The sequence below is a fragment of the Thermobia domestica genome, chromosome 9 (genome assembly GCF_964235325.1).
Source record: "Thermobia domestica chromosome 9, izTheDome1.hap1.1, whole genome shotgun sequence".
NCBI classification, from domain to species: Eukaryota; Metazoa; Arthropoda; class Insecta; order Zygentoma; family Lepismatidae; genus Thermobia; species Thermobia domestica.
The window spans coordinates 19,198,003-19,270,091 of NC_137462.1; the positions used below are offsets into that span (position 1 = coordinate 19,198,003).

Here is a 72,089-nt window from a genome sequence, read left to right on the forward strand (position 1 = left end):
TTTAGGTATTTCAGTTGTGATTATTTATTTATTTATTTATTTATTTATTTATTTATTTATTTATTTATTTATTCACTCTTTATATAGTTCATCTGCTTGAATAGTAGCAATCAGGGGTGGCATGGGTCAATGAAAATTTGACCTACCGTGACCCACCACCGACCAAACTCCATTGTCACCGTCAAAATTTAGTGTTATGTCTGGGTGTAACAAACAGTTCTGGGAACTCGAAATATTTTAACCGTTTCTAGTGCACCGGCTAGATAGCACCAGCACTAGTTATTGCTCGAAAACACTCCATTGTGAAGACAATAATGGACGAACAATGAATGTAAGACAGATGGCGAACGAACAGCAGCTTCCAAAGTAGACGTCTATAATTTTCAAAACTGTAGCTTTAAAAGAATTAAAGTGTTATTTAGAATTGTTCTGGAAAACTAAATTGTTGTGTTTCAGTGAACCTTAGATGTATTTCACGATACATCAAGATACTAAAAGTCAAATATTTAACAGCTAATATGTGCAGTTAGTAGGCCTACCATATTATCCCGTGTCCGCTACTATTAGCAACTTGCGAAAAAAAAAATCTTGATTCTTCCAGGTGTATCATACAACAATAATACACCTTTACAAGAGTTATGTTATCCTAATATCGAAGATCGCGCAGCTTGCCAATACGCCAGTCAAAATAACGTGAATGAAAGCATGACAGAACATGTGACTTGAGTTGATTGCCACATACATGTGGCAGCAGGCAGGTGAGACAGGTAATTCGGATGTAATCATACGCTGCGAAATATTACCCGTTCTTCTTCAGGAAATTCCACACATGTGATTAAATTCGTATTATATATTATTTCATTGTACAGGCAAAATACTAAATGTATTTAATTTATACAGAACACGTAGTTTTTTTTCTTAGTTAATTCGTTAACATTTAAATTACCATACATTGGTTACTCTAGTAATGATTTTTTGTGCTACAGATGCGGGTGACATCTATGTGAGTTTACTATCAAGGCCCCTAAACAGGACATGAACAAAACTTGAAGAAAGATGTTGTGCTCTTCAAGAACCCTGACTAATGATAGATAGAGATAACCTGTTAATCGACATGTTTTCTATCAAAATGTTGAATCATGTCATAGTTTAAACAGAAATTAAAAACGAAAGAATAATAATGTGGTTCAACATATACAAATTAAATATGATCGTTTATTACAGATATTAATTTATAATTTTTATACATACTAATTATGTATATATGAATTTTTTTTGTTACAATTTGATAGTGATCCAACAACCTACCACCGGAAGTGAATGAAGAAAGTAGCGCTCATGTCATAGGGACGATGCCACGTCACTCAAATATGTCTGACTATCGATCAGGAAATAAGAGGCGTGACACAGGTATTCATTTTACAGACCATATAATTTTTTTTTTTGTCTCTAAATAGTAATCTATGCATCACAATGACAGCTAGTGGGAAGACAAAAATAGATACAAAGGTTTCGAGGCTACAGCAATACAAAGTTCTTATTGTTAATCAAATGCTATGTACTTTTTAACCAATTTGGCACAATTGAACATTAGAAACAAAAAACGAAATAATTTGGTGGATTAGTAACAAAAAAGAATTAAGTATCCTCTTTGGATTGTATGTTAGCCTACTTTTGGGACGTTCTTCGAACACTGCTAAGAAGGAAGAAGATGAAATAAAAACACTATTTTGATGTGCGTATTGTGTGTTTCTAATCCACACTAGTTGCGTAAACGCGCCCTATCCCTTTGCCTTTTATTCTACCGCTCACACCGACTTCCGCCCTTTGCTTTTGTTCCCACTTTCACGTTACGAGCCTGACGTCATATGATTATGTCCCTATATGACCAGTTCTCGTATGATTAACCAAGCCGCCATTTTGGAGCCTAACAGTAAGAAGTATAAATAGGGTTGCCAATTGGCCGGTGTTTCATCAGCATGGCCAGAAATATTGCTGTTATTGTTATTAAGGCCACTGGCCGGTACAAACTTCTTACCAGCCCCTTTATAACCGCTATTTTGAAATATGTAATCCAGAATAAATCATCGAACATTGAAATTCTTCAACAGTGCCTTTACAAATACAAATTTCCGTTGTTTCAACACATTACGTGATATATATATTAATCTGGAATTTTTTCATTTATTTAGCATAAGAAATTTGATAACAATTAGATTTTATTGTGAAACATTGTTTTCAACAATAGGGACAGAAGTCAAAATTATGCGGCATAAATGTAACGATAAATTTAAATTGTCCATCGATTAGGCATTTCGTTAGTGTTGCATTGTTTAGTTTCACATCCCTAGCTGCTACATATGACAACTTTCCTTAAAATTCAAACTTCCTTCCTTAGGTCTTCTTAATGCAATTTCCTGTAGTTGAGGTACAAGTTTAAAGAGTAAATTTCATTTCATAAATCCAAAATGTCACGTAAGGATTATTATACTTTTGTTAATCTGTTTCGACACATATATAATTTTTTAAAAGAAAAGTAGCAGTTATTGGTAAATACAATAAAATGATCAATACCGACCTGTTTCTCATTTTCTACACAGTGTATCTATTAACCTTATTAGTAAATGCACTAAGAATATGCAGAATATAGGTGCTAACGCACTTTTGTCCACCATAGTGAATTTCGTTCCCATGGATGGATCCGAACAGAGATCCTTCTCAATTAGTCCTGTAGCCCTATCATAGGGCTGCCAGTAATTTTATTTTCCAGAGTTGGCAATCCTAAGTTCAAGCTTGTCATTTTTTTTTTTCGAGCAAGGAAAAAGAACATTCAAAAACATTGTTTATAAAAAGCTATTTACTGTGATATATTTCTATATGAACAAAGGTACAAAAATTGCAGAGAACCATTATATTTATTATTATTATTATTATCATTTTAAATCTTGTTTTCTGTTTTCCTTGCTGTGTACTGAAGCTCTTGTTTCTCTGGTAAATTCAGTTTACTCTCCAGTTGGAAAGATTATGATTTATTTCCCCTGTAAAGAAAAAAACCGAGAGAAATATATAAGAAAACAGTAACATGATTAAAGATATAATAAACATATTTCAATACTTGCAATACAGAGTTAGCATCAGTGGCGGATCTAGGCTGAGGCCGGGGGAGGGGGGACAGGCTCTCCAGTTTCAAGAGTGACGAAAATAATTTAAGCTAGTATTTATATATTTTTGAAACTTTGTAGTAAACTCATGATATACTTATCATAGTCTTGGTCTGGTAGCCTCCCCCCAGTTTTCACCGTCTAGATCCGCCACTGGTTAGCATAAATGATTCATTCATTTTGAAAAGGCTATATTTTCGAAAGTATTACAACGTACACACACAAAAGATATATGAAAAGAACCATAAACTCACCAAGTTTATACACCCTCTACAAATGTTCAATATGTGTTTCTTGGGTGACACGACGCATTTCCAGATGATACTCGAGCTCATTCCGTACATTCTGTAGCATAGTCCTGCGAATTGTCTGCACTGCAGCACTAATGCGTTCTTCGAGCTCGACTAAGGATTCCAGCAGTGGGGGTACGTAAACAAGGTCGTTAACATACCTTCACAGGAAAAAGTCGCACGGTTTTAAATCAGGAGATCTGGGAGGACAGGAAAACAAAGCTAGGTAGCCTTCTAGAAACGAATGAATCATTTATGCTAGCTAACCTTGTATATTAATTTTACTGAACAAATTTTATGTGCTACTTCTTGCTCGCCAGTGCAACTCGAAACGCAAAATTTGCATTTCTGACAAGAAACTAAACATGTTACTGAAACGAGCTGCGTCTGCATACCGCAAGAATTGAATGGCTCGGGCGAACATAATGGTACCTATTGTCATATCTTCTAATTTGCAAGTAAACTGGAATAGACGGTTGATCATTCCTATGCAATCCAATGCAATAATACATATCAAACAAGACTCCTCTGTCATCTGTAGGTACATTTTCGGAATTAAACTTCCTACATACTCTTCTGTGGTTCGATCAGAATCCATTCCACCTAGCTCAATTTCACCGAAAGTGGCGCTTGCCATTATGTTCGCCTGACCACTTTAATACATTTCTATCGATGAGATAATTAAGGAGATAATACTGTAGAATAAAGTGAAGTGTCAAGTCTCAAGTATAGGATATCCTTATTAACTAAAACAGCGATCGGGAACCGACGTTCGCGAGCTACTAGTAGCTCGCGGGGAGATTTTCGGTTTATTGCGTTAACGCTCCGGTTGGACAACCTTGAGTCCTCCACTGACAACCCTGATGCTAACGACAGGGAGCGCTGACGACAACAACTGCTTGTTTCTCCCGTTAAATGGAGGATCTGCCCATACATATCTTCATCATATGAACTCAATGAAGCCGAAAAACAATCGAGCATCGTCTGAGCCGGCACGTCTCATTGGCTACTCTCGTTTCCGCCATGACTGTTGGCTCGAAACATTGTGTTCTTAGTGGCGCGGAGTGGGCAGAGTAGGTGTGGCGAAGCTGTGACGTATAGATTCACGATTTTGTTGTATGGGCAGATTCTCTATTTTATAACATCCTTGCTCCCGTGCAACTGCCCTTGTCAGCCTCATCTCACAGTTGATTGTATTCGCATGGGGTTGAGAACGTTGTTTTTCGTGCGTATATTAGACATTTGCTAAACGTTGTTTTTCGTGTGTATATTAGACATTTGCTAAACGTTGTGTTTTTCGTGCGTGTATTAGAAATTTGTTAAACTTTTTTTTCGTGTGTATATTAGACATTTGCTAAACGTTATGTTTTTTGTGCGTATATTAAACATTTGCTAAACGTTCTTTTCGTGTGTATATTAGACATTTGCTAAACGTTATGTTTTTCGTGCTTATATTAAACATTTGCTAAACGTTGTTTTTCGTGTGTATATTAGACATTTGCTAAACGTTGTGTTTTTCGTGCGTATATTAGAAATTTGTTAAACTTTTTTTCGTGTGTATATTAGACATTTGCTAAACGTTATGTTTTTCGTGTGTATATTAGACATTTGCTAAACGTTGTTTTTCATGTGTGTATTATGACATTTGCTAACTTTGATAATTTGATTTGATATTTACTAGAAATGTAAGTTTATAGGCAATAAACAAATGTAATATTTTTCTTTTTCAAGTTGGTAGTTCTTTAGGTTGGTTGCTCACAGTAGGATTTAAAAACGGCACGGTACGGTAGCTCATCAAGCTTCATTGGCGACTACAGCTTTAAAAAAATGGAAAGGAAACAGTATATACTAGATTCGCACAATTATTTTATTATTCAGTACTGGATCTAGAGATTTGAGAGAATTATGAGTCTGTTGCCTATACGAATTAGGCGACTCATACGAATTATGAGTCCTACCTATGTATCAAATTGGATTTGTATTAGTGCCCCTAAATCAGAAGAAAATTCTTCGATCAATGGAGATATTGTAGTATTATAGACTATGAGTAGAGTGTGTAATGAAGTCAAAGTACGTAGGTGGCGAAACGGTTACTCGTTATTAGTTTTTAAGCAATGCAAAATCACCTTGATAAGGTAGAGCAATTTACACACGGGATTTCGATTTTCTCCCACAACCAGGGCCGGATTAAGGGAGGGGCTTAGGGGGCTGTGGCCCCGGGCCTTTAGGTGGACGGGGGCCTCCACTTTGATCAAAATCTCAGCTGGCTGTCTAAAAAGAATCATACAAGATACAATCATCATCATAAGATAAAACATATCAAACATATGAAACGTAATCCCTTAACGTTCCTACTGTACTTTCACAGAAATGTATTAGGCGAAGTCAGCAGGAACCACATATTTTTTTTAGCCCCGGGTCTCCAGATGGTTTAATCCGGCCCTGCCCACAACCTTTTTTTTTTTATAATAGTTTCTGTTATAAAGCAATAGGGCCTATAACAGTCACTATAAGTTTGGTCCTAAGATCAATGCAAAGTCCACTAAATAAGGTATCCCAAGGCTTAGGTAGCTAAGGGATGGAATCACACACAGCTCCGGGCAAGCTGAGTGGAATTCGGTTAGGATTCCCAGTGCTCTAGGCAAGCAAAGGGAAGTTGGAGTTCTACACAGCTCCAGGCAAGTTGCAGAAAGACCATAAAGCAAGCAAGATAGTTGCGGTTAGGAATCTCTTAGAGCTCCACGCAATCTAAGAGAGGGGTTGCGTAACCCACAAAGTTCCAGGAGGCCCCAGAGCTTCAGTCAAGCTAGGAGACTTGAATTTCTCAGAGTGTCTCTTTCTCAGAGAATCTCTTAGAGCTCCACGCAATCTAAGAGAGGGGTTGAGTAACCCACAAAGCTCCAGGAAGCCTCAGAGCTTCAGTCAAGCTAGGAGGCTTGAATTTCTCAGTCTCTCTCTTTCTCAGAGAATGTCGCAGAACTACAGGCAAGCTATTAATCTTATAGCTGAAGAACAGCGACGTGAACTAAACATGATGTCAGATGTGTCAGATGTCAGACATGAACTAAATAGGAGGTCAGATGACTCAGGTGTCAGACGTGAACTCAATACTATGTCAGATGTCTTAGATGTCAGACGTGAAACCACTAGACGGATGAAATAGGTGTGCTGGTAGAGATGATAGTTGGCCTCAAAGTTCTCCTGACTTTATACTCTGTGACTTTTTTCTCTGGGGTTTTTGTTAGACAACACACGTATTGCTATTTTTCGCAAAGATCATCCAGGATATTTGTGTTCGTGTTACAGAGACCATTGCATTATTAGATCGGTCTGATGTTATAACGTGTATGCCAAGAAATGGACTACAGGCTAGATCTATGTCAGGTGGAAAGACAGCTCACATTGAGCACATGTAATATTGAGAACCAGAGGAACGTAGCTCCAAAAATGCGGTTTTCGTTATCGATACGTTTGGACATAATTTTGAATGTCCCACTTGGTGTAAATGGAACGTAACGCCATCTGTTCTCCTTGTCGATCATCTGTTGTAATGTAGGTCAATTACCATCTTATTAAAAGCACATCTTCCTAAGAAAATAATATTTTTGTCTTCTCACCTGTAAACCTACGAAAATTGAGTAACGTTCCTCTTGTTCTCATGCGACGACATAATGTTGTGAACCAAATGGAAAACAGGTCTTTCCTAGGTTTCTGTTTTTATTGATAACACGTGTCTGAGTGTTAATAAGCGAGACTTATTCAGGTTTCTAATCGGAAAGATTATTTCTAATGATGCTGTATTTCCATTCCATTATTTATGCTTAAACATTTAAAATAAAGCAAAATTTGTAAAAAGATAAATCATAATTATACAGAATATACAGGGTGAACGGTAACTACGTGGAGAAACTTGGACGGGTGATACTACATCTAAAAAAAAGAAGCGCAGCTATGCGTTTGCACGGGATTCCCCAAAGGAACGGAGGGATTCCCGGACATGCTGTAAAGGAAAGAAGTGTCACACGTTGTTAATGCCGTGCGCACACGTAGCTGCGTTTTCAAACATGCATTTTTCAATAGAGCAGGTATGACTTTCTAAGTTACGTTTTTAACCGCACTCTCTACGATGCATTGTTTTTAAGCTGTTGGCTTCTGAAGTTCATGTTCCCACACTTTCAACACTCCGTCACCCCTAAACGGGACGGAATTTCCCCCCATGTTTACTAGGACTTGTTTGCTTCTTTTTAGATGTACTATCACCCGTCCAAGTTTGACCACATAGTTACCGTGCACCCTATATATATATATATATATATATATATATATATATATATATATATATATATATATATATATATATATATATATATATATACAGATGGTGATCAGAAAAATGGAAACACCTGAACGAAATTGCAATTTACCAAATTAGTATGGTGTCGGGCCACCTTTCGCCTTCAGAACAGTCTTGATGTGACGTGGGATGGAGGCATAGAGGTCTTGAATGGTAACAAGTGGAATTTTACACCATTCCTCGTGCAGGGCATCGGCCAGTTCTGTGAGACAGAATGGAGGTGAAAATCATCGCCGGAGTCGTGTTTCCAAGACGGATGACAGATGTTCAATTATGTTGAGATCTGGGTATTTGGCGGGCGAGGGAAGGTGTTGAAACTTCATCCCGATGTTCCTCAAACCACGCTACAATAACGCCAGCTGTGTGAATGGGTGCATTATCATCCTGGAAGATGGCGTCATTGTCCGGGAACAACATCCGGACCATAGGATGCAAGTGGTCTCCTAAAATTGCGACATAATCTTTGGCAGTGATTCGTCTGCTAAGTGTGACTACAGGAACCAATGAAAACCACGATATGGCGGCCCACAGCATCACCGAGCCGCCGCCATGTTTCACAGTTGGGCGGAAACACTGCAGATCATAAGCTTCTTTGGGCGTTCTCCACACATAAACACGGCCCGTGGTTGGGAATAGGGTGAAGGATGACTCATCCGACCATATCACACGTTTCCAGTCCTCAACGGTCCAAGTTGCATGGTCGCGGCACCATTTGCGGCGTGCGAAAGCGTTATGGTCCCTGATGAGCGGTTTGTTCCGTGCAACACGACCCCGTAAGTTCATGTCATGTAATTCGCGGCAGACTGTGATTGTCGAAACAGGGTGGGGGAGGTGCTGATTAAGTTCCTCCGTCACTTGCTCCGCAGTGGCACGACGGTTCTGTGTGACAATGCGCTTTAATACCCGGCGTGACTTGTCACTCATGATTTTCTTCCGCCCCTGTTCCGCTTCCCCGATGTGTTTTTTCCCGTGTGTTGTGTAGGCCGTCATCACCTTCGACAATGTCCCACGCGACACACCTAACACAGTAGCCACTGCCGTCATACTCACTCCACATAACCGCGCATCAGCAATTTGCCCTCTTTGAAAATCTGAGAGGTCTACCATTTTACACTACCTCCGTCTGCTGCAGCCACTGGATACTGCTGTTCCAGTGCGCCTGACGTAGTATGAAGACCGACCTAACACACCACCACCAGCGGTCCGGCACTGTGGTCGCCACGACACCACTGCCAACCCATACATCTGACGTGTTGCCAACTACAGGTGTTTCCATTTTTCTGATCACCATCTGTTTATATATATATACATATATATATATATATATATATATATATATATATATATATATATATATATATATATATACAGTGGCGGATCCATAGGGGCTATAGCCCTCCCTTGACGTCAGGTATACACTGGATAAAATGGGCTTCAATCCTGCTTTATACTGGATAAAACGGCAAAATCTGGTTTAGCCCCTCCCTTGATCATATCCTGGATCCGCCACTATATATATAGAGAGATATAGATACTGTATATATTCACTGTAATTACTCTCACATTAGCACTACACTACGTGCACGCCAATTCTATCAATTAGCAGAAGTTCATGTACTGTATCACTTCCAACCAGAGGTTGAGTAACTGTCTCATCTATTATATAAAACCAGGAGTGATTTATGATAAAGGACCACAATGTGCATGCTTTCTCACGATACTCCCATTTTGTTTTCACTTTCACATGCAACGCGTTATTTCGTGATGGACATTCAGCTGCACCTGTCATGAGTCTCACTTAGCCTGAAGGGAATCATGAAGCGTCAAACTGAAAACCTTGTTTTTATATGAAATCCACTATATAACAAAATAAACTATTTAAGTTGAACGAGTACATCACGTTTTGTCCCATCGCCATAACTTCAGCTGCACTGACTAGGGCTATGCGAAATTACAATCACTTTTTTTTTTACTTTAATATCGATATCTAAAATCACTGATATTCGATATTTCTTGATGTTTCCCATATATATCGGTCAATTTTGAAAATAATTTTTTAAATCAATATCGATTTTTCGAGTAAGTATGACTCCACTTATTCCGTGAAACACATTTAAGCTAAGCGCATGTATTCAAATGGGAAATGCTTTGTTCGTGCTGTGGAAACCTGTGCATGATTACACTTACTATTATCATAAGATTGATTATTAAAACAGAAATCTGATTTATACTAGCACTGTATTAAATATAGCAGATTGGTTTATTGTCCTTTTAACTATGTACAGTCTTGTTAAAAAAACTGGCCACCCATCTCTCTTTGAAAAGTTCTGTATTCTTACATGAAGTTGGAATCAGTGGCGGATCTAGCCCAAGATCGAGGGCCCTATGTCTCCCCAGTTTTTTGAGTGACAATAATTATTGAAGCTATTATTTATACACTTTTGAAAGTTTATAGTAAACTCGTGACATTGGCGGATTAAACCAAACGTCTTGGGGGGAGAGGCTCTTTGTTGTGGAGTGGGATATGTTCCCCGAACTTCCCCCCAAAAAAGAAAGGTAAAACGGATTCAGGAAGAGGGTAAAAGATATAATTGCTACGGAATTTTCACCACAATGCCCCCTCCCCTAAAACGATATTCTGTCTACAAGCCTGGTCGTGGCTATGCTATAGTAAATATTTCGCTAGAAAAAATATCAGGTTAAACATTTTTTTTAGAACGCTCATAATGTTTCTGTATTTTAGTAAAATGAATTAAACAAAAGGACAAAAGAACTTAGAAGTTACACTCAAAACACCTTTTCGGCGAATACCACCCAAGGCGTATCTGTCGATATAATATTATCGCGATCTACGACAATGTCCCTATGACATTTAAAAGTGCTAGTTCCTTCAGCCGCTTTTCGCCAGAACGAGATCGCAACCACCTTTTCAGTCGGTGCAATGTGGATTAAGATCGTTCTGCACTGGCCACGCTCGAATGCAGGGTTACAAGTTGAGTTAATGTTGAGTTAAACGTTCCTTTCAGCAGCGAGGCTATATGAGACGGGACCTACTGATTAACGTGGAATCCGTACCACAGGGTTACATGTATGCGCAGCAATTTTCGAATAGTCACGTGAAGATCTTCGTCGCTGGTGGTCAAGGCCTCCAACACAGTCCGTGATAGAGTTCCACCTTCTTTTTTAATTCTCTTCCATTTAGAAGTGCAGATTGCAAATTCAGAACTAAAGAAGGAAAACATTTTTTCTTGAGTTCCGATAGTTTTGTAAAATCTTTCTGCTAGAATGCGGAAGTTGTTGCTCAGAGTTTAGTCAGTTGCGCGTGTTGGCAATAAAATGTTGATTCCGTATACATTGAAAACTTCCTGCGCAAGACGAGTTTTGAGGTTCTCTACAACCGACTCTATAAACGGAATGTAGACAGTTCTTCAGTAGTAAGATGTCGTGTCATCTGCCCTGAAGTTCGTACGATGTGTTTGTCTTTGAGTGAGATGAGGAGTTTGAATCTGCACGTCGACACTAGCAGCCATTCTGGATATTGCTTCGAAAGTTGCCTTGAATTCTTTGCTGTTTGAACGCTTCTTGTTTAATGCTGCGATAGTGTCCTGAATGGCATCTGACGTTGCATTCATGTCTAAATTTGTCTTCTGCAAAACTCGATTGAGGGGAGGCTTATCGTGAGAACATCCTGAAGACACGTAATAGTTACGATAAACTCGCTGTCGTGCATGGCAGAAGAAAGTGGCCATGCTTTAGCTGCTGTATCTAACTCGGACCACTTGGAACACACTGTAGAGCCTCACTTATTAATTGAGATTTCACGTGAAATTGTAATACCGCGTCGTTCGTTCAACTCATCTCGTTTCACACAATGTCTCCAACTGGCCACTAACCGTAAGCTTAAGGACAGTATTACGTTTTGAGATGCGGTAAAAAAAAAAAAAAAAAAAAAAAAAAAAAAAAAAAAAAAAAAAAAACCCGCAATGATCTCTTTCGCTGTTCCCAGACAGTTCCTCATGCACTGTACTGACGACGACGTGAAGATGGACAAGTTGAGGCTGTGGCTATAATATGAACAGTGCAGCGCGTTTGAAGCCTCCTTCTGGATTTCCTGCACTGCCCGGCGACTTTGAGAGGTCGTAAAGGCGCAACCATCTGTACCAATACCAACGCAGTTTATCAGGTCTAGTGAGAAATCTCGTAACAAAGATAGAACAATTTCTCCAATTTCTCCTCCAGTCAGTGAGAGTTCGGGCGGTTCTGCGTCTTCGGATTCCGAGCTCGAACCAATGTCCTCACCTTTCAACTCTGCTGGTGGAGGATCAATGAAACCGAATCAGTCTTCTCTTATTTCATTCATGTGTTCGTACCTTAAAATCAAAGACAGCTGAGATGTGTGCGAAACGACCGTAGTCTCATCAAACATAATAAAATAAAACTTATCCTCTCGCACTCGATTGACAATTTTACAGACGTGATTTCTCATCCACAACCCTCAATGACGGTATTTTATGTGGTTTTATTGGCAAAAATGGTCCTTTTCGATGCTTTCGTCCAGTGATTCTTTAAGAGATCGTCACTACAAGCCATTCTGAATTTGAGCAATTCTCGAAAATTGCCCTCGTTGAACTTAGTTTCTGCACCGTCACCATCTGAGGTCCAATTATCCGCACAAGCATCGTTCCTGTGGCCTTGAAAAGCAATGCCTTGCCTTCCAAGGAATATCACGTTCCACAACATTAATTTCAGTTTGTCGCGATTTTGGATGACTTGTCTTCTTGACGAGTTGATTTGATTCTCGACTGATTTCACTGGTTCCCAGTAGTTTTTCAGAAACGCTTTTCCGACCTCAAGAGCGTTAATCTGATATTGTGCCTTGTTGTGAGTTTCTAAAATACCGTAGAAAGTAGCGAATTTCTTCAAAGGTTTTGTCCCAAGAGTTTGGAGGGGCACGTTTCTTCGATAGCCCCCCAAAAAACCCGTTGCAAAAAGTGAGCAATATTTACAAAAAAGATCCATCTCCTTATGGGAAAGAACCAGCCATGGATAGTTTTCCAGATGTTCTAGCCTCAAGTAACACCGTCCTTCTTCCTGAGATTTATCTGATATTATGACTCGAGTTATCGTTAGCGTAAATGCGTCATGCCGGATAGAGACTATTTTTAAATAAAATTTAAAGAATTAACCCTCTTTTGAAATACCGCAAGAACGATCCCAAACTTTAGTTTTTTTGTGGCGGTAAGTTACAAGCGGCAATGTGTGTAATTTTAATATTTAAGAGGGCTCTTGGGAAGGGGGGGGAGATTGCCCCCCTCACCCCCTCCTTTAATCCGCCCCTGACTCGTGATATACCTATCGTAGTCTGGATTCAGACTGCTCCCCCCCCCCCCAGTTTGTACCTTCTAGATCTGTCACTGATTGTAATTAAATAAAACAAATTTGGATTTCCTTCCGAGAATATGGCCTTTAGAGGAAAGGTGGGTGGCTCAGATTTGTTTAACAAGACTGTACGTTATGGACAAGTACCCTGTAGTGAAGGTAAAAGGTTGAAGTGAGGAACGATAATGTGTTTTCAGGACTTGGTTGGTTCACATGGAGTTTAATGTCCCATTTGGTTAACTTACACTCAATGAGTTAATTTTCACTGATAATTTGGGTGTCTAAAAACAGGTTTTGCGGTTGTGTTTATACCCATTTTCTTCATCAGTGACCTCTCAGAGAGAAGCAATTACATTTATAGCGTAATTCCTGCAAAGCAATGCACGACTTACGTGACTAGTATATAAATATCTGCGAACAAGGTTAAATATTTGTGCATAGTTTCAATACTCTTCGGTAAAAGAGTATATGAACACCTGGCGATCTTCTTGTGCATTCGGAAGGTCCCAAATTCAAATACCGTAGCAGGTTATCCTAAATGAATATTTTGTTGTCGCATGAGGTTAATGCTGGAATGCTTTCGTTAAATTGACCTTAGTTGATTTCCTTCATAGAGTAATTCCTTTTCGCATTTCATCATAAATTCTTTCCAGAGTACAATATTTTGTTATATAGTAGTCGAGGCTATGTTAATTATTAGGGCTAGAATTTTTAGGTGCCTACATTTTTTCTTTAGGAATAAAAATGAGCTCTCTGAAAATGGAATGTGTCAAATATTGCCTCTAATTGGAAATAAAGATACTTTTTCAGCACTTATTCGCCCTTTTTTAGGCCCTTTTATTTCCTTAATCCACTCTCAATCCAATTTTCCTCTTCTATTACTATTACTTTTCAAAAGTTATTTCTAACTTCCCGGTCGCCGTGAATTGAGTATGATATCTTTCGTGCAGAAATTTTGACAAGATCTAGCAGTGTTGTTTTCTCTTAAGCTAAACCAATGGTTCTCAACGTGGGTATTAACGCTTCCCCCAGAGGCGTCCTCGTTTTCAAAGAGGGCGCTGAAGCAAAAAGAGGCGATTGGGGGGGGGGATGATAGACTATTTAGTGGGTGTTTGAGATTTCACGTACTATTAGACTTTTCGCTTATTTTTGATGGAAGCTATTATGCATTTTACAAATTATGAAAAGTTTAGATTTTATTATTATTATTATTATTATTATTATTATTATTATTATTATTATTATTATTATTATTATTATTATTATTATTACAGATAATAATGTAGGTTCTTCAAGACTGGTTTTAAGAATTGAAGCCTTTTTCTGGTTCTTAAACTGCTTCGTCCAACCCTTACGTTCAGCTTTGTGTATGGATGGATTGAGTTACGACGATGGGAGGTGCTGGGGACAATCACATTCACCTAAGAGGGAGCTAGGCTCAAAAAAGGTTGAGAACCACTCATCTAAACGATGGAGGTGCAACTTTCTAAGTCGCACCAACTTTACCCAGAGAAGATTCCTGAAATCTGGTGCAAAGAAACCTAAAACCTGTTAATAACTCAAAGGCTTTGACTTCACCACAATGATAAACATTCGTTTGAATAGAGATTGTTCATATATTTGTTCTGCTGCAGTTAAGACACCTGCACAGGGAAAAAAAAGGTATGTGGCGTACGTAAAAACGTACGTTACATGCGTAAATTGTGTAGTTTTTGGACTTAAGGTACAATTATATGTAACATCGTCCAGCAAACGCTTAACTGAAAAGGTATCTTTTATAATAATTTCCCTATAAGTGTTCCATCTATATGTAGTACACTCATGTCCAAAATGATTGTCGCATATCTATAACTGTCTTCTTGTAATGATAGTAATTTGATAATGAGTTTGCAGGGTACTTTTAACACTGATACAATGTGTATAAAAGGGAAATGTATATTTGTGGTAAATTTCATAGGAAAAGAATTATAAATACGAAAATTAGAATGAGTGAAACAAAATATTGCTAAATGGACAAGAAAGTTTTATTTTCGTTTTATTGTTCTTATTTACTGCACTTTTGACATGAAATTTTCCACGTACGGTACATGTCTTTGCCGGTTATATACATACTAACACTGTAAGAAATACCGGCCGAATTCATTATCAAATTATATTCCTACAATATATTTATAGACATACGACAATACTTTTGGACATGAGTGTACTTTCCATATGAAACAAAGAAATGTAAATAAGCGGTCAGGATCTCACATACAGATGGACGTATGCAACATATAGCTGACGTAAGTAACATACGTATACATATGTAATATACGGAAGACTATCGGATCAGACATCTTACAGCTCAATGATGTAACATCTAATGGATAACCTATGCTCCGTAAAGATTTCCATAGTAAACATAAGGATTCCATATATTTATACAATATACCGCTGTCTGAATAACGGATTTTTCTCAGTAGACAATTTGCATAACTTAGGTGATATCCCAGACACATACGAAAACATCTCGGCTCTGATTAGAGTCGTGTTAGCACGTCTAGTTAGATGATTTCTATAGTGCTTTACATCAATACTTTGAAAAGCTATCAGCGAGGGGATGAGATGCTATTGCCCTAGCAATAAAACAAATTCTCATTAGATTTTGAATTTAGCATCTTTTTCAGCTGCGAAGTTACAGCTTAACGTGGGATCCAAACCATACGAGCTACCTCCGGGAACCGAACCCAGGTCTCCCACGCCAAAAAGCGTGTACACTAACCGCTTAGCCACGAGGGAGCTTGAGCTATCAGTAAAGAGATGCACTTGAAGCAACGTTTCATTCAATGTATACCTAAGAATTTGGATGGAAAGAACTAATCTGCATACCTTGATATGACTTTGGTGTATAAGCAAAGAATAGGTACTGTGTTTATTGTATATATTTAACAAACTTTCAGGTAAAGCCGGTGAGCTATTTATGTTGGAACGAATAACAGTGAATATAACAATGGAAAAATCAATATAACAATGAAAAATGAAGGAAATCGGCCAGGGCCAATGTTTACAGATACCACTTCGACATTCGCCTGGTGGAACGAGGTCTGAATAGTTTGTGACTGATTTTGGACCTAATTTAAAAAATACTAAGTTAACAATTACCCTATCCTTACTATATCATATTTAGTTCAAAAGTATGAATGTATTTGCTTTTTTTCTTATTTTTGTTATATACAGGGTGATTCACTAGTACGTCCTTGTTTTAGTACTTTATAGATCTGTTATTAATAATGTTATATGATACTATGGTCATTGCCATTTCATATTTCAACGGGGGCAGCATCATTAGTCCACCCATAAAGGTGGATCACTAGGTGTTTTCAGTGCTATGCTAAACACTGCTTGAACATTGCGGCGTTGCCAGATAGTGTCGAGTGTTTACCGATACCAGATAATAAAGAATGTAATCATGTAACTCTGCTTGAAAACTTACTGGAGAAATTAGTTTTCGACTCTAATCGCAATTTACGGCTAAGTTTCGCTTCCTGAACTGCAACGCTAGAATCCAGGAATTTTCTTATTGAGACTGTCACAGTAAACGCACAAATTTGGCAACAACGCATTATGGCGTTCTGCGCAAGTTTCTTCTCAAAATCTATTTCCTTAAATGTAAATTATTATTTAAATAAAATGTGAAACATAACACGAATAACGGTCAAACAATATATCTATTTCATAATAAGACCATTACTTTAAAATACTTTACACATAAAAATAAACATTTCATAAAACTGAGCACTTTTAGTAAGATCTAACACTAAGTGCAATCTTGTGTGCTCATTGTGAAACGAATGAAATATTTTCTTTTATTTGTTACCCTTTTCGATATCAGACGACACAATCAAATGAATCAGTGTCTTGTGTTGTAGTTGAAACATAACTCTATCTTATAATATAATATTTATAACATCCAATCCCCCACCCGTAGCCCACTCCAAGCTACCACACCCGCGCAATATTTAAATTTGAAATGTGTCAAGTCGACTCCGCACCATCCTGTATTAGTACCTTGATATGTCTGTTATCCAGCAATTTCAACTTTATTAGTTTGTCATATTAAAATATACCCGCTTAAGCAAAGTTATTTATTACATGTGTAAATTTGACTTGCTTCAAAATCAGTCCATTTCTTAAAATAACAACTTACCGTTTGACGCTATGGATTTCAACTGACAAATGACAATTTCCCGAATCATCTTGCTGGAATCCTTCCATACAGGGTGGACTAAAAGGCACTACAACTGTCCCACTTTCTTCACTTTCACTACCGTTTGTAAGAATATCACCGTCGAGGTCAATATTAATATGCTGAGGTACACTTTCATGGTTGCCTTCATAATCACCAATAACCTCACCGTAATGTTGTCGGCCGTAACCAATATTGATTGGAACAATTAGTTTTTCAATAGTCACTCTGTATATGACGTAATGGGGATGATATTTTTTAGAGTCAGTATCCACGGTTACATCTCGTAAAGGATTCTCAGGTAAGATAGAATCCAATTGACGCATCACATCACCGTCGTAATGAGTAAAATTTATGTGGATATTGCTGTGTTTTTTCACTGTCGTTTGCGACAAATTCGCAACTCTAGCTGCCATATTATTTTCCTTGTTAGCCAGTTGTTCAACGTCAGCCATAGAAATATTTTGAGACATTTGTTTGTTTTGATTTCTTGTAACCGAACCGTTTTGCAACTGTCCTTGGCTTGCAATTCTCGCCTGGGAAATATTAGATACGTTTTGAGACGAGTGATTAAAATTTCGTGATGGAGATAGTTGATGTTTGGTAACTTCAGGAACTTCTTGGGTTTCCTCTTGCTTGTCTATCATGGTTGAGCTATTTGATCCGAAAGAACTATTTTGAGTGACCGAATATTTAGAATAGTTCTTATCAGCAGATGACAATACACTTATTTCTTTTTCACCCGCAATAGGTAAAGTTGCTGTGGTATTATTAGTCAGTGCTAGTTGTCGCCCTTGCCTACTCGTTATTTGGCGCGATTCACTAACTTGATAATTCACAGAAACTTTCACATGTGGTTTACTAATTGTAGAATTATTCCAAGCCACAGTATTGTTACCTACACTGTATTTGTTAACAGTTTTGTTGCGACTAATTGAAACTATGTTGTTCAAATCAACAAAACCCGCCACTGAAGAACTGTTTTGATCTGTTAATCTTCCATCTTGCGCAGGTACCTTGATAATTTGACTTGGAATTTTTCTCACTATTGGAGTAACAACTGACACTTGTGACGCACTTCTCGAATAAGACAATTTGTCACTAGAAGTTGTTGTTGAAATTCGTTTGTCATTTGTTTTGAAAGGGAATGCGCAGGCACAGAACAAATTAAAAATTATACCACAGATTATAATGATAACAGATGAACCTCTAACTTTCAACATGCTGAATTAACAACATGAAAAACATTCATTCTCTTATACAACAAACATCAAACTAATGTGTAAGACTGACTTACTTTCACCAAGAAACAAAATTGCTCTGAATAGTTTTTTTTTTTTTTAAGTGTTACCTTCAAAAGTATGTTGTGAGGTACAAGATTTTCTCTTTTAATATTATTAAAAATAAAAATAATAAAAAAAATCATTACACGATTTCCATAGCAGTCATGTAATGAAGGCCAATGCAAGAGTTGTGTGATGCATTCCATGTTTAGAAACGAAGAACAGGTTCCAGTTGCATTAGGTTATGTATAGAACGGAATTAGCATAAACAATTTACTTAAGAAACGTGCCAAGACCTGCCTATCAAAGAATTCTAGAAGCTGTTAGCAACGCTTAACGCAAGTAGCCTACGTACATATTTTCCCAATCATTCTTAGAGCTCAAGGTTCCGGTAGTAGTTTACATGCACAGATTAAGTAGCTGTTTAATTAAGTAATCAAATCTGTAAAGCTATAGTTTTCGTTAGTTAATTGTCCTTTATTGGACTGCAATGTCATCAAGCTTGTTTCGTATGTTCAAGTACATGGTTTGATCTCAGTTACATTTTCGATAGCTCCTTCTTTGTTCTCATTATACAGCAGACACTATGACAAAATAAACACGGTCACCGCACTAAGCTTTTTCTCTCCCATTTCTTAAATAAAATTATGTAATACTAAAACATTTATTATGAAATATGAACGAAATCCTCTTGTTTACTTTTTTTTTTTTTTGAAAAAAATCACTCAAGAGTAATCTATTTTTTGTGTAAACTATTTCTTATGAGAATTAACTTTTAGGGATGGGCACGAGCGAGTCAGAGCGCGTTTTCATTGAAACTCGACTCGACTCGAAAGAGACATCTTTGAGCTCGACTCGAGAACTCCGCTCGAAAACTTTCATCCAACTCGACTCGAAACTCGATTCGAATTTGACTCGAGTTTGAGTCGAGTCGAGCCAAAATGAGCCAAATCGAGCCAAATGCTGTGTGTAGTTTCAAGTGCTTTCTTCAAGTATCCTACATAGTCAATATAATTATTAGCAATGATACTACTACTACTGTAGCATTATTATTATTATTATTATTATTATTATTATTATTATTATTATTATTATTATTATTATTATTATTATTATTATTATCATTATTATTATAACAACAACCCATGTATAAACATGAAAGATAGGTGGTTTGTATCTGAATACTAAAAACTAGTTGACTGCTGACCTCGGTAGTCGTGAAGTCTAGGAGGCAAGGTCATCGTTCACGAGGTTTTGGGTTTGAGTTCCGGAGGAGCAAGTATCCGGGCTCGAACCAAAACTCGTTAAAAGTTAGAGGGCGCCGGCCACACATGTCAAAACTGCTTGGTCCGGATTTAGGGTCCTCAACGGCTCGAGCGGCTCGGCTCACAGCTGATTCCCTATCGAGCCGAGCCAACAGCTCACCCACCCAAACCGACACGAGCAGAAACAAACCGAGCTGATGGTTCACCCCCAACCGAGCCGGCTCGAGACGATGGGTCACCTGAGCCGAGTCGGTGCCTCATCTCAACCAAGCCGGCTCGAGCTGTTCGCTCAGTTGAACCGAGCAAAGCCGGTTAACATCTCTACACGGGTTGGCTTCTGCTTCGGCTCAAAACTTTCACCGTGCAGGTCTCAGCCTTGGTGATGAGAAATGCAGTATATACTTATGTTAGTGCTCACGACATTTGAGGTTGTCTGGTTATAAAAATCCATTGTGGTCTTGTTAATCGAGACGAGGCGAGATGCGAACAGTGTCTCACCTCGTGAGCAACACTAAAAGTATTCCACATTACTGCTTACATTTCTCATAGCTTTCGCTTTCCAGTCAAATCAGGCAATGATTTCAAAATAGTTAAAACGAGCTAAACGAGCGATCCATTTATCAAATTCGACTCGACTCGAAACTCGGCCTCAAAACAGTGACTCGGCTCGGAACTCGACTCAAGAAAATTACCTTTGACTCGACTCGTGCCCATCCCTATTAACTGTACCATACTGTAGGGTTGTTAATGAAGTGTTTTATTAATCCTTTGCACTGAAATGACGAGTTTAGCTTGTAATGGCCTCCCGGTGCCAAATCGCACAATGACGATCTACACTCGTCATAAAATTTAAACTATTGTAACATCACGTAGGGTTACTATATTGATATTTTGAATGTTATATAATGATAAACCATCTATAATACACTTTTATAACTTATACTTCAATTATCAGAATTCAGAAAATAAATCGTAGTGGAAGGGGTTAATGAAATATTAACAGGGGTCATAGTGGCTTAGTGGTAGATTACTTACCTGTAATCCGTAGGGTCCCTAGTTCGATCCTCGACCAAGTAAGCTTGTGGTGGACAACATCGTGTCTATGGGTTTTCTCGGGATACTCCCGTTTCCTCCCACAATTTCATTCCACCAATGCTTCCATCATCATCATCATCATTCACTTGGCTTAATCAACCGTCTCCCTTAGCCTAAAAGACACAATCGTAGGACGTTAAACTGAAATATTTCATTTCATTCCATTTCATGAAGTATTAACAAAAAACATATGTCGTTTTAGAGAAAATCGTTTAAAAAAAAAAACTTTCAAAACAGAAATATGGATTTTCAAAGCAGAAATGAGTAATGTATACTCGGGTGTTCTAAAAATGGCGCCCACAGACCATAGAGCACTATTCTACAGGCCGAAATAAAGTGAAAATGTTATATAATGGTATGCTCTCCGGGGCCTCCTTCAGCCGCTACGGGTCATCAAAATTTCACAATGTGGCAATGTCGCAAATTAACTTTGAGCCATTTGCATTACTGTACGAATATAACAAGCAGCTGAATCGATTGCTACACTAATAAGTTATGCTAGTTTCAATTAATGTAGACTTTCGCTGCCATCTGGAAAGAATTGATAAAATTATTTGATAGATTGGTAGATCTAATCTATGGTTCTTTATTTGCGACGTTGCCATATAGTGCAATTTATGTATCCAGACGAGGACTCGAAAGATATACAAATATATATATATATATATATATATATATATACTAGCAGCGTTCACCCCGCTTCGCTGCGGTCACCCCGGAACGCAATAAACTTTGTTACTTAGATAATTTTTACTTTTTCGCTTTCAAGTGATATGATAAAAACCATAGAAGATTGCAGTAAATCTTAACATTATATCGCCTGTCATTTATGTTAACCCGCCCCGCTTCGCTGCGGTCATCCCGGTGCTGGCATATTGTAAAAGTGTCTGTAAAAATAAGCAAATCAATTAAAAAATTTTAAACAGAAGATTCAAGCTATTTTCCGCTGTATATCGCCTGTCATTTATGTTAACCCGCCGAGTGACACGGTCATGCGGGTTGCATATAAATACGTTTATTTTTACCTATGATTGAACTAATAACAAAGGATTTGTACGTTATGGACACCTGAATGGTCAATTATCTCAAGACACTGGTAATTAAAAATTAAAGTGATATGATAAAAACCATCTAGGGTCCAAATCCTAATAACCCCCCAAAAATGAAAGAAATTGGTTCAGCCGTATTAGCGTGATGAGCGGACAAAAAATTGTACGTTCTCTTTTATATATATATATATTTTTAGCTTTATTTTGACATGTAGAATAATGCTCTGTGGTCCATGGGCGTCATTTTTAGAACACTTCATCTTATACAAAGTAAAATCTCATTTATTCTTGCCGAGATAGATTGTAAGGTTATTGAATGTTAATTATGGACTGTCTCAGCCCACTTTAATGTCTACAAAAGCAATACAGCATTTTAATGATACTAAATAGCGTAGTTTTATTAAGTTTTCCGAATACGTATTTGAAAAACTTGATAAGAACATACTATATTTAAGTTTTATAAAAACAATGTTATGTTTTTGTATGCAATTGGATGGGTGAAAACCATAACGGTACAAGAGCATAAATCTTGTTTCCGAGAAAAGTGAGTTTAAAGTTAGGGATGATCACATAAGATGCTTAAGAAAGATGCGATTATAGGGACCTCTATCTCTGGCAAATAACATTTTGCTTAGCTTGCTTTACCACATGAACTTTCTTTGCCGTACTTGTCATTTATAAATAATATTGTCTATGAGACGAGAAGTGCATTTTCAAATCTGAGACGACGCAAGATATTTCTCGAGTCTTGTGAGCAACTCCACACCCATAGTTTAAGATCTTAAAACGCTGGTTGTATGAACGCTAGAGATGCGCACGAGACAAGATTTGATGCTGTCTCGTCTCGGAAAATGTGCTGTAAAAGTGATGTCTCGGCTCGAAAAATGTATATTTCTCTATCGGAAGAGCTGTGTCTCGACTTCAATTTTGTTAGGAAAATTCTGTCTCGTTTCGTCTCGTACGTATCCCTAATGAACGCAATTAAGAGTATTTATCAACGTTTAAATATACGCAAGTTCTTACATATGGTTAAGATGTGATTATATCACAGCTTTCTGGGACCTCTCATGATGGGCAAAAATTCTGATAATTTCTAGATTTCTTTTTTAAAAAAAGAACAGTGTATAAATTTTGTACACAAAGCCACAAAAAAGATGAGGTTAGGAAAACATTCCTAGAACTGAGACGAAACGAGAAATAATTCTTTGAGAATCGGAACGAGACGAGATACCTACAAAAATTTACGAGACAAGATGAGAAAACCTTATTTTTCGTCTCGTCTTCTAGGTAACAATATTTATGAACTTACCTCAATTTTTACCAAAATGTTACTTAAACTGTTGAGGTTTTCACCTATTTAATTCAAGTTGTAATTATTCATCTTACTGTTAGACGTACTCCCATTTCCGCATTTAAGTAGTAAAATACCAGGAAGATATATAACTAAAACTGAAGATATCATGGATATTGAAATCCTAATACCCTCTCAATTGTTTCATTGCAACATCTAAACTTGTATTGCAGGGACATACGCAGGGGGTGGGTCCTGGGGGTCCGGACCCCCCCGAAATTTCGACTTTTGTGTAAATTTAGCCTAATTTTAGGGGCGTTTTTAGGAATTTTAATATAAAATATCCTCATATTGAGTTTGGACCCCTCCCGAAATAAATTCCGCTTACGCTACTGTTGTATTGGTAAGAAATAAATTGTATTATGAGAAAAGCTGTTATGAATTAGAATGGCGGACTTAAAATTGAGGGGTCTAGTATCACAAACTACCACATCTATTTTTTCACTTTTTGAGAAAATAAGAAAAACATGTAGCTTTGTTATAACAAGCGACTATGAAACCTATTCATTGTTGTCTACAGAAATGTTCGCACGCACAAAATCGAGCACTGAACAATAATAATGCACTTCTAGACAACATATGCAGAATACGGTAGTGAAGTGGAAAATGAATATGGTAGGTTTTGATACTACCCTGAATTGATGAACAATGGTGGAAGTTATTGGAAAGGATTTGTATATTAATTTTCTGCCGGACCAAGGAAGGAAATGGATCTGTGGTGTTTAGTTTCACTTTTGTCAACTTCTATTATGATTTGCTGAATCCGTTTCGATAAGCTAATCAGCGTTCAGAACCATTTTCCGAGATCCTGCTATATTTAGATGGAACTCTCTCTCTTGTTCTTACAGTGTCTGATGAAGCCAATACATGGGCGCCTGAAGGGGAGGGCAGAGCATGGGGCCCGGCCCCCCTGGTTCACTAAAATATATACGTAATGTAGCAAAAGACGTATATTAAATATCAGAAATCCAGACGTAATATAGCAACAATGAAGATGAACCCCCCCCTAGAAAATTTTCTTCAGGCTCCTATGAGTCAATATACTCAGTTGTCGAAACTATCACACAGTTATTATTTTTTTGTATAATAAACGTTGTTTTGTTCAATGATTTGAGTTTCTAGTTCAAGTTAAAATAAGTTTCATCTCCGCAATACAAAAAAAAAAAAAAAAAAAAAGATGGAAAACAAAAATGGGTGGATTTTGACAATCAACCTTAAGGGGCAGACTACTAAATATTTTTCAAAAGCTAACAAGTTTTCATTTGCCAGGTTTTCGTAAATGAAAAGAGATAATGAAATATAACTTACCTCAATAATAGATTATGTTATTCTACACCCGAAAATATGAATCGGAAGAATTTTCAGTGTTGCTATCCATAGAAATGACAATGTGACCAGAATTTGAATTACCTAAAAATCTAGGTTATGGCAGCAGATAGAAAAATGAACTCAAGAGCAATTGATGACTTATCATGCTGTCTATGTTGCTTGTTAACTACTTTTTAAATAATATTTGTATTTATTTTGAAATAAAGAGTACAAAATAAATAAGTTTTAATAAACAGTAGAATTGAAATACAAATATTATTTAAAAAGTAGTTGACAAGAAACATAGACAGCATGATAAGTCACCAATTGCCGTTGAGTTCATTTTTCTAGTCGCTGCCATAACCTAGATTTTTGGATAATTCAAATCCTGCTCACACTGTAATTTCTATGGATTGCAACACTGAAAATTGTTCCGATTCGTATTTTCGGGTGGAGAATAACATTGTCTATTATTGAGGTAAGTTATGTTTCATTATCTCTTTTCATTTACGAAAACCTGGCAAATGAAAAATTGTTAGGTTTTGAAAAATATTTGGTAGTCTGCCTCTTAAACATGATAAACAAATCTAATTAGACAGAAATAAAATACCTGTATTAAAGAAAAATCACATCACACATCTTTTGGCACACATGGTCAAGCATAACATTTTTCTTTCACAGAAAATCACTACAAAATACTTCACTTTTTTTTTCTAATCTTTAGTCAATTGTTTGTTGCAGAAGCATAAATCCTTATGGCAGAAGTTCGTCATTAATTAATGTAGCATTAACGCCGAAGGGATTTTTCGTCGCTGGATCATATATGAAGCGTAGAGGTGATGGTGAGGAGCTTGGCGTTTCACTTTCTTGAGGTTGAAACGAAGGCACTAAGTTAGTTGATGTTGGAATATTGTTTCTTTTAGGGATACTCGTAGCTGATTGGCTGTTGTCATCTGGCTTAGGTTTTGGATTGTAATACACATTAGGTTGTTGCCGGTAATTTAATTCTTCTGTAGGATAACTGTTTGGGTATCGGTTATTGCTCAATCTTCTATTGTCATTTATAGTGCCACTTGGATTATTAATTGGAGGAAGCATGCTATTAATAGACGGATAGAAGGGTCTTAAATTAGTAACAGTAGGATATTTTGGTCTTGGATCAGTAAGTGTTAGATTATTTGGTCTGGAATTTGCAAGTGTAGGATTATTTGGTTTTGAGTTTATAAGGGCAAGATTATTTGGTCTCGGGCTCGCAAATTCAGGACTATCTGGTCTTAGGCTTGAAAGCGCAGAGTAATTTGGTCTAGGGTTTGTAAGACCAGGATTACTACTTAGTCTAGAGTTTGTAACTGCAGGGTTATTTGGTCTAGGGTTTGTGACTGCAAGGTTATTTGGTCTAGGATTGGTAAGCGTCGGAGTACTTGGCCTTGGATTTGTCAGAGGTCTTGAATTGGTAAATACAGGATTATCTGATATTGCGCTAATAATTGTTGGATTATTTGGTCTAGGGTTTGTAACTGCAGGATTATTTGGTCTAGGGTTATTTAGCGCAAGGCTAGTTGGTCTAGAGTTTGTCACTGTTGGGTTATTTGGTCTAGAGTTTGTGACTGCAAGGTTATTTGGCCTAGAGCTAGTAAACACAGGATTTTTTGGCTTAGAATTAGTAACTGTTGGATTGTTTGGTCTAGAATTAGTAAGCGTCGGAGTATTTGGCCTGGGATTTGTCACAGGATTGCTTGGTCTTGAATTGGTGAGTACAAGGTCGGCTGGTCTTGCGCCAGTAATTGTTGGGTTATTTGGTCTAGGATTAGTAAGCGTCGGAGTATTTGGCCTGGGATTTGTCACAGGATTACTTGGTCTTGAATTGGTGAGTACAAGGTCGGCTGGTCTTGTGTTAGTAAGTGTTGGGTTATTTGGTCTAGGGTTCGAAAGTGCGGAGTTATTTGGCCTAGGGGAATCATTATTTGGTCTTGGATTGCTAAGTATAGGATTAAATGGTCTTGTATTTACCAAGGGTGGTTTATTAGGTCTTTGGTTGGGAAGTGAAGGATTATTTGGCCTTGAATTAATAAATGTAGGGTTATTTGGATTTACACCCGTTGACAGAGGATAATTTGGTCTTGGATTTGTTAATACAGAGTCTTTTGGTCGTGAGTTAATAAATGTAGGGTTATTTGGTCTGGCACCACTAATTGTAGGGTTATTTGGATTTAAATTGACAACTGTAAGGTTATTAGGTCTGGATTTGACACGAGTAGGACTTCTTGGCCTTGAGTTGGTTTGTGTAAGACTGGTTGGTATTGGATTTGTAGATATTGGATTGTTTGGTCTTGAGTTCGTGTTTATAGAATCTGTTATCCTTGGATTATTGTTGTCAGAATATTTTCCCCTATTGTTATTAAGTATTTCGTCGTCTATTCCTTGATTTTGTGGCTGAACCTTTGGGCGATTTGGAGGTCGAGTCCTAACGAATTCAACATTTGGTCTCTGAACTCTGATTGGTTGATTATCGACTACGTCACTTTTAGAGATAAACACTGATGGACGTTCACCTTCATTGTTGATGTTTTGCACATATGAATTTTCTCTGTTAGCGTTCCGGTCATTATAATTAATTAACTGTGACGGATTTGAGGGGTATGTATTCACAGGAAAATTTTGTTGGGTGTAACGTTGCCTCTCTGGATCAGAACTTCCATATACTGTGGGTCTCCTTGGATCTTCCAATGGTAAATTACCATACACTGGTCTTTCATTCCGTGGTGGTTCAAAGTTTCTGTCACTATATACTTGCGGCTGTTCTTCGTTCACTCCCGAATCGGAGAATATGCCCGAATTTAGATTTTGTCTTTTGATACTTTGATGCCTTCTGGGTGGATTTCGGTTGCGAATTTTTGGAGGTATAACTGGGAAATCGTCAGAATCTGAACTATAGAACTGTGGTTGTTTTGGAGTAACAACAACACTTTGAGTATCATTCTGTAAATACCCGCTGTTGTTTATTGGATAATATGATGGTACGCGCACTGCACTAGAATACGGTGTCAACCCTTGATAATATACATATGCATTTGTAGACTGTGAATTCACAGAAGCCCCAGTAAGAAAAACGAAAGTCATAACACATTGTGTCACAAACTGGAGACGCATTTTGACACGTTAATGCACAGTTTTACAAAGTTAAGAACACACTTATAACGTCAAAAACTGAACTATCAAATACACACACATTGGAAAGACAATTTAGGACAAGAATAAAAGAACAATATGTATGGATGATCGAAGGTTAAAACTAGGTATAAACAGGAAACCAATGTCGTTGATATATATACCAATGACAAAAATCCCTTCGTGCTTTTATATTTTCACGTTTTTAAGTTGGAAGAGCTAATATTATTGTTTTTCGCAGAAAGACCAAAACATATATCGTGCGTAGAGTAGCGTGAGTTACAAATGTGAAAAGCAACAAAAAACCTTGATCTTATAACTAAAGTGTAAATCGTCTTCGCTTTTGGTTACAAGACACGCACATATTATTACAACAATGATGCAGAGTTGGAATTATTTTTCACCTACAAAATTGGTTTCGAGCTTATTTACAAATAAAACGGGCAACTATAATATTATATAGATATAGATATATTTAGATATATAAAATATGTACATAGGTAGTTGGGAATAGGTAGTGGTTCTTGGCAGATTATTATTTATACATTTAGGTCCTTATGCAGAGTCGTTTGAAGTATGATTAACGCCATACTAAGAGTTTGACTAATGCATGGTTATCAGAAGTAGATATATTCAGAATCTCCGATTAGTACGTAGTAGTTCACTAAATTAATCATATGTGACTAATTTAGAGCAGTTTAGTCACAATAAACTTACATTATGAGAATACAAAGGCAATTAATTAATCACTGCCCAACAAATAAAATCTTTTATATATATATATATATATATATATATATATATATATATATATATATATATATATATATATATATACATCCGCGATCAAAATATGTGATTCTTAAGGAAATGGTCACGCTGATTTCGAAAATCACCATAAGAATGTCCTGTCACGTCTGGTTCAAAAGATATGAACAGATTTATTATTCGCATTATATACGCGTACAGTATAACCTTAATTATCCGACAGTTTTCGGGATATTATTCATCCCCTATTCAACCGATTTACAGTAAGTTTCGAGGGTAAGCTTCTAGGGCTAGCTAGTTTTGTCCCCCAAAACTTGAGACAGATTGGTTGAATAGGGGCTGAGGAACTATCCGGAAACTGTGTCGGAACTGTATTATACGCACATTAAAACGTTTCGATACAAATTGTTACATGATCACGCCCAGTGGCGTATTTAGGGAGGTGGCTTCCGGGCTTAAGCCCCCGAAATCTTACTTAGCACAGTAAAGTAAATGAAATATCTTGCAGAATTTTCACATTTCCAGGCAAAGCCCCTCCCGAAACAAAATCGTAAATACGCCACTCATCACGCCTATAAGGTTTTAACACACTTATAAAATCATGAAGCTCTCTTTTTAAATAAGCTTACTAATGTAAATTAATATGCATTAAATCATACGTAACAATGACGTAAAGAAGAATTGATAAACCTTTTAGGTTCATGGAGATAAAATCTGTATAAAAGGCTTTGGAAATATCTATTCAAACTTTCGATGATGATTTCATTATTAAGTGTCCCCCTTTGTCAGACTATATCTACACCTATAATACCTTTTATTGTAATGAAATATGCCTCTTACCTTCCTTGCAAATGCTTGCGTTTGTGTCTTTCAAGCCAACAGCATGGAACACTGGAACTGGTGGCAAAGTATTACCATTATGAAGCAACACGGCTTTCAAACTAAATTTTGAGGAGCCGATTAAAAAAAAAAAAAAATCTCCACTCATCTGGATTGTATAAAACACCTATTTAGTTCATCAAACCAGTCACCTCTGTACAGAAACACATATTCTCCTCCACAACAAAATATTTTGACAAGGGTTGATGTCTGAGTCGAAACTCAGAAATGTTTGTACCTGGAGCAAGTAATTTCTGTTCCTGTAGTCTCGACCATAGAAGTTCGGATGCTTCTTTTGACAATTTTAAGTCCCGTGCTAATTCGTTTAAATCTTCCAGCTCTATTAAATGTATATCACTGTCAGCATGTATTGGTATATAGTCTGGATCTTTTGACGTAAAAGCCACTGGCTCCGTTGAAACGCCAGGTTCATTCCAGTCATCTTTTCCCACTGTCTATGTGTCAGGGGGTACCGATATTGGTAAATCGTCATTGGGAGGCACGGGTAGTAAGGCCAAAGGAATATCAGGATACTGGAGGAAGGACGTGTTTATTTATTTATTTATTTTTTATCTAGACATGCCGGGGATCTTAGTTATGCAGAAGTAACGGTCATTAAGGTATTTTGTTGGTATCTTCCACACAATCGGTACAGGTAACCACAACCTAAGATTTGTTGTACAAGTTATGCAGCACTGACGAGGAGCCCATGGCTTGTCCTGGTCACCAATTCGACAACAGAGCGAAGTGTATGAGCGAAATGTATCTCATGCAATATCTCAGAACTGTGACGTGATGTGCAGAAATTGTTATAATTTTCGTTTTCTACGCACCAAAAGCATTCAGAATCACCTATTATTTTCCCGGAGGTAAAAATCATGTTGGGCAGATAATTATCTGTTTTTTTTTTTCTATCCTTTCACCTCATCGGGTCAATTATCTATGAGGCAGCTATTAAGCCGAAATTCTCTACAATAGCAGAATTGTTTCTTAAAGGGAACAGTGAGAGATGAAAAGAAAATTTCAATTTTTCTGAGGATATATACAATTGATAGATAAATTATCTTCTCTTACAATTACAACATAATACTTCTATTGTCGCTAATATTAATTGACTTCTACTTATTCCTGTCATAAATAATCCTTCAGAAACGAATAAGTTAATTATAATCCGATATCGTAACTATTTATAAGTTGTGATGTCAAATCACAAAGAAAACATTTCAAATTGCGTATTTCATATACGTATTTTCATTTTTATAGACCACGCATTCGCACATCTAGATTTCCGTAGTTGCCACATTTATTATTCTCACCAGATGTATTGAGATTATATTAGTTATTCATCCCAAATCAACTTATTAGTTGAATTCCAGATTCTGAATACCAAAAAGTACATGCCCTTCTTAGTATAGGGCTAATACATCACTAACTAATCATGTGACTAATGCTTGATTATTTTGAATACCAACCTTGGTATCTAGCCCGCGAAAACATAGCGGAGTGCTATCACATCCCAGTAGGTATTCTAAGAAGAAGTAAAGCAATGATATGGAAGCGGTGGAGCAGGCCTCAGTGGCGTATTTACGATTTTGTTTCGGAGGGGGCTTTGCTAACTTTCGGGGGGGGTTGCCTGAAAATGTGAAAATTCAGCAAGATATTTCATATACTTTCCTATAGTAAGTAAGATTTCGGGGGGCTTAAGCCCGGAAGCCCCCCCCCCCCAAATACGCCACTGGCAGCCTCTTTGGTATTCTAAGTATACTTCCTGCTTGTTCTGTAGAAATGTGTTTAGTATCGTTCAGTATATACGTGTGTGTTAATCAATTAAAGCATTGACGTGTTGTGTGTTTGGGGTGCTATCACACCCCGCCTATATGTTAATGTACCAGGTTTTTTTGAGACTGTGTGTTTATTATTTTAGATATTTTTAATGTTGAAATATGGTTGATTCGAGGCCCTCTTACATCGAAAGCGGTAGACGATGGCTTGAGCAGGAGGATGCAAGTTGCGATAGTAATGAAGAAAATGCGAGTGACTGCGAAGATTCATTAGTTGTTCATTTTGACGTAAACCAAACCTTGAAATGGTTGTAAGTGAAATTAGTGATTTAGAAGAAAATTTTCTTCTATGGAATATTGGAACAAAGTGCGTCATTTCAGACTTCACTTGAGGAGGGCAAGAGCGCAACCGACATAAGACTTTCACATTTTGTACTAGTTTATTAGTAGACAATCAATCTATATCTATCTATCTATCTATCTATCTATCTATCTATAGCTGCTCGAGGTCTATTTCGGTCCCAATAATAGATATTGCTTTTCTTTTCAGATATTCGACACTTAGCTGTAATTTTGAGTCTATCATAAGATTATACTTATGATTAAAAGTAAAAATTAATAAAACAATATAATACTTTTCATATACGCTCTTTGTTAAAACATTTTGCTTCATGAAATATTTACAGAGTTTACGTATTTTCTGTAAAATGGCTCTTATTTCAAAGGGAGTGAGATTTGATTCCACCATTTTACATTAAAATAGTTATAAAAAGGTTTATCTACTATATTATCGATTCACAAATAAAGAATTTTGCGTTTGTTGAGCAATAAAGTCTCTTTGAATCAGTAAAACCCACCAAAGCTTCTTTCTGTGAAGTCAAAAAATCGAAGAACAAAAAAAGTTTTTGTTTTGGGTCAATTCCGGTTCAGAATAATAATATATTACAAGATGTATTATCATAGAGAATTTCGTTAATTTATTATTTAAAAATGTTATATCTATACCATATCTATCGTTTTGGAAGGTTTATTACGGTCCTCATTTCCAGATAATTTTCGAAAAATATTTAATAATTGATAGGTTTTTGATCGAATTTAAGTAAAATTTTATCAATTTACGCTAACCGTTCATAGAAATGTTATTACAAAGTAACATAGTAAATAAACGAAAAATAAAGAATTAATACGCAATTAATTTTTTTGGTCATGAGGTCTAGTGTGAACTTTTTCTAGTTATTTCATAGTATTACAACTCATTAAATTTCATACTTAAGAACTTAACCAAAGCAAATCGTACCACTACCATATGAAGGTTGTCTCCGCTTAAACACTTCTTAAATATTGTAGTTGGAACATTGAAGTTTGTCATGGCTACCAACATTATGGATAACATTTTGACATAAAGAGACAATAGACAAACCACACGCTTCTTGTTGTAATCTTTTCGTCGGATGAGCAGAGGAGAGGGGAGTATTTGTTGCCGTATGGAGAAGAGGGGGAGTATTAGTTTCTTTACGAACTGGCCAAACTGCCGCGTACCATTCATATCTCGGTTGAATGGTTGATTGACAGTTCAATACTCGTACACAATGACAGAGAAAGTGGTTTAGTGCTGTGATGATGTGCGTGTATTAGTAAACAAAAGAACTGAGACTAGAATTTAAAACATCACCTCGTGGGCGGTACAACGAGGAGTTAACCTTATAAACGTATATTTTCTGCTACATTCTTTTTGTCGTAACTTCCTTAGTACCCAACCGAATTTCTTCAAATTTTCACCAAAGAAAGCTTACACTTTTTTTCTTTTTATTTGTTAGTACAAGTAAAGTCAGGAACATACATTAACATTATTTTTTAACCGAAAATATAATTTCACTTTTGGCACTTCGAGCAATTAAAATAAAAAAGAAAGGTAGAAAGAAATCTCTCGGGGAAAGTGTATCTGGTAAGAATTTTAGGAGTCGTTACAGCAGTTAGGTCTATATTAGCATTTGTATATCCATGACACTCAAATTATATAAATATATTAAGCAAAATCCTTTTAAGATATTTAATAATCTCGTGAAAATCATATTGCTGTTATACCTACAGAGTAATCATTTCCTACTTGTCTATATACAATAGGAACAAGCTTTTACGACCAGAGCCAGGAGAGAGAGAATGAGAGCAAGTTTTTTTAAAAAAGTGAAATGAAATCTTTCAGTTTAATGTCCCACGATTATGCCCTTTAGGCTAAGGTAGACAATGACTAAGGCAAGTGAATGATGATGGAAGAATTGGTGAAATGAGATTTCGAAGGAAACGGGGGTATCCCGAGAAAACCCACAGACATGATGTTGTTCATCAAAATCTTACTTGGCCGGGGATCGAACCAAGGGCCCCTCGCACCAGAAGGAAGCGCTCTATTACTGGGCCACCATGTCCCCCTTAGAATAGGTTGAGAAGAGAAACGGAGGGAATGATGTGAATGAAATTGAATAGAAAAAAAAACTGGCAGTATTCGATTAATCACCAATACACGAACAGTGCATCTGCAAAACTATCGACTTCGTCTTGTTTGACTGTATTTTATCAACAGTATGTTTGCTGCTTTCTTGCTTTCTACGTGTGATTTGCTGGGAACACGAGCAACAAACTGTGACGTCGCAGAGCTTCAGCAGTGAGTATAATTCATCTAATTACACGTTACAATTTTAAAAGTTAAGACAATGACCAATGCTGCTTACACATTTAATATGGGAAAATAAAATTTTAATGTTCAGTCCAAATTCAATAAAAAAAAATAGGCAATGGTGGTATGAAAAAAAAATGACGACTTTGCAGTTTGAAACTAATTTCACAGTTCATTTGATTTCAGAGGCCAGTGTCCCTCCGTTGATAGTCTTTCATGCATCTCAAAGGGGAACCTTAGATTGATAACCACTAATCTATTGAATCTGTTGAAAAAATTAGAATGAAAAACGTTGTAACTTTTCTTCAAAAACCGCAGATGAGCACCCACTGAAAACAATATTGAGTGAGTTTCGTTTCATAATGCGAAAGTACGGTAGACTTCTAAACTCTAGGAATTTAGTACTCAAACTTGAAGTAGTACATCTCTAACCACCGGTCCTAATAGATTAATTAATACGATCACAGATAGAATATATTCCTTGGACACTGAATCCATATCAAAAAGTCATTACTCGTTGTACTTGGGGAATAGTTGAAACTGGAAATCGTTAATTTGAACCACTTTCGGATTGAGCAGCCGGTTATTGGAGAAGATAGAACATACTCTTAGGGAGCTGAATCTGTTGCAGAACTCTGCATCTAGATATATATCTCTTATCGTTTTTCATCTACGGAAATCAGTATTGGAACGGGAAGTAGTAGTAAATTCCGGCTTTGGTAGAGTGTTGTGGGCTATGAAGATATGTTCTCTTAACGCCCTGAATCGTTTGCAGAAAACAGTTTGCCGCTACATAGACCTAGTACCACTTTTATTCTATGGCGATCAATGTTGAAACTAGAAGTGGTTAATTTGAATCACTTCCGGTTTGAATACATGGTTAATGATGGAGATAGGACCTATTCTTGGGATGATGAATCAATTGCAACAAAGAGCATCTTCATATCTCTTACAGTTTTTGTCCTATGAAAATCTGTACTCAAACCAGAAATAATAGTAAATTTGAACCACTTCCGGTTTTGGTAGTGTTGCGGGTTGCGAATATATGCTTTAGTGAGACACTGAATCTATTGCAGAGCACCATATACCGTTATCTATTACCACTTTTGTTGTATGACTAAATTTTAAAACCGGAAATGATGATTTGAACCACTTCCGATTTGAGTAGAGTTTTAATGAAGAAGGTGAGACCTATTCTTTGTACAATAAATCGATTCAGAAAACCACATCTCGATATCTTCTAACATTTTTTTCTCTATGGAAATCAGTATTGAAATCGAAGCAATAGTAACTTGGAACAACTTCTGGTTTGGGATAGTTATTGTATGTTGCCCGTTTTCGTTCTAAATAAACGTTGAAACATGGAATGATTAATTTGAACCAGTTGAATAGATAGTTAATGGAGGAGATAGTAGCTATTCTTGAGACACTGATTCGATTTCGAGAAAGCGCATCTCGATATTTCTTACTGTTCTTGACCTGATTCCTGTTGACAGAGGGTCAAACGGAGAAAGTCGTTCTATAAGTCTTCCGACACTTACGTTTAGCATAGTTTGGAAGTATAATAAAAATTGACGCTTATACTCAAGAAACAAACGTGATTATGAAAATCTTCACGTTAAATAAAAAAGTGTCAGTATCTCGAAATGTGTGGAAAAGAATTTTGAAATTAGAAGCACTTTTAACTTCCGAGGTTGGATTAAAGTTTAGCGTCTCATTTTAGCAACAAACGTGGATCCATAGCTTATTGTGGTATCCATACCACATGAGCTCTCACCATAAATCGAACCAGAACGTTCCGTGCCAAAAGCGTGTACGCTACCCATATGGCTAAAAAGGAAGAGCTCATGTGGAAGTAGTGTATTATTATTATTATTATTATTATTATTATTATTATTATTATTATTATTATTATTATTATTATTATTATTATTGTTATTATTATTATTATTATTACCAGAATGTTATATTTGAACTAGAGAAAGTATAGAACGATATAGAGATTAACACTTGAGCCTTCTACATTTTTTTATCCTAGATCAATCCAGGCGTGGCTGTTGCTACATTGTACTGACCACGAGAAGCGATTTGGAAGAGTCTTGAGTCGAAGTGGTGTCCTTAAAATGTTTTTCGTCTCGAAAAATATACCTTTGTCTATTGGAAGACCTTTTTCTCGCCTAATATGTCATCAAGAACATCGTGTATCTCTCGTCTCATGGACAACACTACTCCTATATGTTAAATGATTGTGCAACCACTTATTTCTAACCATAAACATGCTTTTAACGTGTTTGTGTAAATGATAAATATATGCTCTCGAGCGCAAATTTGTTTCAAATATTAATATAAATAAAACTGAACAAGAAAGTACAGTTTACGTTTTTGGAAGATGAGTGCAGCAATTGCATGCTGTAATATTGAGTACACGGCAGAGAGTTTCAATTTCTTAACATGAATAAGCCCATTTATTTTTGCGGCTCTTCTACCTTCTCCCATTGTTTTCAAGTTGTTGCAGTCCACTTCACAATCCCAAGCAGTATACTTCCATAATACTGTAGTTACAAACAGTGAGGCGCATGCTTGCTCTTTATTTACATATTTCTATTTTTTCTAGGGGGGGAGGGGTCAGTAAAACAAAGAAGTTTGGGGTATTAGTTACTTGTCTAAATACAAAAAAGGATATTGTATACTTCTAGACCTACATTACAATACATATCTGGGAAATGAGCCGTGGGACAGGTGTAACAACGAGGGGCGTGGTCCACTCGCTCTTCTTAACCCCTTTGGTATTGTTAATGCTTACGAATATATCCATTTAAAAGTGTTTGACTCAAATATTTTTATCTCCGGCGAGTGACGGAAGAGTGAGAAGAAAGGGGAGAGTTACAAGCTGACAGAAACGTTTTACAAAAATACACAAGTATGAGCATGATGGTGGTGTATACAATAGTATTCGAGTTTTTTGCACGAGGACAAGGAGGATGCTGTTTAATATATGCGGAATTTGTTTCAATCAATACCATAAATTTATATCTTATTTTATTACTAGTATGCCAAGAGATTGTTCGACTGGTTTCCAGTCCTTAAATACGATGAAGCACACGTAACAATACATTTTATGCCTTGCAGTATATGATATATCTCATTCAACTTATGTATAATAAGGTCGAAGTAAAGCTTTTGTTTAGAAGCAACTTATGTTGAACAGTAATTCTTCAATATAATGCGTTCAGTGCACGAGGAAATCAAGTCTATTTCTAGTCATTTTGGACATACTTCGTATATGAGATATCTACTTGAAGCTCCTTTCAGAGCTTAAAGGAATCTTTTCCAAATGTATATAGCTGTAATAATAATAATAATAATAATAATAATAATAATAATAATAATAATAATAATAATAATAATAATAATAATATTGACTTTTCCACGTACTTACATATAGGGCTGTAGGCGGTATACGCTATACACCTTCTGTTTAATCTTAGTCGTTAAAATATACCTTCTGCATCAAGGCGTATATAGCAGAACTTTTGTTTAGTTTAAACTTATTTATTTATTTACTTATTTAATTGAGTTGATTCCAGTAAAAAAATGTCTCTTCACCTTCTTTTCTATCCTATTCTTAGTTGCTGTTGAAATATACGGATCAGGCAAGAATATCAGCACGAAATCTTCGCTTAACTTTGATATTCATATTTCCACTCTACAATTTCCTTAATTCTTTTTAGCACATTCGATTTTCTCTGTAAGATAAGTCTACCATGTGTTCAAACGTTGCGTGTTACTTGCCACGGTGTTACTTGCCACTATTGGAATTTCGTGTTACTTGCCACGGTTACCTTATCGCATATTTATCTATCTATGACAGCGTGTCCGTTGCCACGCATCTGCATCTAGATTTGACCTTGAGGGCTTGGGAGTAATTTTCCTGTGTTGTTTTATCATGGCTGGAAAGCTCATTCTAGTTTCTTATAACAGCGAAACACACTTCCTTCCACAATTTCTTCTTTATATATATTTCTTCTTTAATGCTGGGCGTTTCTCTATTTCCTCAATTAATTTTTCATAGTCTCTATCACTAATTAAAGACTTGCTAGTCACTAATCAAAGAATGTATTAGTTTCCATTGGGAACACTTCTTTTCACGCGTTACACACGGAACGAACTGTTACGTGAAAAAAAACTTGTCGAAAACATTTAATTTTTACCTTTCTACTTGGAGATATCTCGGCAACTTTTCTGTTGCCGTCGCCTCAGTGAGCGAACTCCCATAAGATTCAATGCATTTTTAGATGTTGTGCAACTGTTCCGTCGCCGAGCTGTTGCCGTGCTGTCACCTTGCTTAGCAATACGTCGGCAACTTTTCTATCGCCGTCGTCTCAGTGAGCGGACTCCCATAAGACTCAATGCATTTAGCCAGAGCAACAGAATAGTTGCCCGATAAAATGTTGCCAGTGAGCGGTAGGCCTAAGGCAACAGCTTGGCCACGGTACAGTTGGGCAACATCTAAAAATACATTAAGTCTTATGGGAGTCCGCTCACTGCGGCGACGGCGACAGAAAAGTTGCCGAGGTACATCCAAGCAGAGAGATAAAAAAAAATTAGATGTTTTCTACAAGTTTTTTCACATAACAATTCGCTCCATGTGTAGAATATGAAAAGAAGTGTTCGCAATGGAAGCTAATACATGTATGTCTTTAATTAGTGGTAAAGACAATGAAAAATTGAGGAAATAGAGAAACACCCAGCGTTATATAAAAAGAAAAGTTTGCAAGAATATTCAGATATAAATTAAGAGAAGAAATTGTGGGAGAAAGTGTGTTTCGCTATTGTAAGAAACTGGAATGAGCTTCCCAGCCAAGAAAAAAAAATAACACAGGTATTTACACAGGAGTCTATTACATTTTGAAATGAAAATGAAATGAAACCTTGGAGTCTTGTTCCACGGTTATGCCGGGTAGGCTAAAGGAGACAGCGATGATGAGAATGAATGAAATGGCAAGATGAAGAAAGTGGGAGGAAATGGGAAAACCCATCTAAACGGTGTTTGTCCACCACAAACCCCACTTATAATCATTATGACGTGCGACGCGCAAATGACAAGGTTCATATTGGAACCACCTAGGAGTATGGATCGAATGTGATGTAATATATAAATTATTGCGTTTCTTCCATGCTTTCAGGCGGCAAAATGAGCGCTCGAATTACTGAAGAACTTCAATTGTTTGTGTAGATTTGCAAGAATACTTCTTTCATCAGAATCTTGTTTTGTTTCTTGTATTTCGTGAAAGTTTTGTGAGTTTTGTGACACGCATAAATGTAACAAGGCAGGGGAGTCATTTAGGGCAGGGAGGGGCATTTGCCCCCCTGAGTTTGAGATTTATATAGATTTTATCAACAGAATAGTAGCAAATCAGTGAAAAACGCAAAATTTTACTTATTTCAAGGGATCTGACCCCCCCCCCCCAAGCAAAATTTGAAATGACGCTTCTGTAACAAGGTTCCTTTTTCTTAAATCAGAAATTTGGTTTGTTTCTTGCGTTTCAGGTGATTGCCTTGCTTTGAAAATTGCTTGGGAAATTACTCCCATCCCCTCAAGGTCAAATGTAGATGCAGGTACGTGGCAATGGGCACGCTGTCATAGGCAGATAAATATGCGATAAGGTAACCGTGGCAAGTAACACGAAATTCCAATAGTGGCAAGTAACACCGTGGCAAGTAACACGCAAACTGTTCAAAGCGCGAAATCGTTTCATGTTTCTGAAACTTAAACTTACCAACTGCATGATAGGAAATAAAGAAAGCATGTCAGTTATTGGCAATTTAATTCAACATGAAACTTCAGTCACAATAACAAGACTTAAAATACAGTAGGCTGGACGCACCGGTACGTCGTTCAAGCAAATTAGTGTCTTGTCGGATCTTCGGCCCTATGCAACACCTATCTCTTAGGAACATCTGGACGCTTCTTTAGTTTATTATTATTATTATTATTATTATTATTATTATTATTATTATTATTATTATTATCATTATTATTATTATTATTATTATTATTATTATTATCATTATTATTATTATTATTATTATTATTATTATTATTATTATTATATGTTTATATTTCAAACCGCTATTAATCTTCGACATTTACTCGAGAAAACATACCGCTTAATCTACTGGGAAGAGCTTGTTTACACTTTTCATTCAACTCTGAGTAGGTTGGTTCATTTGCAGTTTAGCGTCCCGTCCAGCACCGAGGATATGTGGGACGTGGATATACAACGTGGGATCCCAAAAGGGTGTCTTCAACTTCCTATCTCCGACCGACTGTCTTATCAGTCCTTTCTTCGATCGAATTTCTTTACACTCAAATGGCACATCAACATAACTTATCTCTCTTTTCAAACCTGCCAGCTCGAAGTACAATTTCCAACCGAACAATATACTATGAAAAATTTACATGCCTCACTCTTTAACACTACACTCTTTAACAACGAAAGAAACATACAAACACATAGGATGTTAGTTCATTTTGCATCCCATATTGGGTTATTAGTATACAACTTCGACGTTTTTGTGAATTTTAGCTTAGTACTGAACTTTTAACAAAAGAAAAAAAGCAATATTTGGTTTGGTGGTACATTTTAAAAGGAAAATACTATTTTAAAGGTAAAACCACATAATTTGAATGTCACTGTAAAACTGAATAGTAAGTTGGGGAGATAAATATGCACATAAGTGTTGTTCGAAATTCATATGCAGTTATTTAAAAAAAAAAAGCTAAAAAATATGTAAACGTTGAAAATTCGCTGCAGTAACTTCATAATCACCACCTTAAAGTCAATCAAGAATAAGGGATTGAATTAATCCCCCTTCCGTTAGGGTCTATTGTTTAGAAAGAACTCCCGAGAAAGCTTCCGTAAATAATATTTGATTTTTACACAATACAGTATTTATGTACTTATTTTTTGATTGATCTCTAAATCAGTGAAAAAGAGATGAACTTATCGGTGTCTTCTTGTTATGCCTAAATCGTGTTCTGCCTATGACCCTCCAGCACTTTGTAAGGCATTTTTGATCTAATCTTTAGGTATAACAGGAGTTTCTGTTCTGCCTAACTAACGCAATAAGGGATATTTAGGTTTACGGGAAATTTAATACTAATTATTTTCCCTACAATTCCAGTTGCTCTCAGGACCTCTTGATTTTCTTATATCATTTCAGCTTCTCTGAAAGTAAATTAGCAATCATAGGCTACCATTATTTTACTACGAATATATCTACGTGATATCTTTTGTCCGCTAGGAGATCTTATCCTTCTGGTTGCGAGGATCGAAATGTGTTACATCGAAACGCCCTACACTGAAACAGCCGTGTCCCACTCCATATTATTGAGTATGATTGACATGATTACGTGATGGATGACATACTTTCTTCAGAGTATATTCCAGTATTAGAAATCTATTCAATGTTTATCTTGATAATCAGCCTTAGTGTATGGTTGAGTGTGATTTGCGCCCATGGAAAAAAAAAGAAAAAAACTGTTCAAGGGCTTCAGATGCGGCTATTGATAGTTGCGTCCAAAAGTTCTTTAGATAGACACGTTATTTGCGGCCGTGTGGAACTGTTAGGCTCGATTCGATTCCATTCGATTAATCCTGAGTTACACAAGTTGAATGTACTTTATTGTAATAAGGATGGTATTTTTGTGGAAGGTTATTTTTGAAGGAGTACTAAAATATCGAACTTGAAGAAATGCGTTTGTTTCGAAGAAAACCACTCGCTAAACTATTAGTTGTAACATTAGCTTCCAAGTAAAAGCAATCCTAAGGAGTCGTACACTATGATGCAATACTTATAATGGACTATACATATTTCCCTTACGTTACTAACACCAAGGACAGTAAATTATGTTTGAAATTCAGAGTAAATGGTGTACATATCATAGTGGAAAGCCATTAGAGTTCTACGTAATTTATTGATCAGTTCTAATATAAAATGTGGAGGAATATCTGGCCTATTACATGCAAGAATTCGTTGACATTCAGTTTACTCGCCGGAGTAGCTCTAAACAGCAACAAATACTTGTTTCTGATTGGCCGAAACTAGATATCAACTCATCCTTGAAAGTAATTGGCCAATCATTTTTCCATATTGAAACCTACATTGTTTATTTGAAATAAGAGGCATTGTAGGCCTTAGTTTCAGTTGTACTAGCTGCCAAACGCTACAAAAATTGAATTATTTATATTATATGATTTAATCGGAGCTATTTTATAAATAATAGGCCATTACTTTTTAAATGGCTTTCCATAATAAAGTACATGCAAATTTAGTTGCATAGCAAATAGAATTTGCCTTTTTGTTGATAGTCATATATAAGAAAAAGGTTTGTTATGCTATAGTTTTCTACTTAATGGTCATAAAATGAATAAAATGGGAGACATAAGCCATGAGAAAAATCTTACTGAATATGAGTTGGTATACGACAATACAGTAGAATTTGAAATAAAGCAAAGTCTAGATTTATTATCTTACACTCATAGCACACTATAGGTACTGCACCATACTATACGACTCATTAAGATTGTTTTTACTGCAAAATTTATGTTCAATAAACAGTATTGAGGGTGTTCTTCCACGGGAGGTTTATGTTAAAGATAGAGCTTATGGGAAGTAAAGTTTCTGAACATGACTCCATCACTTGTTTTTTCGTAATGAATTACAGTATGTATATTCCCATTTCAGAAAATTTAATTTAAATTGTTCTGAAATGGCATTTGAAACTCCTTTAGGAGATCGAGCTGAATGTTAACTATGTTTACCATAATTGACCTAAAATTAGTATGGGTTCTTTCCGATCTTATTTCTCCTTGAAAAGAAAAGGTATTTGTTAATTTATATTTCTCTTGACTACTTCTGAATATTGACATAAAGAAGCAACTTACTTAGTGCAGGCTGAATTCTACATAAATTAGTTTTTAAAAATAAGTAAATTAAAATTTATAACAATATTATAAAAGACAACTAAGTGACTTCAGATCTATGCACACAGATCCTCCAAACCAGAGATACATACCTAAAAGAGGGTTATGACGCAATTGAGTCAGAAATGAAGTGAAATCTTTCCGTTTAACGTAACACAATTATGACCTTTAGGCTAAGGGAGACTACGATTAAGGCAAGCGAATGACGATGAAAGAACTGGTAGAATGAAATTGTGTAAGGAAACGGGAGTACCTGCAGAAATACTACGGACACGATATTGTCCCCAGTGAATCTCGCTCACGAGATATAAGCGTTTTACCACTGAGCCACCGTGCCCCCCCCCCCTGTGAGTCATTGGAATTTTATGCTAGAGGGAGGAGGAGAAAAATCATTGATACAAACTTTAAAAAAACAATATTAACCAACTTCAACAAAGCACTAAAAGAGATAATAATAATAATAATAATAATAATAATAATAATAATAATAATAATAATAATAATAATAATAATAATAATAATAATAATAATAATAATAATAATAATAAAGCACTTAACAGCAGAAAACAGTTATTTATCTTTATGTATTAAAAAATTAAGTCTGTTCTGTCCCAAAAAAAAGTAATACCTAATCTAAAATTTCCTATAATATAAATGCAAGAAGGATTAGAAAAAGAGATTAAACAAAGAAGACAAAAAGAAAAGAGAAACTTACGAAAGAAATTTTCAAGGAAAAAAGAAAACTCTCACATATATTAATTCATTACATCAACTACTTCTGAGTTGGTTAGACCGAAAATACTATATCTAAGGAAAAATGCCCCTGTTACATAAATTATTCATAGTAGCTTGTTTCGGTCCGAAATCGGACTTCGAACTGACACGTTTGAGAAGAGAGAGAGTTATCTTGAAGTGCCATCTGAAGTTCGAAAATTCGGTTGGTACTTACACTAATTTTCGGAAAGCATAAGTTCGCACCGGGAATCGAAACTGGGTCTCCTATGCCAAACTCGCATACTCAACTCTCAAAAGTAACCTATTGTTGTGGTAGGTATTCTTTGGATACAATATAATAAACTATGGTTTCCTTTTAATTTCCTTTAATTTTCTTTACCAGCAGCACAGAGTAGCCATCGTATTAAGGTATAACTGTTGGAATTAATATGCATATACTCGTCCCGGTTTCGGATTAAAAAGGCAGAAGTAGGATAAAAATAGAAGACTGTCACGACAAAATCGGGACATTTGGTAGCCTGAGGTTGGATTCTAGTATAAACTGCGTTATGTCAACGTCTTATGTGGCTTCAGTAGCGAAAACAGACGTTAGACCTGAGTATTGAAAAGTTCGGCAACTATGAGCAATCTCAAACCAAGAGATGTGACCGTATTATCAACCGGGCAGTAGGATTAACCAAGGATTATATCACATTACAAGTGCAAAACTCTAACGAAGTAAGCGAAAGATTATCTATTATTATTATTATTATTATTATTATTATTATTATTATTATTATTATTATTATTATTATTATTATTATTCACTTATAATCAGTTTGTGAACTGACGGAGGGATCTTAGGGACTTCCCCCTTCACAAAAAATTTCATCCCCCTGGAGAATTAAATTTTAATCCTTGACAGGAATAACCTCTCCCTTTTCTAGATTTTTTTTGAATGATCATAAATATAGAAACAGGGAACAACTTTTATTTTGTCTAGCCAAACTAAAAAAAAAAAAAACACTTTTATTTTAGCAGTTTGTGAAACATCTCACTTCTCAACATTCTTGTAATCATTAGAATCATGCATTTTTATTTCTTGAAATATTTATCTCCTTATGAAGAAAATTCATTATTTTTACCATGAGCAAGCTAGAATGCCTCGAAGAAGATGGAAAGAAAAAAAAATAAATTGGAATATTTAAGTTTTACGTCCCACGATTATGATGAGTAACGAATGAAATGGTGGAATACCACAAAACTCACTTGACGCTAGCTGGAATCGAACCAAGGACCGCTTGCACCACAGGTGAACGCTCTATCACTGAGCCACCACATTCAGCAATTGTTTAAATATGCAAAATAATAATAATAATATGTAGACCCTATAGCTATTGTTTGTGTGTGTGATGGCTAGGTTTCCTTTCTGGAGAGAATTATTACCTCATACACTGCTTATAATGGCTGACAACATGAAAATAAATTATCAAAAAAGGAAAAATGTTTAAATTAAGGAATGTAGGAAACGTTATTACAGTCAACTATAAGAAAAGATTCGTAATTTTTAACCATAATAGATTTACGGATAATTAAAAAGAAATAGTAACATTCGCAACGAAGTGGCTTATATAATGTCCTCTAGCCAAGTGGTTAGCGTGCGTGCGCATGGTTCTGGATTCGATTCTTGATTATATCCTCAGATTTTTCGGTTCAACCCTAGCATCGTGAAACAATTGGATATGTCTATACAGGGTGTTTCAAAACAACACTAACAACGTTTGGGAGATGATTTCTGACCCCAAGATAAGCCAAAAAATAGACCAACCTGGGTGCACAAATGCTTCCTTTCGGAGTTATAGGCAGTCGAAAACATGAAAAATTGAACTTTAAAGGTTCAAAGCTCCAATACTATGGGACCTACCGTAGTCGAGTAAAGACTTCACTTAGGAACTAATATGTACCCTATCCAAATATCCATGCTTCAGAATCCTGCGGAAGTTCCGCAACAAGTTTTATAGATGTAGTTGGTGAGTACTTCAACTCATACGCCCGTAACTAAACTCCCTCTGCAAAAATTGCTACGTGAGTACCTATGATTCTGAAACACGTATTTTTGGTTAGTGTACATATTAGTTCCTAAGTGAAGTCTGGACCCGACTACGGTAGGTCAAATAGTTTTGGAGCTATGAACCTTTAAAGTTCAATTTTTCATGTTTTCGGCAGCTTATAACTCCGACAAGAAGCATTTGTGCACCCAGTTTTGTCTATACTTTATGTCTTATCTTGGTGTCAGGAGTCATCTCTGGGGATGCGCACGAGACGAGTCGAGACAGAAATTTCCTGACAAAATTCGAGTCGAGACACAGCTCTTCCAATAGAGAAGAATACGTTTTTCGAGTCGAGACACTACTTTTACAGCACATTTTCGACACGAGACAACCTCAAATCTTGTCTCGTGCGCATCCCTAGTCATCTCCCAAACGTTGTTGGTGTTGTTTTGAAACACCCTGTATATTGCTTCCACATATCTATGCCAATATGGATGTATATTTCATTTTCAACTGTTCATTGCTTTAGTAAATCATAGGTCGCGAAATTTCAATGCATTAATTGCTCCAATATTGTCATTCAAAAATACATTATTATTCACATTTCATTTTTGTTCAATTTTTCATGTTTTACTTATTATTTACAGTCTTTCTTCAGAACTTGTTGCGTATACTAAAAATATTAATTGGGTGTATAGCAGAATACCTGCACAACGAAGCCTTAGGTACTGATTAACAGCATACGTGGTATCGCTTTTCTTAATCTAACCCTTTGGCTACGTGCTTATTCCCTCTTTGTGATTTTTTTTTTTTTTTTTTTTTTTAAGAAGATTGTCGTCCTGGCATTCGCCCGAAGAGAAAAGGTTTTTCTCATTGATACAAAATCAACTATGAGTGAATGAAAATAGATATACTATCTAGCATGACATATCAGTCATTACTACACTACTGTTCCATATATAATGTACTGTAAATACAAGTCCCTACTTAGGCACTCCACAATTGTTTCAATAAAGAAGGATGAACAATAATATACAAAAATATCAATATTACCTCCTCGCTTGCCTAGTGGTTATCGCACTCGACTTTGATGAGCTTGGTTGTGGGTTCGATTTCCTGTGCCTGAACGTTGAAAGCATTACGGTGATTTGAATTTGACGGTAGAGCCACATTAAATTTTAGGTTCACATCATACGGTATCTGCACTCAAGAGGGACGCTTCTTTTTTCAATACTAAACTAAACTTTCTCTTAGTCTTTACTAAGACTTTAGGCAGTAAAGTTGCGCTCTCATTTCGTAACCTGGCAGAAGATAGTTTCATTTCATCCCCTGAATCTGTTTGAACACCTAGAGTATTTCATGCATTATCTTACCACTATCCGTCGCAGGGTATTAAATTCATTTTTAACCATGGTCACGCGTCACAGTGCACGTATTTATAATTAAATTGTAAATAGTTTTCTGGGGCTATATTTGATTTACTGTGAGCTTATAAGTCTACATGCATTGTGTTGTGTGCTTATCACGATACGCTTTGATAAGTATTTTTTTTAAAAAAAAAAAAAAGAAAATTGATTTATACTATGTGCATAAATGATTCATATAAATCTACATCTATGAATTACCAGCTAATAGAAGGATGCAATTTACAATTAAATAATTTAGACGATAGCTATTGGGACTGAATTCTAGGTTTCTGCCTCGATGGTAACTCGTAACTATGACTACAACAAACTTTTGAACATTGCAACAAACCCAATTATGTAAATAAAAATAGGCTTTATCGTATAAAAATAAATAAATACGTATATACTTCTCCATACTATATGTTATACACTTAATATTAAACTATGCAATGTTATTTCATATCCTTTGTTTCTTTTTTGTCATTTTCATATAATAATTGACACTTCAACTTTGAAAGAAATAAAAAAAACTTTATACTATTTTATTATGTGAATAAAGATAGAGTTTAACTCAAAATATTGCTAGAAGCTAGATGAAAGTGCAAAGCTGAGTTAACTAATCCAGTTTAACATCCCCCTTAATTCTGAAGCTGTATGCAACACGAAAGCATAATTTAACATAGGATGCTAGCTATATATTATGTGTTTCGGATGAGAATGGAGTTAAGAAGAATCACTATCTTTTTCTTTTTAGTTTAACGTACCACGTTTATGCGCCGAAGGCAAAGGAGACGGTGATCATAAAATCAATAATGATGGAAATAGGAGGAAACAGGATACCTCGAGAAAACCCACTCGCATGGTATTTGTTCACTACAAGGCCCACTTAGCTGAGTGTGAGTTCGGATCAAAGCAGAGATCGCTCTACCAGTGAACCACCAGGGTCCTGAAAACCATTTCTGTTGGGGATTTACCTGAGTATAAGAAGAACCATAGTCTGATCACATTCTCATATATGAGCTCCCTCGTGGCTACATGGTAATTTAACGCAATGAAAAATTCCCCATGCATTTCTTATGGGAGTTTCGTAACTTATAATTGGCTATATCTACATTAATAGTGAAGCACTAACGAACTATTAGTATTTTCTAGAAGCACTAACGATGAGCTAACGAATGGCACTAATCTTTTCGTTAGTGCTCAAAGTGGGGGTCAAGTTCACGCTAGGCCCAAAGGGTTTTTTACTTGTAGTTCGTACACTAATGAAGCACTAACGTTAGTGTTGATGCACTAAGAAGCACTAGCGATGCTTTAACGATTGCACTAATAGAAATCATTAGTGCTTTTGAATTTGGCAGTAATTTGAAGGAGTGAAAAATTCCCCATGCATTTCTTATGGAAGTTTCGTTACTTACAATTGGCTATATCTACTCTAATAGTGAAGCACTAACGAAACTATTAGTATTTTCTAGAAGCACTAACGATACACTAACGAACGACACTATTTCTTTCCTTATTGCTTGAAGTGGGAGAGGCAGCGTGTACCATTGTTTTGGCTCTAGAGCCTACACTAATGAAGCACTAACGTCAGGGGTTAGTGCACTAGGAAGCACTAACGATGCACTAATGAATGGCACTAGGTATTTCGTTAGTGCTTGAAGTGGGGGGCATCGTGAACTTGGCCTCCCAAAAGTTTTTACTTATAGCTCCTAGACTAATGAAGCACTAACATTAGGGATTGGTGCACTAAGAAGCACTAACGATGCACTAACGATTGACATTAATTTTATCGTTAGTGCGTCAAGTGGGGGGGGCAAGTTCACGCACCTAAATAACACACTAATTAGAATTTTATTGTGGTTAACTAAGAAGAAATCTTGTCTTCTGTGATAACTCATAAGATTCATATTTCACGTCAATATGTAGAACTCCGTATTATATAGTTTCCTACGGGATGTTAGGATAGACCCTGGATGCAACTTCCCATTGCATAACGATTGATAGCAAGATGGATACCAAAAGTTTATATTATAGCACTGTGTTGTGTAAATATTGTTTTAATCTGAATAATTGAATTTGACAATTGTGATTTTACACAATCTGAAAAATGGAAACTATGAGAAAACCGTTTGTTAGATTTCTCTGATAAATTTATTTCTCCTTTCGTACGTTTATTGAGCATAGTATTCAACAGTCTCGCAAATACAGATGGTGATCAGAAAAATGGAAACACCTGTAGTTGGCAACACGTCAGATGTATGGATTGGCAGTGGTGTCGTGGCGCCCGCAGCGCCGGACCGCTGGTGGTGGTGTGTTAGGTCAGTCTCCATACTACGTCAGGCGCAGTGGAACAGCAGTGTTCAGTGGCTACAGCAGACGGAGATAGTGTAAAATGGGAGACCTCTCAGATTTTCAAAGAGGGCAAGTTGTTGATGCGTGGTTATGTGGAGTGAGTGTGACGGCAGTGGCTACTGTGTTAGGTGTGTCGCGTGGGACAGTGTCGAAGGTGATGACGGCCTACACAACACACAGGAAAACCACATCGAGGAAGCGGAACAGTGGGCGAAAGAAAATTATGAGTGACAGGTCACGCCGGGTATTAAAGCGCATTGTCACGCAGAACCTTCGTGCCACTGCGGAGCAAGTGACGGAGGAACTCAATCAGCACCTCCCCCACCCTGTTTCGACAATCACAGTCCGCCGCGAATTACATGACATGAACTTACGGGATAATGTTGCACGGGCCAAACCGCTCATCAGGGACCATAACGCTTTCGCACGCCGCAAATGGTGCCACGACCATGCAACTTGGACAGTTGAGGACTGGAAACGTGTGATATGGTCAGATGAGTCATCCTCACTCTATTCCCAACCACGGGCCGTGTTTATGTGTGGATAACGCCCAAAGAAGCTTATGATCTGCAGTGTCTCCGCCCAACTGTGAAACATGGCGGCGGCTCGGTGATGCTGTGGGCCGCCATATCATGGTTTTCATTGGGTCCTATGGTCACACTTAGCGGACGAATCACTGCCAACGGTTATGTCGCAATTTTAGGAGACCACTTGCAACCTATGATCCGGATGTTGTTCCCGGACAATGACGCTATCTTCCAGGATGATAATGCACCCATTCACACAGCTGGCGTTGTAACAGCGTGGTTTGAGGAACATCAGGATGAAGTTCAACACCTCCCCTGGCCCGCCCAATCCCCAGATCTCAACATAATTGAACATCTGTGGTCCGTCTTGGAAACACGACTCCGGCGACGATTTCCACCTCCATCCTCTCTCACAGAACTGGCCGATGCCCTGCACGAGGAATGGTGTAAAATTCGATTTGCTACCATTCACGACCTCTATGCCTCCATTCCACGTCGCATCAAGGCTGTTCTGAAGGCGAAAGGTGGCCCGACACCATATTAATCTGGTAAGTTGCAATTTCGTTCAGGTGTTTCCATTTTTCTGATCACCATCTGTATGTGTATAATTCTGAAGTTTCGGATGGGGATTCGGATGCACTGGCTCCCGTTTTTAGTGCTCGCCTCTGTTACGGAAGCACAAAATAGTGTCTTTCTTCAAAATTTTAAAATATTAATACCCCCTTTTTTTTTTTTTTAAAAAAAAAAAGTTTCCAAAGGTAAAGTATCAATCGAAAAATCTAATGGAACTGGGCAAAATAGTATGCCTGAAGTAAAAAGCTCATATCTATTTTTTTTTTTTTTGTAAAAGAAAGTTTGTAAACTTAAAAATTGATATAGGAGAAACATGATACTTATTGAGATGAATGTGATACTGAAATATACATTTATTAAACTCTTTATTACGACCTTAGCAAGATGACAGTATATAGTATGATTAATGAGATTTATATCCCAAAATTATTATTAACATGAACTTTAACATATATTTCTTTGTAATATTGTGTATTTCATATAAAATATATGAATCAATAGACTATATCGACCTAAATAAAATCACATGTCAAAGATAAGTTCTCATTCGTAGTTTTCAAGGTAAACGAAAAGAGGATTGAGGAAAAGAGGAAAAGAGGACTCTAGAAATTGTGTCGTTTATTTCCAATAACAACTGATTTTTATTTTCTGACAGAAATTGTTATTGATTTACTTATTACATGAGTAGTAAAATGAACTCTTAACCCCTTCAGTGCGTAATTAGCTACTATAACTTGTCATTGTCGTATTTATGGTTATAATAATAATAATAATAATAATAATAATAATAATAATAATATGGTTAGGTTACACAAAATTTGGGAATGCCTCAACAGATCAAGCCCAATTTTTCTGTCTGGTCTCTTGGGGTTCCTAGGTGAGCGCAAACTCGCTAAATATTGTCGGGAATAACATTACTCATACTGTGCCCAAGTATATTCGCCATGCACAATACAAAATAGCCAAACCAAAATGAAAGCGTATATATACGCCATCCGCACAGCAGGTGCGTTTTGAAAACACGAGTTAACTCGCCACCCACACTGAAGGGGTTAATTAAGAAATTATAGATCTATTTATTAATGTTTGTCATTTACAAACAGTAACACAGACACTCCTTTACGCATATATTACTTGCAACTCAACCTTACAATTCAACTGTGTCACATGTTCTTATTTTTTATTATAATTGTTCATTCTTCAGTATCCAGTTCCTGACAAGAATATTGTCTTTCCATAGTTTCTGATATTCTTCCGCCTTTGTTGATTTAAGCCAATCTGAGCCAATGGCAGCCATTTTTTAAATTTCTTTCTGAGAAGGCCAAAGAACTGTCTTCTAATGCCAAGAGATAGCTGAATAACATCCTCAGTCAATAGGCGCGGTTGATCCGAGTTTGATTCCTGATGGTATTCATGTAGTTCGGATCTCACGTTAAGCGGTAGGTCCACGTCTCATATAGCCTTGCTGCTGAAAGGGTAGCTTAACTCAAATGAAATCAATAATTTACAAGGTTGTTCGAATAATCAGTATATTGAAAAGATTTACTACCCAAATAGGGACATTCGCAGCGAGTGGTTCCTGGAGTTCTGATTCCTCCGAAATCCCCACTTTTCGAAAATTTAGTCTAAATTTAGGAGTGACTTGATAACTTTTAATGTAATTTATAGTCATATTGAATTTGGACCCTTTCTGAAATAAGTTTATGCGTACATCCCTGTATTCAATGGTTTAAAATAAGTTCCCATTTATTTACTATATATAAAATTATAATATTCAAATATGTACTGTGCATTTCGTAATCCTACATGTTATTACAAACTGTGTATATATAACTGTGGATTTGGAAACCCTAGAAAGCGTACTGTAAAGATAATTTCGGGATTTAGTAGACCATGATCAAGCGTAACCACTTTACGATGAATCATACAGTAAATATGTTAAACGTAAGGTAGGAGATGCAACGATTAGAAGTCGAAATTTGACGGGAAACGAAATGTAAAGATTCATTGTAAATGAGTTTGAAGACGACACTGATAATACATTCGGTTGGAAATCACACAGCTGATATATAATTCGTTCAAAATTGATGATCGTGCTAAAATCCAGATGTCTAGCAATCCTATAAAGAAGGGGATACACGTTTGTAAGCTAATTTTCAATTTTCTTCGACGTTAATTCTCTGTCATTATCAACATAAAGTAGAAATTGACGTAATAAATGAAAAGTCTATGTCCACTTGCGCCACACATACGTAGAACGTCTCTCTCTCTCTCTCTCTCTTGTATCTCTGAATTATCTCGTAAGACAGGTAACTAAAGAGATATGATCATCATAAGTTTTATTTGGAGATCTATCTCTTATTTAATTTCTTTAGAAGACTGTTTACTTTGTAACGATACTACATACAAAGGGAGATTTTTCTTTTAAGAAAGAAAATAGAAACTATAGAAGAGTATTTCTCGAGTTAAATAAAAAGCAATGAATCTAGCATTTCATACATATGAAGCTTGAAACAAACTGCATAAGTTCTAACTATTTTCACAGCTACCTACACCAAAATAAAATTTTAAAAAAGAACTTAATTTAGTCTCACGTAATATGTAGTCTTAATTCTCTGATTGAAAAGGATCTATCAGTCACTGAAAACTGAATATGTAGAACTTGCCTATAAGTTCTTCTATAAATAAAGCCATTTACTAATGAAAGCATATTTTGAAGCCACTTTTATAATATGCATGTAATCTATATTGAAGTTTACGTCAATAAAACACTTACTTACTTGATCCATAGCAAATAATAATAATAATAATAATAATAATAATAATAATAATAATAATAATAATAATAATAATAATAACATTTGCTACTAATAATAGAATTGCGTCTTAAATTTTTTACAATCCGAATCCATGGAAAACTTTTTTATTTAATGTTTAGTGTAAGATATTTTGCAGATTGCATAAGTATTAAAATCAAATTATATTGTATTTTCAAATACTAAGTAAACAGTATTTCGGAAATCCATAATTCTACGAGGTCACTTCAATTATGACGCTCTTGCTCCTAATTTTATTTATTTATTTATTTATTTCGTATAAGGCTCTTGAACCTCTTAATCCATTTTTCTTCGTTTACTCAAAGGCAAGTTTTCACCAGATCTAATGAAAAACGATAGCACTATTTTCTAGATCAAATTTAAAAGGTAACACCAATCAATAATTGCTTGCTTTAGAGTATAGTACTGGGGATCCCAAGCTACGTATGTGTCACATCTTTCTCCGAGTAATCGTGTGTTTAAAAAAAAAGAAAAGAAAAGAACTTCTCATATATGGTAAACTCCATTATGTAAAATTTGAATATTTCTTACATTTTTAGGAATACTTGAAAGGACTCCATGTGAGAATCGAACTGCATTTATCACGGATATATCTAACCAACTTTTTCTTTTTTTTTTAAGTATTATCCAGTTCTGTGTTATTTGTTCCTTTCTTATAATTTTATATTTATAGAAATCAGAAACGAGTAGTATCTTCTTTTTAAAATGAACCATTAAATCAAATACGTCATTTGTTTTCCTTTGCATACGTCTGCGTCGCATGGAGAAAGCAAGATGCGAAGGGCGACACTGTATTCCGCATATCTGAATTTTCTCACATACAGTTATTAAAAATTGTACTATCTTTCACATTCAATATCTTACCTTGCATGCCTGTGGACAGTACATAAAAACAAGTAGCACTGTCACGTGTACACAACGTGAAGGAATTTGGATATTATAGCGTGATTTTTTCAATTAATATTGAAACTCGAAGTGGTAGTAGATATGTACCACTTAGGGCTGAAACAGAGAAATTAAGAGTGGAAGTGAAATATATTATTAGGACGCTTAATTAAGGAAACTACTGGGAACTGCTTCTCGCCCTCTTTCACGTTTTTACTCCATAGCGATCAGCGTTAAAACCGGACGTGGTTGACTTCTGCCACTTCTTGTTAGAAAAGAGGGTTAAGACAGAAAACAGTACCTATTCTTAGAACACTAAATCTATTTCAGAAACCACTTCTCGCTATATCTTATCCGTTGCTCAATGTTTATCAATATTGAAACGGACATTGTCATATATGTATTTATATCATTTTTGGTTTTAGTAGAGACTTAAGGAGGGAGATAAAATGAATTCTTGAGACGCTTTATCGGTTGCAGGGAACTGTTTCTAGACATCTACTCCCTGTTTTTAGCCCTATAATGATCAATGTTAAAATCGAAACTGATTAATTTCTATCATTTTCGGTTTAAACATCACCTCAACGAACTCGATTGCTAATTTTAGAACCACTACATCCCGACCAAAGTTCCTGGTGATCCATCAAGTAGCAAATGAGTTTTTATTTTTTTTCTTATTTTTATTCATTCTTTTCGTCTTCCGTACGGATGAACGCACAAACGAACAGGGTAATATACGTATGAAGGAATGTTGGAAAACCAAATTTCTTAATAGAACAGTCTGTTCTAATTTTATAGACTCTTTTCATTAGAAAATATTGTGTTCACCAACTGCTCGGTAGTATGTATTCAACTTTGGATAATTCATTTGTTTCTTTCCTTGTTTGGTCTTCATTTGAATGAGAATACAGCCTATTAAAAAATAACATAGAGTATCTACGATATTGGAAAGTAAATACTATGAAGAACGTCTTTACTGAAGAGACAGTGTAACCGTCTCCAAAAGTTGAAGGGAAAATAAATGAAGAATCATCCAAAAAGTAGTTTTCATATGACGATTCATCAATTACGCAGAAGCAACAATGAAAAATAATAAATGTATGCGCTTTAAATAACATGGTAACTGGCGAGTAGTGCCAGGTCTATAATACTAATACCTGTATAATTATGATATCTAGCATTCTCAATCTCAATATTGCAAAATAAAGCCATAATAGCTATGTACTACCGAAATAAAGGGTTAGTTTGTGGAATCAAATATACTGCTATTTGAGTTGAGTTGATTTGACTTTGAGTTAAACGTTCCTTTCAGCAGCGAAGCTATATGAAATGGGCCTTATGATTAACGTGGAATCCGAACCACATGGGCTACCGCAGGGAATCGAACCCGGGTCTTTCACGCCAAGGGTGCGTACGCTAACCGCTTAACCACGAAGGAGCTCTACTGCTGTTTGAGTCAATAATAATAATTCATTCTTGTATGTAGGGCCGCGGTGGCTCAGTGAAAGAGCGTTCACCTCTGGTGCTTGGGGTCCCGGGTTCGATCCCAGGCCCCGCCAAGTGGATTTTGTGGTGGACAAACACCGTTTGCGTGGGTTTCCTCGGGGTTGTCCCGTTTCCTCCCACTTTCTTCATTCCACCATTTCATTCATTACTCATTATCACCGTCTCCTTTAGCCTAACCGGCATAATCGTGGAACGTAAAACTCAAAGATTTCATTTCATTCTTGTATGTATGTGCACAATGTACATGGACGTAATATACGTAGTAATTTATATCTGACTAGCAGCGTTCACCCCGCTTCGCTGCGGTCACCCCGGAACGCAATAAACTTTGTTACTTAGATAATTTTTACTTTTTCGCTTTCAAGTGATATGATAAAAACCATAGAAGATTGCAGTAAATGTTAACATTATATCGCCTGTCATTTATGTTAACCCGCCCCGCTTCGCTGCGGTCATCCCGGTGCTGGCATATTGTAAAAGTGTCTGTAAAAATAAGCAAATCAATTAAAAAATTTTAAACAGAAGATTCAAGCTATTTTCCGCTGTATATCGCCTGTCATTTATGTTAACCCGCCGAGTGACACGGTCATGCGGGTTGCATATAAATACGTTTATTTTTACCTATGATGAACTAATAACAAAGGATTTGTACGTTATGGACACTTGAATGGTCAATTATCTCAAGACACTGGTAATTAAAAATTAAAGTGATATGATAAAAACCATCTAGGGTCCAAATCCTAATAACCCCCCAAAAATGAAAGAAATTGGTTCAGCCGTATTAGCGTGATGAGCGGACAAAGGATTTTGTACGTTCTCTTTTATATATATAGATAGATAAATAGAAAAGATCTCCATAATTATAATACGAGAAAAAAGAAACTGAAATAAACAATCTTACTCCAACACCTATTGTATAAATGAAGTTAAGTCTAATATCACTCAAACTTATAATATACTGCCTTCAAAGTTGAAGGTTACAAAGTTGATTTTTAGGATATTTTTTTTGAAAATTGGGAAAAGTTATTTTTGCCACCTTAGCACTCGAACATCTATCAAAACTGTTCCGTAATGTTTTTTTTTTATTTCCTTTTTGAAATGGAACACAAATTTTATTTATTTCGTTTCCCACATGTTCGTAGATCCTGTCAATATCAGGACCTACCCAGAAAGATCCAAACGTCCATGTCCCTTCCTCAAAATATTATATAATTTAAAATTGTTTTATTCAATGTCCAAGAACACTCACTAACATAAATTAAGAACAAGTTTTAATTAACATAAATTAAGAGCAAGAAGTATGCCCTCGGCGTTGATGAGTAAGTGATAATCTTTTCAGAGACAAACTCTCAGATGCGAGGGCACCATGATCATTTTTGATGTACATGAAGGTTTGCAGATGTTACGCTTTACATTTTTCGCATTGCGGCCGCAGTAGCTTATTGGTAGAGCGCTCACCTTTGGTGCTTCTAGTCCGTGGTTTGATCCTAGCTCTTCCAAGTGGACTTTGTGGTATACAAACACCTCATGCGTGGTTCTTTAGGGTTTTCGTGTTTTTATTCACTTTCGTCATTCTATTATTTATTTATTTATTTATACATATTCCCCACATCACCGGTATCTAACGCCTTAAACCCATCACATGTGGGGATAACGTCCCTCGGCGATCACATTATCCGAAGAAATAAGGAAGGTAGGAAGGAAGCGGCCTGGGACTCGGAAGTTAGGTACTATCCCGGTTTGATGTGAATGAGGAAATACTTCACTCAGGACTCGTCTGAAAAAGCTCTTACACCTTTTCGATCGAGTGCACCCGCAAGGCATCGAACTCGGGACCTCTGGCGACAAAGCTGAGAGCGTTAGCAACTACGCTACGCGGGACAACTCCACCATTATTATCTATCTCATCATCACCGTCTCCCTTAGATTTGGTGCATAAAATTGTGACATTGAAAAAGAAAAATTGTATCCACATTTGCTCTAAAAACTTTATATCTTCTAATGAGGAAAATATATTCTAAAATTTGCTAACAACAGTATATTAATACGCTAGAGTAATTTCTATTTTCCATAAAACATTGAAAAGTCAGGAACAAAATGTCTATCCCGCTTTTGCCATATTCGCTCCTACTTACATTAGGTAAATAAATTGAAGCCTGCATTTGGGTTTTTGGGTAGAATTTTCACGAAAGGCGAAATGTAGAATCTTAATAACTGTTGATAATCAAGCTCACTGTTAACAATTTGTACATTAATAGTAATAATATATGATAGATTCAGAAAAAATCTTATTTGTTATTATTTCGCTATATTTATCGGAATAGTTTATTTCATAAAATAACAATAGTAATAAACTTCAGTTAACATTTCTGCGATCATCTCTAAAAAAATTCGGACGATAATATTAATTATATTGGGATAGATATAAATTGTTTAGGTGAGTTTCGTTTCCCCCTTTCCTAACCTTGTTAGAAAAATATTGTCTACAAAAAAATTAAATTTAATTGCAAATCATCATTAGCGCAGAATATCATTTGACCAATCTTTATCATTTGACAAATTCACAAGTTGAAAAAAAAGGAAAAAAAGAAAATAAATCCACGAAATGAAGAAAGAATCGAAGTCTTCCTTCCAGATAAAAAGTAGAGGCACAAAAAGAGGTACCGCTGATGAGTAAAGCTCTGAAAACTATTAGAATTGGATGCGTGTAAACGGGTACACGTATTTCATCAGAAGCAACCTATCGGTCATAAGAAAATCGATGGTCTTGTAGGTACCGCCAAAGTGCATCAGAAGCTCAAACCTAAGAAGGAGGAGGAGAGAACGCGGTAGCTCAGTGGTAAAATGCTCACATCTGGTCCGAGAGGCCCTTCGATCCCAAATCGTATGAATTTCTGGTGGGCAACATCGTTTTCCCTTGAGTTTTCTCAGAGCTTTCCCCGTTTCCTTCCAGCTTTCATAAAAATTCACTTTCAAATTATCGAATTTTAAACTGGAAATTTCATTTTATTCTATTTTTAAATATCTGTATTGTATCTGTCTGTATAAAATTGATTGCTTTTAAAGTGTTGATTATTTTTATTACTATTGTGTACATAAAAATCTGAAAACTATGTAAAGCTAAACAAATTGAATTAGTGTAGAGACTGTAATTTTTGTAGTTACAGTACACTTATGTAAAATTAAGCCCAACTTACTTATTAGTGAGAAGATAAAATAGAATAATTATAATTAAGTTGAAGGGTAAGGGGAAAAAACAAGGAATGTCCATGTATGTGCTTTTTCGGGTGCTTTGCCCTATCTGTTGGTGACTCTTGGTTCTATTTGACTGTATATGCCATGCATGCGTAGATGTAGAAATGTCCATATAAAATGGGCAAAAGATTTAACTAACCCTATTCTTCTTACGCGGTTTGCAATATTAAAACGCCGTTTTCTCGAAAATGCAATTTTGTGACATTCCTTCTTTTTCCCCCTTACCCTTCATTGTAATATTTTGTTGCCATGTTGAACCTGTATCCGCAAGATCTAGGATTCAAAACGATTATAGCAGGGTCACCTGTCTCTCTGTTAGGCCCATCATGCACCCCTGAATTCTCGCGTCATCCTACAAGAAAGAAAAAAAAAACTAGCAATGACTTTCAATACCGATGAGATAGGAGGGAAACGAAGAGAATTTAGGGCTGTATCAAGAACCTAAGTGGGTGGTGAACGTGTCTACTCCAAATTATATTGAATACTGTAATAAGACTCATGAGTACATGTTCTACAAGCAAGAAAATATTACATCTCCTCTTCTTTCTAGGTAAGGCATAGATTGAAATATTTGAAGGGTCAGGGGGAAGAACGCTTTCAGTCCATTTAATGAAATTTTTCAGGAGAGGAAAAAAAGCAAGTTATTCATTAAATAACCATTGTAATTACATTGTTAGAAAAATAGTTTTAAGTTTATATCAAGGTAAATCTTATATATAAAAGAGAACGCACAAATCCTTTGTTACCTCATCACGCTAATACGGCTGAACCAATTTCTTTTATTTTTGGGGGGTTATTAGGATTTGGACCCTAGATGGTTTTTATCATATCACTTTAATTTTTAATTACCAGTGTCTTGAGATAATTGACCATTCAAGTGTCCATAACGTACAAATCCTTTGTTAGTTCATCATAGGTAAAAATAAACGTATTTATATGCAACCCGCATGACCGTGTCACTCGGCGGGTTAACATAAATGACAGGCGATATAATGTTAACATTTACTGCAATCTACTATGGTTTTTATCATATCACTTGAAAGCGAAAAAGTAAAAATTATCTAAGTAACAAAGTTTATTGCGTTCCGGGGTGACCGCAGCGAAGCGGGGCGGGTTAACATAAATGACAGGCGATATAATGTTAACATTTACTGCAATCTTCTATGGTTTTTATCATATCACTTGAAAGCGAAAAAGTAAAAATTATCTAAGTAACAAAGTTTATTGAGTTCTGGGGTGACCGCAGCGAAGCGGGGTGAACGCTGCTAGTATTGTATATATGTAAAGAAAAACTTATTTTTACAGCAAATTAGAAAATTGGTGTTGGAGATATCGATTTTTTTTGGACTGAAAGCGTTCTTCCCCCTGGCCCTTCATTTGACTTTTGTTTAATTTATGCATTTTTTAAATGTAAACTTCATCTATTCGTTTTTCTTAATCATCTATGTTTCAGTACTACCTCCTAACCTTTCATTGCGTCTAATCAAATTTCGACTGCTTATCGGTATTCAACCTCCGGGTTCCATAGGCAATAGAGTTAGTTAGTAGTTTTTTTTTTTTTTTTTTTTTTTTTTAATCGTTGCGTCTCGTACCCTACGCACAATATATAGATGATTCATTTTGAAGTGGTTAAGCTTGCTCATGCTCCAGTGACTACAGAATTTCTCATCATAGTAGCCTACCCTTTCTTAGAGTTGCCAATTATTCAAATTAACAGAATCATATTAAAAAAAAAATACTTCGTAATAACATGTAAGTTTACGAAATGTATAGTGGTGCATATTTGAATATTATAATTTTATACATAGTACATAAAGGTAAAATCTAGGTTATTGAGTAATAAATCTTTAAAGATATGTTGATTATGCCTAACTTATTTACATAGTCTTATAAACTGTTGAAACCAAACTTCCGAAAACAAAGTGCTCCTACATGGTAACGTCTTTTCGGCTTTATTAAGAAAGTCACATAAGGATCCTTTTTCTTCCTGTTACTGTGTTTCTATAAAAATAAGAACCAACTAGAAAATAAGCCCTGGCATAACTTGTCAGATTGCTAGTAATATATGCCCTCTCCAAGAATACGGCACACAGCAACGATAATATCGGTGGAAGCGCCGATAATGTCGGCGGTGAAATCGACTTCAATGTACTCAAATCGTAGGTTGCACACGCCACCGACATTATCGACCGATCCTCCGACACGTAGATGCTGTCGGCCAAGCCCCCGATTTTGTCGGGGGCAATGTTTTCTTATGATTGGATGCACATGCGGCCGATAATGTCGGCCGGCCATTGTGTTAGATGAAGAGAGTGAGTGACAAGGCGCTGTGTATTCTTATTTCGTTCTTATCTTTGGAATTTTGTTGTTTCCATTTTTTTCTATTACAATTGTATAATAATATTATTATTATCTTGTCCTATAAACAACTTCGGAACAGCTTTTTATATTTTACAGTCTCTATTTTGGAGTAGCTAATTCCTTTTATTAAATAAGTATAAAATGTGAGAAGTCTGAAAAGTACTGGTTTCCCTCTAAATAGCTATTACCAAATAGAATATAGGAAATTTAGATAACCAATTTCTTGATTATTTTCCACTCTTTTTTTTCTCTCTCTCTTTCTCACACACACAACACTCTTTGATGGTATATTTTAAAATCTATTAATGCATTTAAATTTTAATACATTTTGGAAATTAATTTAAGCGTAATTTTCAAAGTTTGATACACTGTGAAGCAGGCACGTAGCCAAGGGGGATCCGAAGGGTCCGGACCCCCCCCCCCCTTCGAGACCGGAAATGAAAAAAATAAGGAAGGATGAAACAAAATGAAATGAGAAAAAGAAGGATCAGCGTTAAAAAAAAAACTACAGGAAGCTTTTGGTTACTCTTTCTTATTAGGAGATATGTATTACTTGCAATACATGGTGGCGAGGTAAGCGAGATATCCTGGAAGAGTCAGGGAATTTGAAATTTCAAGAAAAGTTACGGAATTCTCAGATTCTGCTACTAGTCAGGGAGATTTTAAGCTTCCAAAAGCATAGTGCCGTTGTGTAACAGTGTGGCCATTTTTTTAATCATAATTTTTCGTCATCGCATCCTTGCAGTATCAAACATGTTATTTCAAGAACAATTTTCTACTGCTCCTTTAATAACCTGTTATTTGGAACCGACAGTAGTTGACGGAATAATACAAACAAAAAATTATGTGGAAAGAAATCTCTGTTAGAATTTAATTCAACAGAGAAAGGAATGCAGCTATTGTAAAGTAGTTTATAAGACATTGTTGAGTATGTACTTTTTTATAATAGTTGAGGTCATAATGAAAGGAAAATTGTTATATTTGAATAAACAGAGGAAGGACGTATATATTGTAAAATCTTTTTCAGTACGTTTTTTATTATTATTTTACTCGAGATTTCTTCAGAGTTTTTTATTAAAATACTTACCAACATATCATCATTTTATTGTCCTAACAAACCAATACATGTTGATAATAAAGTAGTTTAGATTGATCAATCTCCTGGGCCTTCAGAATTTCATATCCTCCCCTCCCCTGTTACGAAATCCTGGTTAAAAGAACCAATATATGTTCCAGAAAATAGTTTAGAATGATCAAGCCCCTGGTGTGATGACCACAGTATTTCATGTCGCGGACCCCCCCCCCCTCTTCACGAAATCCTGGCTACGTGCCTATGTGAACATAAGCATATGGAAAAAATCCTGATTATTATTACTTCCTTTTATTTTCATCAGAATTGTGTGCAAGATCACTTTTCCCGGTCCCACTCAATAAGCAATGATTGAATAGAATATTTGTTGACAAGTCAAAATAGGATTATTATTATTTTGTAACGAAACCAGCACAATCAAACACTCTTTACAAAGCTTCAAGGACAAGTGACTCATTTGGCATTTTCTTGATTGCGATCTCAACAACAGGGATGTGACTTCATGCTTCACTTGTTGCAAATGTTTTTTCTCACTCCCAAAACTATCTCAAATTCCCCATTTTTAAAAAGAATTTGTGGAAGGGGAATTGAAAACAAAGACCAAAACTATGTATCCACTTCTCTTTGTACCGGGATCAACCCCCTCATAGAGTTCTGCAATTTAGCTACAGTGACTGGTAGAGATGGCAAGAATTTTTCCATTCCATATTTTAACCCACATTGACCTTGCATATGGGATAAGATAACAGACTCTTTCAAGGACAGAATTGGAAAACAAAAACCATGGCGAGAAGTTTATGCAAGCCTTGCCCAGGATTTTGAGTTCATGGACAAAAAGAAACGAGGAACGACAGGTATGTATGCAACAGCGCAAATCTGTCTTCAACATTGGGGAGGGGGACGGGTAAGATCAGTCGAGAAACAATGCTGTGGAGGATCAGGGGAGCAGAGTTGTCTTCAACATTGGGAGGCGGGCACTTTCGAGGCTTATTCTGAGTGGACATTAATTTCATCTCACTTTCCTTTCTGGCGACCGGACACAAATAATCAAATTTCTCCCCCAAAAAACACATTTCAAATCGGATTATTGGGGGGGGGGGAAACCTCCCCAGTTCCAAGATTGGAGGGGACACGTTCCCTTCATCCCCCCGGGATTTGCGCCAGTGTATGTATGGAGCAATGTAAAACAAAATCACTAATTCGAATCTTATAATTTAATCTACTATGTCATTAGTGTTAATTGCATGGAAAACAAAATAATATACTTACATACAATATGTAACAGTGTTTCAACAAAAATTAAAAACGAATATAGTTTGCAATGTACCGCAGCATCAATTCTCATCGAAACAAAAATAGTATGTTTACGACTTATATTTAAAACGGTACTGTTAAATCTAAATATGTTTAGGCATAGGCCTATTTTTTCTAAGTTTTGTACCGTTCTCCACACCTCTTCAAAACAGTTTTTGTAATCCTTGTTTTAAAAAATAATTTTCCCGATTATTATTACTTTTATTTGTTTTCATATATGGAGAAGATTTATGGAAACAGTGCAGAATATATTGTGTGTGTCGCTTACTTCACTCATCACCGGCAACGATATTATCGGGGATTCCACCGATATTTTCGGTGACGTATGCAAAGTACGCCGACACCGACACCGATATTATCGGGGCTTCCTCCTATTTTGTCGGTATCGTGTGCAAACACGCTAAGCCATACTCTGGCCCAGTAGTTGCAGACCTCAAAATTGGTGATATACTCATAATACATGTAGAAAGATGCTATATTTATATTTGTATAAATAGATAAAAACCCGAATTTATCTTTTGGATATATAAAAGCCTCGATATTTGTATAAATAGATAAAAACCGGAATGCGTCCTTTGGTTACCTAAAAATAGGTTCGATCTTATTTTAGAGGAAACGCGATACTGCTATTATCGATTTGGTTTGATTTGATTTGTGTTTAGCGTCTCTTTGAGTATCGAGGCTACATAAAACGTGAACTTATTGTGGGATCCAAACCACATGAACTTCCACCGGGGATCAAAAAGAATGAAATCTTTGAGTTTTACGTCCCACGGTTATGCCGGTTAGGCAAAAGGGGACGGTGATTGTGAGAAATGAATGAAATGGTGGAATGGAGAAAGTGGGAGGAAACGGGAGAACCCCGAGAAAACCCATGCACACGGTGTTTGTCCACCACAAAGTTCACTTAGCGGGAGCAGAATTTGAACCCGTGACCCCATGCACCAGAGGTGAACGCTCTACCACTGAGCCATCGCAGCCCCCCACCGAAGATCGAACTCGAATCTCCCACGCCTATTGATTGATTGGAGATGCCATTAATTTATTTTCTCTGTATGGGAGACAACTGTTTCGGCTTGTCTGGAATTTAAGAGATGCACGTCCTTGATTCAGATTGGCTAAAATCAACACATTAGAAAGAATATCAGAAACTAGTATCCCAGTATCGTTTTCGGGAACTGGATTATAATCTAAAGAATGAGTAAGTATAATAGAAAATAAAAGCATATGGCACACGGTAGTTGAATTGTAAGGTTAAGTTATAAGTAGTAATCCTATGTGTGTAAAGGAGCGTGTGTGTCACTTCGAAAAAGACAAAGATCTACAATTTGCTAGTTAACAGTGCATTAAACTACTCATACATTACGTAAGCCAATAACTATCTCTTTCAGTAAAATTAAACACTGTCTGTTATTATTGGTTAAAGAACCGCATAGTTTTCATTCCTACAAAAGCATTTTTCTCGATTTTCTCGATACTACGCATAAGAATTTACCTTCAAATATGTGGTTTTGTTAAGCTCAATGCATTATATTTATTCATACATATAAGTAGTTAGGTATATGTCATTTTTGTACAATGGTATACTAAAACATGTTTCTAAATATTAATGATCATTTTGGTATATATTTTGGAAAGAGAGAAAGAGAGAGAGAGTAGAAGGGGGTATTGGGCGAAAAACTTTTTAAAAATTTATATAAATATTTTGCATTTCAGTATATTTCTATGGAATTTAATAACACACAAATTTTGGGTAGGTAAATGTTGATTAGAAAAAAAAAAGCTTAGGTGAATTTTGAGAGGGTGTAATAATGACAAAAAACCGAAACCTGATTTGATTGAGAAATGACGTATTTGAAACCCAGTTTCAGGTGTGTATGTGTTTTGGTTTGAGTTACAATAAATTGCTCATCTATTAATGTTTTGAGCCAGAATTTTTCATGCTGCTGAAAAACATCATAAGGATGGTGCCGTGAAGAGCAGCAATCTTGAATCCACACTGTGAGGCAGTTAAAATTTTGTTAAAATTTGTTCCTTCCAAATACCTCCACGGGGTAATTGGGCGCATGGTGCGGGGGTAAATGGGTGGAATGCCTTAAGTGAACATTTTTTTTGCTTAGAATTCATTTAAATGCTGTGCTATCATTGTCTTTTATGGTGTACACTTTTGTTTCATAGTGCATTGTGTTTATTTGATTATTAAGCTATTTTGTTCAACTTAAGTCCTCAGTGGCCGTTGCGTATGCCAATAGTGTTGATGCTGTAAATAGGATCTGTTTATTTATCCAGAGTTCCAACACTTGTTCTATTGCAATAGTTTATAGTTATATAGTGTTAGTCTTATCACCTTCTCCTATGTTTGTTTAAATATCAGGGCCTGATCTCTTGGCTTTTCTATATATATTACATTTTCGGCTATTCGTATGTGATACACTTTGGATTAAATTCACAGGACAATCTGCTATGCTATAAACAATAACTGGAAGGCTTGAAAAGGCATTCAAATATCTTTGAGATTTAGAAATAAGTTACTTCTTATTTTGCGTAAACAAAGGTATATTTTTTTCTAAGCCACATAAAACTATTAGTTTTTAAGTGGAATACAAGTTATTTACACCAAAGGAAAGCTTTAGTTTTCTTTATTTACACCCAATCACTCCCATGGTATATATTTAGTGCTTACGGACCACCGTACTGAACTTTTTCGCTCTGATTTCTTAAACAAAAATATATTATACTACAGGTATTATTGAAACATTTGTGAAATATACATTTCTTTCTTTCCTTTTCTTTCTTTCTTTTTTTTATCGAAACTTTGTTCGAAGAAAACAGACTGAAAACAGACTACCGTATGTAGACTTTGTAATTACAAATGATTAGCAAGTAGTAGAGTTATTTATGGAATTTTGTTAATATAATGTCAGTAAAATCGCATGTGTCATATTTGACGATATAGTAAATATTAACAATAAATAGGAACCCTATTAAACATTTTCCTAACGAATGATTAGTACAACATTGTAGAGTTATAAATGACATATAAACAAAATCTTAGTCGTTTTACGATCACCATACTTTCTTTTCTCCTATCGACACTTGTAAGTAAAAATGGAGAAAAATCGAAGAAAAGGATAAGATCGCTCTCATATAGTTATGCGATAGTAAACTGTCTGCATCTAGTTAGGTAAAGGAGGGCAACAAAATTCATGAATAATCAGTATCAAAGACGTAGGCAGAGAGTTGGTTTGGCCCAAATCCACTCCCATTTAGTACAGTGATACTGAAATAGATTCTGCTTTCATGTAGTGTGTTTCATTTTTGACTCTTTTATTTAGAATTGTTAAGACTCTTTTATGCAGATAATTTGTCATGAGAAACAAGCTCTACATGAGATGTTTAAAGAAAAACTTACTTCTCATAAGCTATATTTTAAACCCTACATAAGATTTCAGTGTTATATATAACAGTCTTAATGTTTTAAAACAATGTTTCGTTACAATAGCCATCAAAATTTACCATCTGCAGATACGAGTAGATACCACTTAAAAAGAAGGTGGATGTTTATTTTTCTTTAAAAATAATATTATTATTTAGATCTAGTTTAACCTCATTGTTAGTGAATTAAGAGGTGGCGAACTGTGATCTAGAAAGACACATATAATGGCGCCTGGGAACCGATGCACTGTCGCTCCTCACCCAGTTGAATGTGAGCCATGTAGCTAGTCATAGTCTTTCATGGCTGTAGCGTCAGGAAGATTAATTTATTATTTACCAAAGTTCATCAGTATTTCAATACTGTGTAACTACAGAAAACTGGAAACAATTTAACTTCTTTCTTATCTGTCTCACCTGAAGTTCGCCTCACCTCTATATGATGAAATACAATACTAAAATTCGTGTCGCAAAAGCCCATGAAGCACTCTGGCTGACCATATGTCCCACATTTCAACCGAAAACGTCACATAATGTTTGTTGTATGTGTACGTGTACGTCTGTGTGTGTGTAAGCGTTTTTTTTTCGTTACGCAATAATTAGTACTTTCTTTGGTATAGTATATTTATGGCTATGCCACTGATCAGTGTTGTACTAATTATTGAATTTAGGAAATTCATAATTGTTATGAGTTGACGTTGTTTAGATTTTTTTCTTCAGATCAATATTATTAAATACAGTAGTATAAGTAATTCACTCATAAACACAAAGGAATACTTATAGGTAGAAACAAAATTTGGACAGGTGACTCTGCCACGAAAACAAGTCATAAGAAGGCATTTTTAAAATTATGTATATAAGGGGTTCAAATCTTTTTCAAAGAATGAAGTATCTGACATTAGGAAAACAAAACCTGGCATTTGAGCTCTCCATTAAAATTAACTGAAGTTGAATTTCCGTGCTTTCAGAAAATTCCGCTCTGAAATAGCGAAAGTAGGGTACGAACTTCGACTCTTTATTGTGAAACTGCTAAATGTGAGATAGAGGAGAGGGATTCGATATTTAAACTTTTAATCAAAAATAGGAGAATAGATGTTTTGAGTGTTCAGGTTACATTGGGGAAAGGGAATAATTTCTATAATATTCAAATTTCAAATTTTTTACTAATAAAACTTTATGTGAGTGTTTGTTAAAGTTAGAGGTAAGAAGTCTGGTACATAAGCTTTTAATTGAAATTAATCAAAAACGTATTTCAGCCTTTCCAAAACTTCGGCAGTTTCTATAAGTGGGGCAGTGTCTATAACATTCAAATTTCCACTTTTATGTTCGTTTAAACCTTATTCTTCCCATGTGAAGAATGGGCACTTTTATTTGTTCTATTATAAGCATTCATTTGCTTTAATAAACATGTTGAAGTAAAGACCTAACAGTCGAACTTCATTTGGGGAACAGGAAGTAATGTGGGAAGTCGAGCCCCAATTTGTCTCCGTAGGTGTATCCCTGCCCTCAACTAAAGGTTTATGGGTAACCGAAAAATGTCAAATTTTAAGTCTCGTTCGTAAATAGATGTAGATAAATACCCACATGAGGTCTAGACGGGACGTTATAGGCCCGTTTAGACCTCTTTTCCAAGGCATTCAAATACCATAAGGTCTATAGGTGACTGGAGGTATTTTTTTACATTTATTATTTTTAAATAGCATAATTGGACTCAGCATCATGAAATTAGAAAAAATGAAATGAGTTTTACGTTCCACGGTTATGCCGGTTAGGTTAAAGGAGACGGTGATGATGAGCAATGAATTAAATGGTGGAATGAAGAAAGTGGGAGGAAACGGGAGAACCCCGAGAAAACCCACGCACACGGTGTTTGTCCACCACAAAGTTCACTGGGATCTAACCCGGGACCCCCTAGCACCAGAGGTGAACGCTCTACCACTGAGCCACCTCGGCCCCCATCATGAAATTAGTTTAAAAAAAAAACATAATTAGAAAGTTTTCCAAACCTGGGTATTTTACACTATTGACATGATCGTTATTTCTTTAATGCCCACTTTCTGGGGTGAACCATATTTGTAAATTTTTAATTGAACGCTTTCGGTCCACATAATAAATGGATTGTTTTCCTACGTGTTTGAGAATGTACCTGCAGATATTACATTACCCTACTCGTAATACCATGAGTTCTACATATTTTTTGACTTCCTGGACCTGAAAGCGCTAGTTTGATACCAGATTGCGCAATTACGTATATGGTTACAGTATATGTTCGTAAACTTCCTTAAAAAAACTAACGTTTATTTACACTTTATAACTCACTTTTCTTTTCACTATCTTGTATAGCTTATAATTACTCGCATAACATCAGGAGGTAAAAGTTTCTCTCTCGCTTCATGTACACACACACACACACACACACACATATATATATATATATGGGAAAAAAAGTTCATATGGATCTATTGCGAAAAGTGCATTGTTTTAGATCTAGGGCTGTTCAAAATCTGGAAAAGCTAAATTCCAACAGGCCCTATTTCGAATTCCAAAAACTGTGGATAGTGATCCTTATCAGCGTAAAGGAAGTCACGCACACAGAATTCAAAAATACATATTACGTCAATTTTCAATGGGTTTGCAGGGTACTCTGTACAGGGTATAATTCTTAAATATGTTCTCAATAGAGTTTTTAGATATACTCTGATTTCAAGGAGGGTACAAAGTAGGCAGGAGATAAGCCTTGACAAGAATCGACATCCAGTACTTCGAAGGGAAGTCAAAAGTGTTAGGAACCGGCAGCTCCATGTTTTTTAGTGTCCGTAATAACGTGCAATGCGGTGCATTTCGTCACGGTACATTTCACGTTTTCTTCACTTATAAATATGAAAGAAAACATCACAGCGTGCTTTTTCTCGAGTACGAGAGTCCGTGTTGTTGACGATTCTTAACACTTCCGTATCGCGCCAAAGGATTTCGTGTTCACTGCTGTAAAGGCTGATCATTTGCCTACTTTGGATCAATCATAAATCAGATCATATTTGGTTGATATCATGTCTGGGAATTTCATCCTTTAGAGAATACTCTACACACCCATTGAACATTAATGAATTATGCATTTTGGATTGTGTATGCATGACTTCCTTTATGCTGATGAAGACCACCACTCCACGATTTCTCGAATTCGAAATAGGGCCTCTTCAAATTTGGCTTTTTCGCTATTCTGGACAGCTCTATCTCTGAAACTATGCGCTTTTCCCAGAGGTCCATAGGAACTTTTTGTCTTTTTTTTTTTTTATCTGAGGAATCACCTTTTACAGTTTGTCGGTGTAGTTCATTAATACCCTGTATTCACATTGGGTGGTCCTGACTTTTCAACTTCCGAGGTTCTTTGAATCTCACCTCCTAAAATGGTTTCATATTATGTTATACCAAAGTAACCCATGAGGAAAATAAGCTCAATTGAATAATATTAAATGGTGCCCAAAATGACCGCAAGTTTTCAATGATTTACAATATACAATGCGAGGCAAAAGTACCTTGTAAGTTTCTAACGGTTAGAAGAAGTGATATCATATCTTGAATAAGGATAATTAAGGTAGAATCGCATTTATTACTGTATAGTACCATAATGGTTGCCATCCCGAAGTCCTCCATCTTAGGTTCAAGTGCAAAATTTTTAATTGAAAAGTGCCATATGATATGTTTTGGGGTGCGTTTAACTCTGATGTTATTTCCTTCTTATCTATAAACATTTAATACGTATTACTTTCATAATATGTGGTTGTTAACTTACATTAGTCTTTCCAAATTTATAAGGTAGGCTACTTTTGCCTCATATTGTGTGTTGTTAATACATTCGTAACTTGAGGTCGGTTTTAGAACCATGTAATATTATTTAACTGAACTAATTTTTCTCATGAGTTGTTTTGGTCTGATATGGAACCATCCGCGGTGAGATTTTTAAAAAAAGAAAAAAAACAGAAGTCGAAAAATAAAGAGTATCCTAATACTTACAATCAGGGTGCAAATTACTGGAGAACGAGAGAGATATTCACCCTCAATCCCATTTGAATGATCTCCAAAGAAACTAACTGAAACATCCCTTGAGGGAATGTTTGCTTTCTTCCGGCCTCAAACCGTGTTTAGTGGTTTCAAGTTCGAAAATATTCCACTGGATTTGTTTTTTGTTTTTTTTCATATAATTTTAATCTGATAGTTGTATTTCAGAACGGAATATGTAAACTTTTGACTTCTAATTTTAACTCAAAACTAACTACAATTTATTATATTTTCTATTTTTTTTTAAATCGTTGCCCACTTAAAGTATTGTATAGTCCCTATAGTTGTCACTTGTAACTGTGTTCTTAAATCCCTCAGTTTGTCATCCTAAGTGAATTTGTATGACGATGTTATATTAACTCTTTTAACGAAGTCGTTGATGGATTTGCAGATGTCTGACATTGTACATATCTTGTTAGACACATTCAATACTTTACTCGAACGTTCGGAAAGATTACTTGTAGGTATCTCACAAAATACGTCGTTAATTTAGTTGTTGTCAAAATTATTAATTTAAAAGTTTTATTTCCACGACTGTTACCACAGTGGGAGAGGTTAAGAAAACGATGTATCCTTTTGAATTATTGCATCTTTAGAAGTATGTGTCATGTTGATCGTTATTTTACTTACCCGCAATGTCGATAAACGAATTCAAGCATTGTATATAACCACGAACGAGCTCCCTTGTGGTATATAGTTAGCATACGAAT

At 36.0% G+C, this 72,089-nt stretch overlaps 2 protein-coding genes across 2 annotated transcripts; both read right to left on the minus strand.

Annotated features, from left to right (window-relative positions):
- Nucleotides 1-2,830: 2,830 nt before the first annotated feature.
- Nucleotides 2,831-18,635, minus strand: LOC145660755 (uncharacterized). Its single transcript, XM_081726163.1, has 2 exons — nt 17,374-18,635; nt 2,831-3,038 (listed from the first exon to the last, which is right to left on the minus strand). The coding sequence occupies exons 1-2, from the start codon at nt 18,633-18,635 to the stop codon at nt 3,023-3,025; spliced, it is 1,278 nt and encodes a 425-aa protein (XP_081582289.1). The 3' UTR covers nt 2,831-3,022.
- A 6,628-nt stretch (nt 18,636-25,263) lies between these two features.
- LOC145693931 (uncharacterized) lies at nt 25,264-28,117 on the minus strand. Its single transcript, XM_081770089.1, has one exon. It carries the CDS (start codon nt 27,911-27,913, stop codon nt 25,517-25,519), a length of 2,397 nt encoding a protein of 798 aa, XP_081626215.1. The 5' UTR covers nt 27,914-28,117; the 3' UTR covers nt 25,264-25,516.
- Between the last annotated feature and the right edge of the window lie 43,972 nt (nt 28,118-72,089).

What these genes read in the sequence shown, in the direction of transcription:
- LOC145660755 (XM_081726163.1), bottom strand. Translation starts at nt 18,635, where the DNA reads ATGTTGAAAGTTAGAGGTTCATCTGTTATCATTATAATCTGTGGTATA.
- LOC145693931 (XM_081770089.1), bottom strand. Translation starts at nt 27,913, where the DNA reads ATGCGTCTCCAGTTTGTGACACAATGTGTTATGACTTTCGTTTTTCTT.